Source organism: Peromyscus californicus, unplaced genomic scaffold, assembly GCF_007827085.1.
Source record: "Peromyscus californicus insignis strain IS unplaced genomic scaffold, ASM782708v3 Scaffold_13__1_contigs__length_99412109, whole genome shotgun sequence".
In the NCBI taxonomy this organism is placed as follows: Eukaryota; Metazoa; Chordata; class Mammalia; order Rodentia; family Cricetidae; genus Peromyscus; species Peromyscus californicus.
In genome coordinates this window covers 68,737,582-68,809,157 of record NW_026294424.1, presented here as the reverse complement: position 1 = coordinate 68,809,157, position 71,576 = coordinate 68,737,582, and the positions used below count along the sequence as shown (strand labels likewise).

General features: G+C 47.5%; 1 protein-coding gene across 4 annotated transcripts; it reads right to left on the bottom strand.

Annotated features, from left to right (window-relative positions):
- Nucleotides 1-12,372: 12,372 nt before the first annotated feature.
- On the bottom strand, nt 12,373-58,178 carry Pdgfra (platelet derived growth factor receptor alpha). 4 transcript variants are annotated; one of them, XM_052735154.1, is made up of 23 exons: nt 57,946-58,178; nt 48,413-48,473; nt 46,774-47,091; nt 42,616-42,876; nt 41,579-41,709; nt 38,814-38,985; nt 38,537-38,726; nt 36,231-36,346; nt 34,719-34,845; nt 33,185-33,378; nt 32,340-32,434; nt 31,513-31,645; nt 29,353-29,457; nt 28,529-28,639; nt 28,118-28,271; nt 26,633-26,799; nt 24,202-24,317; nt 23,733-23,855; nt 21,665-21,776; nt 20,342-20,441; nt 20,145-20,250; nt 18,003-18,262; nt 12,373-15,572 (listed from the first exon to the last, which is right to left on the bottom strand). In XM_052735154.1, the coding sequence occupies exons 2-23, from the start codon at nt 48,459-48,461 to the stop codon at nt 15,425-15,427; spliced, it is 3,288 nt and encodes a 1,095-aa protein (XP_052591114.1). In that variant the 5' UTR covers nt 48,462-48,473; nt 57,946-58,178; the 3' UTR covers nt 12,373-15,424. The 4 variants fall into 4 exon arrangements, with proteins under 4 accessions (XP_052591114.1, XP_052591113.1, XP_052591115.1 ...); XM_052735153.1 differs by lacking the exon at nt 57,946-58,178 and adding an exon at nt 56,718-56,787; XM_052735155.1 differs by lacking the exon at nt 57,946-58,178 and adding an exon at nt 55,044-55,190.
- Nucleotides 58,179-71,576: the final 13,398 nt, after the last annotated feature.

Sequence of the window (71,576 nt, the reverse complement as noted above, 5' to 3'; positions counted from 1 at the left end):
TCTCACTATGTAGCTCTAGCTGACTGGTGGTGCTCACTATGTAGCCGAGGCTAGCTCACTATGTAAACCAGAGATCCATCTATGTCGGCGTCCCAAACACTGGGACTAACGGCATGCACCATCATGCCCATCATAAATCTATTTTCTTTTTTTTTAAGTATCATAACAGTAGTTGGAGATGAATATGACCAAGAAAACATTGTATATATGTATGAAAATTTCAAAGAATAAATAAAATAATATTTTTGAAAGTGATGGAAGTCTGCACATAATAAGCATATTCACTATTGTCATTAGTCATCTGATGAGTTGCTGACTTTTCCAGAAAAATGGGCTTCTCAGGAGCACAGTACCGTCAGGGAGCCCATATTCATAGACGACGGTCCCGGATGGAAAAACATCATACTGTGACCCATCATCTGGTCTGTTGAGTAGCGATAGAGCTAGAAGAAGCTAGACTGGCTTGGTTCTGCCTACTGCAATCCACACAAAACTCTACACTCGGAAAAGAAGTCAGTCAAAAGGACTCCCCTGGCACATAAAAACAAGAACAAAAACAAAAAATAAATAAATAAAATAAACCACGTTCAATTTATGGTGATACTAGTTAGAATGTTTCAGGACTAATCAGGACTGTTCAGCCACTGATTAAACTCAGCTGCCAGTTTATAAAAACTCCCCACCAACTCTCAGTGACTACTGTTCTCAGCACAGTGATTAGGAAACAAAATAGAATAAATGTTTTGGACAGGAAGGTAATACAGGACTAGAAAAAATAAAAGAAACAAAAGCAAAATGGTCTTTTCCGGCTACAAAGTGGTATTGTTACTCAAAAAATGTGGAGTTTCCACAGAAGCCCCAGACAGTTTCAAGACGCTGAGAGGAAACGCCTGTCAGTCAAAGTACAAGAACAGATGGCGACTGAAGAGGACATGAGGCAGTTCTAGATTTCCCATAGCGTTTTCTGCTAACTCTACTTGGTCCCAAAAGGCAACAGATCACAGCAGAACGCCAGCCAGGGTGAAGAGGCTGAGGCTCACGGGTGCAGGACTGAAGGACCACACTGTCGACTCTGACGGTGCCCGGGGCCCCACCCGCAGCACAGCTGCCAGGCTCAAGAGCGTCCACTCTAAAGTCACTGGCTTAGAGCATCTTGAGCAAGTGGCCGGCCCTCAGCTGTAGCATAACCTAAACACAGAGCACTGTGTGCTGGGCTCCACGCTGAAGCATGCCTCTCTGCGCAGACTGGCTTCTTTGCCAAGTGGCTTCCATCAAAACCCACCCGGAGCTCCGACTCTGAAGAGGAATCGAAGCTAAACAGTGTCTGCTTATTTGGAGTCAGAGCAAGTTTGCCATCTCGGTGAGCCAAGAGGAGTCCGAAATCTTCACCCCAAGTTCTACAAAGTCGACGGCCTGATGCAAACAGTCACCACCCAAGGCCACCCATGCACTTCATTCCAGAAACTGCATTGCCTCCATGTTCTTTTCCTTCTCCGCGGTCACCCCAGTCACCCCAGACTTGGGTAAGAGGCTGATCACACGCTCAGACCACTGGTTCTCAATCTGTGGGTCGCGGACCCCATCACCAAACCCTTATCTCCAAAAATAGTATTTACAGGATGATTCCTAATCGCAGTAAAATTACAGTTATGAAGTAGCAGTGAAATAATTTTATGTTGAGGGGGGCGTCGCACACCATGAGGAGCTGTATTGCATGGTTGCAGCATTAAGAAGGTTGAGAACCGCTGCTCTAGGCAGTGGTTGTAAATTTCAGAATCTGGTGGGTAAGCTTTTCAACTTTCTATATGTTAGAAGCTTTTCATAATAAAACATAGGGGGCAAAACTTCATTGTCAAATATGGTTGCAAAAACTACCAGACTGAGCAGAGAAATATGAGAGAGGGTGTCTTGGGGTATCCTGGGAAAACTGAAGGAGGAGAGCTGAAATGGAGAAAGGAGTTGATACAAACATTAATACATTGCACACATGCATTACGCTTCTCCAAGAATAAATTGAAATATTATATTTAAAAAGAAGAAAACATGCTAAAATTTTTACCTACTGGAAAAACAAAAACAAAAAACTTCACTCTTCAATCCCAACACTCAGTCCAAAACCAACCTGATCTATATAGCAAGTTCTAGGCTAGTCTGGACTACACAGAGAGATCTGTTATAAAACAAACATTTAAAAACAAGTAAAACCGCCTCGTGTTTTGTTTAAAACAAAGTACATAATTCTTCCTTTCAGTTCAATGGTAAGCCAGGCGTAATGGCACACACCTAGGATCCCAGCACTTGAGAAGTGGAGGCAGGAGGATTAGGAGTTCAAGCTGGGCGCCAGTGGCACATGCCTTTAATCCCAGCACTCAGGAAGCAGAGCAGGCAGATCTCTGTGAGTTCGAGGCCAGCCTGGACTACAGAGTGAGATCCAGGACAGGCACCAAAACTACACAGAGAAACCCTGTCTCGAAAAAACAAAACAAAAAATTAGGATTTCAAGGTCATCCTCAGCTAGCCTAGCCACACAAGACCCTGTCTCAGACAAATAAATATTCTGATGGTAAGAAAGCTAGTGACTTTCTACAGACTTTTTATTTTTCTGGATCCGAGAGAAGCATTTTTGAAATGTGAGAAGCAGTTTTCAATCTGATCTTGCTGATAGTATCCCAAACATTTACTACCAGGATTTTGTCCTCTTTCTAAACAAACAAACAAATGAACAGAGTAGGTAGGTGCTCTGGATGGATGCTGTGGACAGAAGTCTTGAGGTCAACATTGAGTTTGGCCTCGATCATTGCCAAAGTCTTGACGGTTGCTATCTCACTCGAGGGCCCTGAAGCGTCCCGTCTCTTTGACCTCCGGGTGGGTGATTCATTCAGCCCTGTGACAGATATTTACTGAATGCTCCCTCTGGCCCTAGCATTGTACGAGGCACCAGGGGAATAGCAAAAAAAACCAAAAAACAACAACAAAAAAAAACCCTAGGAAGGCACAGATCCTGCCACTGTGTAGCTTACACTCTAGCAGAGGGAACAGACAATAATAAGAAGCATGCTGAGGGCCAGGGAAACGGCTCAGCAGGTAAAGTCACCTGTTGCCAAGCCTGGTGATCTGAGTTCTTTCTCGGGAACCCACAGAGTAGAAGAAGAGAACTGACCCCCACAAGTTTTCCTCTGACCTACACACACACACACACACACACACACACACACACACACACACACACACACCATGGCAGTGCCGCCCCCCCAAAAAGAATAAATAAATAAATAGAATTTTAGTGTAATCTTTAAAAGGAGGCATGCTGCTAAATCGTCCAGTATGTAAAGCCATAAGCGAAGAGAAGAGAGAGTGGAAAGGTCTAAGGGGCCAGGAAAGGTTCGGGTCTGGGGCAGCATCTGTGAGGAGACTGAGCGGATGGCAGTATTAAATAGAGCAACCACGCTGGCCTCTTGGAAAGGGGGACATTCAGCTGACACCTGAAGACTTCGAAGTGCGGGAATTGCCCGAGCCTCAGTAGAGAAGGCGCATGCGCACACCGAGCAGGGGAGACAACAGTTGGGAGGCTATAACGTGGTGTCCCTGCGCCCTAGAGACAGGAGTTGACCGCAGCTAAGACAATGAAGGGTGGGGCTGCCTCTGGCTCGCTCCAGGTGCATCTCTAAAATGGAATTGAAACCTTGATAGATTGGATGCAGAATGTGAGAAAGAATTGCCAAGGTTGACTCCCACTCAGAGCCTGGGCACCTGGAGGATGGGATTTATCGTCAGCTAGGGGGATGGAGACCAAAGGCACAAGGAACCCGAGGGCGGGAGGAGCCACACTCTGAAACTAGAAGGCCAGCTGCGTGGCATTTAAGTGAGATGTTGAGTGTGCACCTGGCACACTGATGGGCCGTCCAGGAGAGAGGCCTGTGCCTGAGTTGAAACCACACATTCCGGAGTTCACAGCGTACAGACCGTGATGGGAGTCGTCAGCACTCTGACGTGAATAGAAGCTAGGAAACGAGAAAGACCAGCAAAGAGATGGGAGACAAGGAGTGACGCAGGAGGAAGATGAAGAGACCAGTGTCTCGGAAAGCCACCGAGGAAAGTACGTAGAAATCAGGGATGACCGGCAGACTGTGCAATTGTTTAATTTATGACAGGAAAATTGTCTCATTTGTGAATGGATTTGTGTCAAGAGATAGGAAATATGGAGCCACTTAAACGTGTGTTTTCCTCATGCAAAGAAAAGAACCAGTAGGTACATGATCAGACCAAATGTCTTCAAGGAACCTGCCTCGGTCCCTGGGACTACCATCTGTCAGTGTATGGCCTTTAACTTTAGAGTCAAAAGATGACTGCTGCAGATCTAGGCAGTGTGATTTAAGTTCCAGGCAAGAAGGTACTTGAGAAAGGCAAAAGTAGTTTCTCAGGGCTTTTTGCTTGTAATGTATGCGCTATGGAACTTGAGCCCAGAAATAACACACACATTTTTCTGAACAAAATTCAATTCCTGCTGCTTGGGAGTTTGAAATTTCTGCTTTGCAACATTTTATTGGGGGAAGGGGGGAAGCACCATGGAAATAATGTTTAGACAATATAAGTGAGGCTGGAGATACGGCACCGTGGTTAAGAGCCATTGTATCAGAGGACCAGAGTTGGGACCATGGCACCCACATCAGGGGGCTCACAAATATGCCTGTAACTTTGGTTCCACAGGCTCCAATACACCCTTCATGGGCCCCTGTGTTCACACACACACACACACACACACACACACACACACACACACACACACGTAAACAAAATAAAATAGATTTTTTTTAAACAGTGAGTGTGTGTGTGTGTGTGTGTGTGTGTGTGTGTGTGTGTGTGTGTGTATTTGTGTGCTTTGTTACTTGGGGTGAAAGATTATGTAGAGATAAGGGTCTCAAGAACGTAGAGTAGGATGCTGAGGAATCCAGAGGAAGGTCTCTCTGATAAGTGACTCAGGACCCATAGTAAGACCCTCTGGATTTGAAGCCCATTCTGCCTGTGTTCTGATCCATGCCCTGGAATTTCACAGAGGACCATGCTTCTCTGGCTCCATGTCGAAACAGCACCATTCTCTTTGAAATGGGATCAGCCCGAGGAGGGCTTCAAATGTCAAACAGCTTTTCATCCTCACTCCCGCTTCCGGTTTCCAGCAGTGACAGATGTTGCCTCTGCCTTTAGAAGGGCCGTTCTACCTGTGTGCTATCACTGTTAAGTATTCACACACGGACTTTACAGGGAGAAGGACAGCCAATGGATCCTGGCTTAGCTGTTCTGTTGGTTTCTCATCTACCTTCAACACCCAATTCTAAAGCTTTTTTTTTTTTTCCATTTTCCCTAGCTTATGGGAAGGCTGTTGTCTTTATACTGTGAGATACTTCGGATTCTTTATCGTGTTGTATCTAGTCAAGATTTGAAAGATGTTGCTAAAATAATGCTTTAGAGAGAAATTTGTACAATTAAGTCACTGTACTGAAAGGAGACATTATCTCCAGTAATGACGCTCTACCTTAAGAAGCTGGAAGGCAGAAACAACAAACTCAGAAGAAGTAATAAAGAATAGAAACCAATTAAGTAGAAAGGGGACAAATAACTGGGCGTAGAGAAACAAGGAGACCAAGAGCTGAAATTATCAATAAAATTGATCAGTCTTAAGTCACAACCAACCAATCAAAAACCTGAGACAGCAAGCCAGGGATGGTGGCTTGCACCTGTAATTGCAGTACATGAGGGGCTGAGGCAGGAGGATTGCCCTGAGTTCAAGCTAGCCTGAGTTCAAGGCTAGCTTGGGCTACAAATCAAGACCCTGCCTCAAAAAAAAGTGCAGCACACGCTGATCAATGCCATAGACGGGCAAGAGGAATGCTACCTACTACACACAATTAAAGAAGAAGAAAGAATGTTATCGGGAATTCAATGCTCATTAATCTCATAACTTACAAGACAAGGATAATTTTTTAAGAAAATAAAAATTATGTAATCTTCCTCAAGAATAAATAACCTGAATGTCCCTATATGTATTTTTGTGCCTTAGCAGGGTAAAATCCTTCCAAGCCCGAGTAGGTTCAATGAAGACTTAGATCAAATATTTAAGCCGAGTGTGGTGGCACATGCCTGGAGTCCCAGCACAGAGTAAGTAGGCTGAGGAAGGAGGATTGCTGTGAGTTTGAGGCCCGCGTGGGCTACATAAAGAGACAATACAAGAATGGTAACAGTGGTGAGATGGTTCAGGAGCAAATATTCCTGCTGCCAAGCCAGACAACCTAAGTTCAGTTCTCCAGGAGCCATAAAGTGGAAGGAAAGAACAGATTTCTAGGTATCCTGTGACCCTGTGACTTCCACAGGCACATTGTGGCATACACATGTGCATACACACACACACACACACAGAGAGAGAGAGAGAGAGAGAGAGAGAGAGAGAGAGAGAGAGAGAGAGAGAGAGAAACAGAGAGAACAGGCATAGTGGCACACGCCTTTAATCCCAGTACTCGGGAGGTAGAGGCAGGTGGATTTCTATAAATTTGAGGCTAGACTGATCTATACAGTGAGTTCCAGAGCATCCGAAGATTCATAGTGACCCTGCCTCAAAAAACAAACAAACAAACAAATAGATAAATACATAAATAAGGGGGGGGCCTGGAGAGATGGCTCAGCAGTTAAGCTCACCTGCTGTTCTTGTGGAGTACCTGCACGGTGGCACACAACCACCTATAACTCTAGTTCCAGAGTATCTGACACTCTCTTCTGGCCTTCAAAGGCTCCTGCACATATGTGCTACACATAAACTCACTCAGGCTTACACCCACCCGCATAATAAATAAATTTAATTAATTAATTAAATCTTGGAAAGGAAAAGAAAGCCGTATTATCTCAATATGTGCAAACAAAAGCTCTTCATGCATTTTAATATCCCTTCCAGATGAAAATTCTCACCTAATTAGAAGAGAAAGAAACTTCCTTAACCCATTAAAGGGTGTGTGTGAAAACCCTTTTGTTAGCATTCCATCAAATCGTGAGAGTCTCGGCACTTTCCCTGTAATATCCAGAACCAGGCAGGGACGGGTGTGGCTTCTACCATTTTCATTTAGCTTGTGCTGGAGTTCTCTGCCAATGCGATAATATAAACAGGTGAACAAAAGACGTCTACATCAGGAAGGAGAAAGTAAAATGGTCTTTACTTACAGGTAACATTACTGCCATTCTTTAAAAGACAAACAAAAAACCTCTGGGAATGATGGTGCAGACCTTTAATCCCAGCAGTAGGGAGGCAAAGGCAGGTGGATCTATGAATTAGAGGCCAGCCTGCTCTCCAGAGCAAGTTCCAGGATAGCCAGGGCTACATAGAGAAACTCTGTCTCAAAAAAAAAAAAAATGCACAAGGTGTAAAGGCATGCACAAGATATTGCAGCACTATTTACAAGAGCCAGGAAATGGACCATCCTAGATATCCATCAACAGATGGGTGGATAAAGAAAATGTGGCACACACAGACAATGGAATATTTATGCAGCCATGAGAACAATGGGAGTGTGACGTTTGAGAGGAAATGGATGCAACAGGAAATCATTGTGCTATGTGAAATAAACCAGATCCAGAAAGACAAATACCAGGTTTTCATCTGTATGCAGAACCAAGATTTTAAGTGATATGCATTCGGGGGTGCAAGATGTCAGAATGCAAGGCCAATTCCACTTCTATAAAGTAGAAACAAATAGAAACTGGAAAAAAAAAACAACAACAACATTCAAATACCATTGGCCAGATGTGACGGTATAGACCTGTAACCACAGCACTTCAGAAGCTAAGACAAGAAAACTGAGTTTGAGTTCAGCTTAGGCTACGGCTACGTAGTGAGTTCCAGGTCAGCCTAGGCAACATAGTGAGACCCTTTCTCAAAAGCAAAAGAAAAAGTTCATGAAAGTGTGAAATATTTGTCAGTAAACTAACAAAATACACAGAGATGCATTCAAACTTACAGCATATAGTCTGCTCTCTGGATCTGTGGGTTCTCCATACCCACAGATCTAACCAACTTTTCATTTAGAGAGAGAAAAAATATCCAGAAATGTTCCAAAAGTAAAATGGACTTGTTGAGCAACATCCTGAATCCAGGTAAAGAAGCAATGTATAGGTGTACCCCACGATAGCTTTCCGCCCTTTCAGAGACCACATCCCCCACACCCCCTACCCACCCCCTTCTCTTCAGCACTGGTTGAGCATGGCTCCTCTTGCTCTAGGTAAGTTGTAGCTGTACTAAACATGCATAGACTTCTAAGTTGTCACTATTAGTCTCTAAATTCTAACAACTATTTACATCAGGCTTGCATTGCAGTGGGTGCTGTACGTACACTGGCTTTGACCTGAAGTGTCCAGAGGGCTGTGTATAGACTATATGTAGATACTATACCACCTTACATGAGGCACTGAACAGTGTAGACTTTGACATGTAGACACTGATCTCCATGACTAATGACGGATGACTGCGTTAAGAAATTCAAGTTAGGCATGGTGGTGTACACCTTTAATCCCAACACTGGGGAGGCGGAGGCAGGTGGATCTTCGTGAGTTCAAGGCCAGCCTGGTCTACAAATCAATTTTCAGGACAGCCAGGGCTATTACACAGAGAAACCTTGTCTCAAAAAAAAAAAAAAAAAGGAAAAGAGAGAGAGAGAGAGGAAGAAAGGAACAAATCCAGGTCGTCTTGGGCTAAAGAGATGGCTCATCAGTTAAGAGTATATTCTGCTCCTGCAGAGGACCAAGTTCAATTCCCACTACACACATTGAGCAGTCCAAAATGACCTCTAACCTCAGCTCCAGGCACATTGAGCAGCTTACAATAGTTTCTAACATCAGCTTCAGTGGGTCCAAAGCCTCTAACCTCTGCAGGTACCATGTGCAAATACCTACACAGACACACACACACACACACACAAACCTGAAAGTTAAAGTAACTCTTTTTTTAAAAGAGAAATCCCAGTCTTTACAACAAGCTTGCAAGCAAACCCATCAGCCTCTGTCCCAGGCGGACACACCACCCTTACACCTCAAACAGATCTGCCCTGGGTTGTGGAGAGGCACTGTGGGCATGATGCAGCAGTCTTCCATTTTGTAATGATTGCTGAATCCCGGGGCCTGAACCAACGTCCAGCTCAGCGAGGTTGAAACCTGTAGGAATACGTTTGGAAAGAGACCCGCAGGCTGCCATGGAAGCGTCTGGAATCACAGCAAAGATAGGACCCAAAGGAGACAAAGCTACCCCAATCCAAGCTCCCAGCCCTCAGCGTGTTGCCTGCCTGTATCCCCTGACGCAGAAAACCTTCAGCTTCATCAAGAGAGCATTCAGTGGGTGGTATTCTGCATTTCACTCTTGGGCTTCTCATTACTCTGGGGAAGGCCTGTGGCCTCCAACCACAGTTTTCGGCCCTGCTCTTCTATGTGATGTAATGGCCCCCCTCGGATCCTGAGTTGACTCGAATGAAGTCTGCCGGCTGCCTCGTTCAAGCTTACATGTTTTAGAGAACAACTCTGCAGATGTAACCGTCTTATTAAAATAGAAACACAGAGCCAAATGCAGAGTTGAAAGCCCAAGAGGTCAGAGCAATAGCTAAGTGCTAAAAACCCTTTCTTACCCTTCACTCCCCTTCCCCTCAGAAAGAGGCCTACTTCCTGTGTGTCTGTCTTTTTATTGACTTTCTGTTCCGCCTTCTCATTGGTTGTAAACCCAACCACATGACCTCCTCGTCACTGCCTGTCTGTATAGACCTCCAGGTCTTCTATGGTTGGTATTGAGATTATAGGCATGTGTCTCCATGCTGGCTGTATCCTTGAACACACAGAGATCCGCATAGCTCTGCCTCCCAAGTGCTGGGATTAAAGGCATGCGCCACCACCACCCCCCGACTTCTGCTATGGCTTGCTATTAGCTCTGACCCTCAGGCAACTTTATTTATTAACATACAAATAAAATCACATTTCAGTACAAATAAAATACCACCATACAATTCCACAAAGAGGAGTCTGTTCTATAATAAATATTCTTGGAGGGAATTAATTTCAAAGATGGCTTCTTCCTGTGGCTGACCCATTGCATCATGCTCTCATGGTTTCCTCCACCTGGGAAACCAAACCCTGCCTTTTGAGGGAGGAAGAAAGGATTCGTAATCATCCTAGGCTCATGAAGGATGCATCCAGTCTGAAAATGGCTTCATAGACACCTGATTCTACCAGGAGCCCAGTGGGAGAGCCAGCTAAAGAAAACACGATGGGTGCCAGAATGGTCAGCACAGACCCACAAGAGTGTTCCTTTGTTTCAGGGAGCTTTATCCTAGTCAGGCTTCCCACTTTGGTCGACCAACCAACCTACAACCCACACTCCACACAGAAAATCCCGGTTCTGATTCTGTTTGGAGCAGTCAGCGTGTGAAATGTGATGAAATTCAAAATAGACAGGATACACACGCTCCAGAGGGAAGTCATTAATACCCATGAACAATGATAAAGCAAAATGCCATCTGCCAGGCTCATGTGGCAAACCTTTTAAAAATTCCAATTAGCCTATAAACCAGAAGGGGGGGGGCAGATATGTCCCCCTGCCACAAGAGACCATGTGTCCTCGATATCTCCGTTGTTTTGTATGTAAACTACCGTGTGGATGATGGAAACATTACTGGTGTGTGAATCTATTTGGGAAATTACATTCATTATTCTTTAGGACACAGGTGCTATTTATGTAACCAGGTGGGGCAGGATGATATAAACTGCTAATTAAGAACACATATGTATTTTCACACACATTCTAATGTGGGATGAAACAATTGCCTCTATTATAAACACTGCTACCATGATGTTATTGGATTTATTCTTTACGTGTATTTGGAGTTAAAGATAATGAAACATTTCTGTGGCTGTTATTCTGAGGGAAACTGCCTAGCTTATGATGGATTCTGATACAGTAGGCCGTTTTCCTGGGTTGCTTTTCATGAAGCACACCGGTATTAAAATCACAATGCCCATTATTAGAACTGGTGTATTTCAGCCGGAAAAGAAAGGCTCTGATTACAAACACATAGAAGAGTTCTCCAGGCTGCGCTTGCCCATTGCTTGTCTTTGAAAATATCAAAGAAGCCAGACAAGCTACTTCTGCATGCTGACATTCTCAGTGTCTCTTGCTTTCTCCTTGGCTCATCATGCAAATGATCGTGGGTTTATATATTTGGAATTTCTAATCCTAGTGCTATCATTATTCAGTTACGTGGTTTTTAGAAAAGCCACTAGTCTTGAGGTCCTCTAGTTTCTGCGCCTATGAGATGTCTTCCCTGCCACTGTAGAAATTTTTTTAAGTTATTGTAAGACTCAAAAATGCAAAAAATAAAAAATTTAGGAGTTTTTTTGTTTTTGTTTTTGTTTTTTTGTTTTTCGAGACAGGGTTTCTCTGTGTAGCTTTGCACCTTTCCTGGATCTCACTTGGTAGCCCAGGCTGGCCTCGAACTCACAGAGATCCACTTGACTCTGCCTCCCGAGTGCTGGGATTAAAGGTGTACGCCACCACCGCCCAGCAAGAAGTTTTTTAAACCCCTAATTTAAAAAAAAAATCACTAGACCAGATAAAGTAGACAGAATTGTCTGTGTTATGTTAAAGGATAGAATTGGGATTATGTAGCTGTTGTTCAGACAGAAGTGTTTTTGTTCCCAGGAATCTGTCTTCTTCCTAGGCTGAGCCAAGGCGGAGCTAATACTCAATGAGCAGCCCTGCTCTGGAGGATACAGGCTTGGATGCATAGGCTGTCTGAATTTGGGTAATAGGGAGCTATTTTGAAACAGGGACCTGTTTTCCAATTATTAACCTAATAATTTCCATTAATGAATTGCATTAATTTATATGATGGGATACTGGGGAAACTGACAGAATGTGAAGGACATAAATCTACACGTAACTTTCATGGAGGATGCTAAAGCACAGCACAGGTGATGCATGGATGCAGGGTCATCACTGTAACAAACACTGCGTTCTGAAAGGTTCCAGTATAGATGAGGAGGCTGCCCGTGTATAATGCTGGTTAGTGTATGGGAGATCTTGATCTTCCACTCAACTGTTCTGTAAACCTAAAACTGCTTTACCAACTAGTCTACTCAGAGGGGAAAAAAAAAAAAGGAAAAGAAGCCAGTCATTGTGCTACATGGCTAGGATACCAGCACTTTAGGGGCCGAGGCAGGAGGATCATGAAGGTAAATGCCAACCTGAACTAGACAACAAAATCCTGCCTCAAACAAACAGGCTGAATTGTAGGAAGGGAGTTGAAGGGGATCCTGATCAAACTAAAAAAAACAAAACAAAAGAAGGAGTAGACCCCATCACTTTAAACCATATATAATAAATCATTTATTGAAATATAAAGATCTCCATTTACACTTTTTAAAACAGAACATGAACAGGGGTATTTGGAAGCCATCTTGTACTGGCAGACCCTCCCGATGGCGTTAGTCGCTCTCACGCATTCACCACACCACCATTTGGGGAACATGTAAGTATTTTTCCTCTTTATTACTTCTAAAATATAAATTTTGGACATTCAAAAGTGCAACAGTTAATGTGCCTGTGGGGAATATCACAGTTAAAAAAATATAAACAAAGGCAGTGATACAGCTTGTCATACACGTTTTGGCAGTATTCTCCAAGTCTACATAGCAATACATATATACATATTGATGTATAACATCATCTTATCTTATGTCCCTCTTCACAAATATAGGACCATTTTGTACAGGTTGGCAGACCACATTTCAAGGACATCTCACTGATCATTTAAAAAGTCACAAATTGTTTTCCTCGGGCTGGCTTTGATTGTCATCATAAAAATAGAAAGCAGAGAAGATTGGTAAATTTTCTTTTGGGGACTCTGCAGGAGGCAAAATAGAAATAAATCAGGGATACACTCAAAACACTGTTTAAAAATAAAAATGTATTCCTGCTGAGTGTGGTGGTGCGTGCCTGTAATCCCAGCACTCAGGAGGCAGAGGCAAATGGATCTCTGAGGATTAAAGGCCAGCCTGGTCTGCAGAGTGAGTTCCAGGACAGCCAGAGCTACATAGAGAGATCCTGTCTCAAAAAACAAAAACAAATGTATTCCCATTTAATCTCAGCGGAGAGAACGGCTAAGGACAGGAACTGTTCATCCAACCTCATGGTGTCATGCAAGGCCCAAAGCAACATCAGAATAAAAAGAACCAACAAAGTCAAGGCTGTACAAAGGGGTGATAAACAGAATGCTTGAGCTGCAATTCTAGAAACATGAATGTGTTTCAGGTCTAATTGGCTCTAAAGAATCTAGTCAGGTTTTTGTTTTTAATTGGCCAATCTGGCTCAGTCTTCACACTTACTGTGAAAAAGGAAAGTTGGGGTTTGCACTGAGATTATACCAGTAGGCAGTCAAGTACCTTGTTATTGCTTCTGTGGCTTCCAAAGCATCACCTGCTGGAAGCAGATACAGTGATTGCAGTAATCACAGCCCATGTTTCATTCATACGGAGTCCGCAATTAGGCACATTGCAGAGAATGCCAATGAACTTACACTAACCAGTTTGACAGTTCGGCTGGTTCTGCTGTCCTCCCACCTAAACACCCCCAAATCAGGAAAACCTTTTCATCTTCTCCACCAAATACAGAGCTGACTCTACAAAGACCTGACACACAGAGTTGCATCATCTGTGAACCTGCTTTGAGGTGGACAACCTGAGGTCCCCCATCCAGTGGGAAGTGGTATCCACACTGTCTGAAACTGGAAGATGTGCCCAAACCAAGATTTTGCTTTCTCAGCCTTAGCTAAGCATGGAAACAAATTAAGAATGGGAATTGCTAGAGATGTGGCATCAAACGTTACTGACGTAAAGCCAAGGACTTAAATAGTAGCCTTCCTGCATGGTTGACTTCTAGCCCAGTTCCGAATTTCAAAATTGCCCCACCCATGGCAACCCTCTGTAACTCAAGCCGGTGTTTCTGGATGCTGGTTGATCAGAAACACCAAGGAGTTTATTAAGATGTATATAGGTTCCTGCTCCCCTCAGACCTAGTGATTCCAAATCTCTGGGGCAAAGACCCGGAGCCAGGGGCTGTAGTTGCAGTTAACAGTGGGAAAGAAAGAGCCAAGCTAATGCCCACACAACCTTCATTCAACAGCACCATTGTGGTTTCGGGATCACCAGCTCTTTCTCTTTAAGACAAGAGAGAAAAGTGAGGTGCTGATATTGAAGCATTTTTAAATGTCATAGATTTTAAAAAGTAGGGATGGGTGAGATCCATCAAAGTCATCACTGGTCGTGAAAGAAACTTCTGCCCATCTGAGTCCTTTTGTGAACTGTTCATTTCCACAAGGTCACAGCATGGGACGTCACATTGGGCCCAGACTTAAGCCTTTATACTGAGAACATTTAGAACACGGGGGTTCCGCCTTGCTTTCTTCTAATTCCATTACTTCAGAGGTGATTAACTGCTTTTAGTGCCTTGGATTAGGGAGAACACTACTCAGTACATAGCATCAAAAACTTCTGGGCGACACTACTTAATACTCTGCTCTCTAGTGTTCGCTAACTTTAATCCACTAAAGCTATTATATTTTACTGAGAAACGTGTTACTTAATATAAATGTCAAAAACTGCCAAACTTGTCCACCTGCTTAGTAAGGGTTTTTGTTTTAATTGTGCTTTCTCTGGCGGTAAATCATGTTACGGATTACATATTTAGCATTACTGTTAACAGTAGTAGTGTTATAAGTATAGATTACAATATACAGAGGAGTTCTTGGGTTCCTAAAAGACCCAAATCTATTATTCAAGGTTGGTTAGTTGTCATCTTTTGCCTCTTTAACACAAATAAGACAGTAAAACAGGGTGGTTCCAGTACCTTTCAAGGTTCAAAGTGGTTTTGCATGTACTTCGTGGGAAAATTCAACAGCAGCTGGTACGGGATTCCAAGAGGGAAGTACATGGATGGATTGAGTGGTCTCTTCAGAAGTCCAGAGAGGTGAGTTAACACAAATCTAAACACATCCTTGGTTAGAGTTATTTACATAACTACAATGCTGGAGCTGTGTCACAGCACTAATTGCGTGTGTGGGAATCTCACCAATGCCCCGGAAACACCAAGCTCGTCTTCTGCGGCCTGTTATTCCCCTTGTCCGTCCATTTCCAAACTTCACACGCCCACCGCTGAGATGCAAGAGGCAACGCGGACCAAGTTCAATCCGAGTATCCCATCCGTTCACAGAGGCTCCCCGCGGCCCGGGTCAGGGAACTTCTCTTTCCACCTCACCTGAGTCCTCTCCTCAATCTTCGCACTGCCGTGAAGTGGTTCTCTTAAAGGGATCCCAAGGAGGCTCCAGGAGTAGTCGGGAACCCCCGACCCTGCCAGTTACAGGAAGCTGTCCTCCACCAGGTCTGAGGAGTCTATGCCGATGTCATCCATCATGTCGATGTCCTCAATGGTCTCGTCCTCTCTCTTGATGAAGGTGGAGCTACTGGAGCCCGTCTCAATGGCACTCTCTTCCGAAGTCTGCGAGCTGGTGGGATTGAAAAGCAAAGGCTAAGGTCACGGACAGACTGACGGCACGCTACACGGGCTGCCTTTCCAGGGTGGCTGCCCGAGGCAAAGGGACTCTTTGTGCAAGGTCCTTTCCTATTGAAACACGTGCAGCCAAGCATGGCAAGTCTGTCATCCAGCCAGCCAGCTACTCATTACCCAGTCCCGCACAGAGGCAATGCCAAACCAAGACACAGCCGTCTTCACAACCCAGCTTGCCTTCTTTCCTGCCACAGGTGTTTTGTGGAAGCTGCTAACAAGACATGAGAGTTTCTACTTTCCCCACACATCCTATGAGGGAGAGAGTAAGTAACAGCCAATCAAAAGGCACTGGGAAAGAAAAGCAAAGGACCTGAAGTCAGCCAGACCAAGTTCGGTCCGCCAGCCGCTGGCGGTCTCTGGACCCTCCTGAGCAGGAGGATGGGGTCCCACGTTTACCTCACTCCCCTGCCATGCTCCTTCTCGCCTCTCACCCACCCAGCCCCTCTGAGTCTGAAGGCCCAGGTGAAGACAGAGGGCAAAAAAAGGTTTTCTTTTCACATCTATAAAACGGCATACCAGAAGCCTCGCTAACATGGCTGCCTAAGCGAGACCGGAGTAAGAAGGACACCAGTAGACAGGTTAATGTGTAAAGGATGGCCACTCAGGCAACCTCAACTCTAGACAAAGAACCACAGACAACGAAGGCACGTTGAGATCGGAGACATGGTCTTCCCTAGGGAGGAGCACACCGGTTGCTTATCAGATATCAAATGGTCAGTCCCAACATACATAGACATACAGGGAACATGATACAGACTGAGCAGGCTGTTTCTGTATACTTAGGTGAATATAGCTACACACAGCACAATTATAATCTCAAAAAATAAAATATATATAAGAAATAAAATTTAAAAAAAAGATTTCTCTGGAACATCAATAAAGCTAAACAAGGCTAAAAATGACATGACCGAAATGCCTAACAATATATCTGCTGAGACCATTAAATATGACAATAACCATGAACATATGAAAAAGCCCAATAAATATTGGCAGTTACTATTCAAACTGTTATCCGAATTTGAATAAAGCCTGAGTATTAATGGAGACCTGAGAACAGCTGTTGGTTTCCTTCTTTTTTCTTTCAGTACTGGGGGTTGAACCTACGGCCTCAAACGTAGTCCACATGGATTCTATACCTCCAACTCTAACTCTCTGCAACAGTTAACTTTCCTTCGTATCACACGAATGGTCTCATTCTTAGGACGCGTATGCCAGAATACCAGGGGTGAAGTATCCTCGTGTTTCCTACTTAGCTTTGAGTGAAAAATAAAAGTGTGGGGGGGGTGCATGCATGCGTGCTTGTGTGTGTGTGTGTGCATGTGTATGTGCATGTGTGTGCGTGTGTATGCATGTGTATGTGTGTGTGTCTGAGCGTATATGTGCGTGTGTGTTTGTATGTGCGTGTGTGTTTGTATGTGCGTGTGTGTGTTTGTGTGTGTGTGTGTGTGTGTGTGTGTACATGTGTGTGATGGTATATATACACCAAGCTGGATGAAGTAAATTAGGTCACCACTAACTGATCGGTGTAGTCTCACAATATTCTTGTGTACTAAACATTTTTTTTAAACAAAAGGTTTTAGGTATACAATCCCTGAGGTCACCAGCCTGCCAGGACTCTCCATCTGTCTTCCCTTCCTGGATTCCTGACATCTCATCCATATTCTGCCTTGTCCTTGTGTGTCTTTTTACTCAAAACTCATGATCATCTGCCGGTGGATAGGACCATGGCTTCCTCCCCACAGTGGGGCGGCTGCCCTGTGCTTCACACAAAGAGGAGACGAAGGCAGCCGCCGAGGAAGGAAGGACAGACGGACGGGGGAGGCCTGTGAATCAGCAGTTTGTAATTCTGAACTACAGGCAGGGCTAAGGACTATTGATGGCGCAGCAGACCTCCCAGGCCCGCCTCGCTCCTCCTTGACCTCCGGGGCGAGGCTGCTCTGACCGTCACCCCCGGCTTCGGTGCGGTGCGCCGCCGATGCTCTCAGGACTCGGATCTGAGGTTGTTCGCCAGAGAGGCGCTCACTGGGGGTGAGACACCTCAGAACCGTGGGGGAGGCATTTTCAAAACTCCACGGGCGGGCTGGAGAGAGGGCTCAGGGGTTAAGAGTGCTGACTCTTCCAGAGGACCCGAGTTCCTTTCCCAGCACCCACCCACATGGCAGCTCACACCAGTCTGTAACTCCAGTTTCAGGGGACCCGGACACCCATGGCAAAAACACAAATGCCCATAAAGATATATTTAAAAAAAAAAAAAAAAACTCCAGGGGCCACCCTGGACCTCTGCCCCTTGTTGCCCGCGCACAATTCACACCCATGAGCCCTCCCTTCCAGGCTCGCACAGGGGGAGGTGGGCAAGCACCGCACTTGCCTGTGTCTGTTCCGCTTGCCTAGGTCCTCCTCCTCCTCCTCCTCCTCCTCCTCGGGAACAGGGTCAATGTCCGGCAGGGGGATGATGTAGCCGCTGTCCGCACTCAGCCTCTGCTCGTCCAGGCCGCCTTCCCAGTCCTTCAGCTTGTCCTCTTCGTTTTTGTAAGTGACGCCAATGTATGAGTTGTCAGAGTCCACGCGCATGCGTGCCACAGCCGGATGGTCACTCTTGAGGAAGTCCAGATGAATCTTTTCATAACTCTGAAAGTATTCATTGGACGCATTTAATCAAGTGTTACTGACAAATTGTGAAATGAGTATACACATTTAGAACATGTGGTTTAACGTGTATGGGTTTCTACAAGGATAACAGTTTGTCATGTTCCAGATCAGACAGCGATACAAAGAGAGACCCTGTCTCAAAATAATAATAATAATAATAATAATAATAATAATAATAATAATGGAAGGAAGGAAAGAATAAAGCTTTTGTGCAGCAAAGAAAAACAACAAAAAGTGAAGAGAAAAATCTAAAGACTAGGGGAAAACTTTGCCAAATACACATCAGTCAATGGATTAGTACTTAGGATATATAAAGAACTGCAAAATTTAAATACCAAAAAAATCATCCAATCAATAAATGGACAATAAACTGAATATTTAGCTTATAAAAGAATAAATACAAATAGCCAATAAATACTTGGAAAAGTATTCAATATCCTTAGCCATTGGAGAAAAGTCAAGCCACCCAACCCAGTCAAAGTGCCTATCATCAAGAAAGTAAATGAAAACAAATACTGACAAGTTGTATTGATGGGAGAGTACTTCCATACTGGATGTCAGTATGGAGGTTAGAGTCCTCAAAAAACAAACCAAGCAGGGTGGTGGTGGTGCACGCCTTTGATCCGAGCACTCAGGAGGCAGAGGCAGGGGGATCTCTAAGTTCAAGGCCAGTCTGGTCTAAAGAGCGAGTTCTAGGACAGCCAGGGCTACACAGAGAAACCCTGTCTCAAAAAAACAAAAAATAATCAAGCAAACCAAGAAACAAAACCCACTAAAAGTAAGTTGGGTATGGTGACTCACATCTTTAATCCCAGGATTCGGGAGGCAGAAGCAGTGGATCTCTGTGAGTTTGAGGCCAGACTGGCCTACACAGTTACTTCTAAAACAGCTAGAGCTACATAGAGAGACTCTGTCTCAAAAAGCAGAAAACAAACAAACAAAAATTAAAACCAGAATCACCATATGGCTTAGCTGCACCCCTCTGGCGTACTTAAGTCAACACACCACAGAGATTTGTGCCATCCGTGTATAGGGTGGACCAGCCACAAAAGACAAAAATAAAAAACTGCTACTTTCAACAGCAGTGTCTTCCTCTTCCCACCAACAGAGAGTCTTCCGCTGACCTAGGTGAATTATTCCTACCTGCTCCCAGCATCACGTAGGAGAGGCGCAACGTGTGCAATCTAGACTGACATCCTAAACTGTCAGCTCAAAGGACGAGAGGCTCCAGGGCAAATTACCGATGTGGCCTCTCAAGAAGAAAGAGAAACGAGTCAGTCCACAGTGCCTAGTCTGAGATGGGATTCATCACACTCGAGTGTGTGGCTTCCCTTCTCCAGGCCTCAGCAGAAAACTGCTCCATTCATTTGCATCCCCCGCGTAGGTCCATGAAATTACATTTGTTCCCTTGAACAATGCTTCCTGTGCCACAGAAAACCAGCTGGAGTCACAGATAACAGCTGGGATTGTCCCCTCCAGTCAGCTGGTAAAAGCCAGTTTCAAAGGAATTTAAGTACGTCCAAATGAGCAATTGAACAGCCTCAGAAGTCCTGAAGGTTCTAAATGCACTGTAGCTGCAGATACTCAAATGTCTGGAGGATGAAGTGCCTACAGGTGTCGAGCATGTAAGACGAAAGAGAGCCCTATGGGAAGGGGTGGGGAGTGTCTTCATTCATCATTGCTACCAGGGTCCTGTAGAGCTCTCCCTGAAGTCGTGGTCACGGAATTACACGATCTGTGTTCTCCTTTGAAAGTGTCCCTTTCAAACAGTGCTGAACGGCACTGCTGGCTGGTATAAGTGCCAGCTACTCTCTCGTCCTTGTCCACAGCCTCCTGCCCACCGTCACAGGCTCCCACTGACCTTTTTATATTGCCCAGGCAGCAGATTCTCCACAATCTCACTCAGGTGGTAGAAGGAGGGTCTCTTCTCGGGCTCGCTGTTCCAGCACTGCACCATAATCTCATAGCTGCAAAGGCAGAGCTCAGAGTGAGTGTGGGAGTGTGCGTCGATGTCAGCCACCCCACGGACCCTGGAGCACGGGCAGAGAGGAAGCTTACACTTCACTGGTGGCATGGTCAGGTTTGGCCATCCGGTATCCACTCTTGATCTTATTGTAGAAAGTCGAGTCAACCATCATGCCAGGGTAGGGTGTGCCACCTAAGAGCCGAAAAAGGAAACTGGATGACCAAGGGCTTCTATGGGTACCACACATCTTTAATCCCGAAGCCGCAATGTCCCGATTCTTTCAAAGAATCTGTAGGTTAGTATCTCCTCGACTATGGAGGACTGCTCAAACTTGACTGACATAGGAGTCTCGGTTGGTTGAGTTCAAGCATCTTGGGCAAAAAGCATACAACTTTAGAAAAAAAAAAATCACTATCGAATTTAATAGTGTTTTCAACTACTGGATATACATACACACACTCAAAAGGTGAGGAGGTGTTCTAAGCCACTAAAGGTAAGAATGTCATTTTCTTTTTTTTGTTTGTTTTGTTTTGTTTTGAGACAGACTTTCTCTGTGTAACAGCCCTGGCTATCCTGGAACTCATAGAGATCCACCTGCCTCTGTCTCCCAAATACTGGGATTAAAGGCGTGGGCCACCGTGCCCAGCTTAAGAATGCTATTTTCATCACAAGTGTTCAAATAATTATAGCCAAATTCAAAGCTGGGACCTGAACTGTCAATGATCCACAGTTTTAAGGGAGTACAAGGCTTCAGGAAATGGAGAGTGGGAATGAATAGTGGTGCCATGAGCCCACAGCCAAGGCCAGGCCAAGTTTGATTTCCTCTTTGAAGCTTCTACTCCAAGACTCTTTCTCCTTCCTCTGAACCCACATTATAGCTTGCAGGGTTTACCTCTAACTGTGTAACCCGTATGTCCCCAAAGGTCACCGTCATACGTCATCACTCGCTTACAACCCTCCCCTGGCAGCAGGCACCTGACCTGTCCAGGCCCTGATGACAAGTGATCAAATGTTAAGGAGGTTTATCTCCTCCAGATGGGGAGCTACACCCCCTTCCTTGCCACATCAGCTTTCAACTGAGCATCATTCATCATCAAATAAAGGGGAAGAAACTCTCGGTGACCTATCTAACTCAGAGTCCAAAATGAAAAGACAGATGTCATCGGAAGCACTTTCCGTGGAGACAAATCACTCTGACACAACCCACGAGAGAAAAGGGGCAGTGGCCAGGGGTGAGGAAGCATCCCCCAAAGATTCCTCTGGGTCTACTCAGCCTACATCAGGCGTGGTAAGGGTCGACTTGTGGAGCAGCTGCAGTGTGAACCATTGACACTGCGTGTGTCGGCATCCTGGACCTGGGACCGACACATATCCCTTCAGAATTAGCCACACCAGCAGAGCAGTCAAGCCCATACCGAGGGAAAAGATCTCCCAGAGCAGAATGCCGTAAGACCAGACGTCACTCAGCGTGGTGTAGAGGTTGTCAAAGATGCTCTCAGGAGCCATCCACTTCACAGGCAGGAAGGTCTGTGGAGAAGGAGAGAGGAGATTAACCCACAGGCTAGGCTCTGATGTCTGCAGAAGAAGAAATGGGAAGGGGTTCTCCCTGGGCTGTGAATAATGCATTAAAGATCCTGCCTGCATCATGTCTCTCGTGTGTTTCCTGTTCACCGGCAACTAGGTGTGGTATGCGTGAATATGTATATGTGTGTATGTTCATGTGTATGCAGGTACTGGTTGTGTGCATGTGTGTATGTGTGTGTGTGTGTGTGGTGTGTGGTGTGGTGTGGTGTGTGTGTGTGTGTGTGTGTGTGTGTGTGTGTGTGTGTGTGTGCATATGGAGGCCAAAGACATCAGCTGTTGTTACAGGATACAATCCACCTATGTTTTTGTTTTTGTTTTTGTTTTTTCTCTGAGAAAGATCTCTCACTGGCCTGGGACTCACTAATTCAGTTAGGCTGCCTAGGACAGAACAAGGAGTTCCAGGGATCTGTTTCACCTCCACAGCACTGGGATTACATCACCAGCCATTATGTCTGGCTTTTTACATGAGTTCTGGAGATCAAACTCAGCTACCCCTGCTTACCCAGCAAGCATTTCGCTAACTGGGCTATCGTCTTAGCCCACTGTCTAGATTCTTAACAATCATAACGAACAAGCATGCTCAATGTCCCTTCTTATCTCTTGGAAGGAATAATACAATAAAAATATTTAACTTTCTATTTAGCAATAAAGTGTGACCTTTGACCAGACCAGTTCCCCTGTTTTCAGGTAACCCTAGGAACAAAACTAAAAACAAATACAGCAATCTGTAGACCAGTGACACCTTCCAAACTCTATGAAATAAGTGGCTATTTTCCACTGTCAAAAAAAGAAGACACTGAGATGTGTCTCCTTTGCGAAGCCGGTCCAAACTTCAGGTGAAATAATAAGTCTAGACAGATACACAATGCAGCATCCTTCAGGCTAGCATCCTTCACCACCACCACCACCACCACCCCAATTACTAAGGAAACAGCAGACATTCATAACCTTAGCAACTCGATCAAGGTGCCTGGGAAGAGCCACAACGATGGTCATGGTCATGGTCATGAGTCATGAGGTATCGACATGGACTGTCTAAGCAAGTGCTGCGGCTCTGGGAGCTGTCTTACACCAGTGGAACAGAGTGACACATAATCATACCCCCAGGTGGCAGACACTTCCTAAGCTGCTCACATGCTTAGGTTGAAGGGAGGGAGAGGCTGGTTCAAGTAGGTAATGAAACTATTTTTAAAGAAGCTGAACCATTTTATTAACTCCAGCCATCTTAATGTTCTGAAGCTTAAACTTGCCTGTTGGAAATCTGGTAAGAATTTAAAAACTAGAGATCTCCCTGGAAATGCATGCTTGTATATTCACGTACTTACTTGACTTATTAGGAGTTAATACTTACTGGGTGTGTCTAATTGTTTGCTTTTAGTTTTACTTGTGTGGGTGTTTTGCCTTCAATGTCTGTACGCTGCATGCATGCCTAGAGCACATAACAGCCCAAAGAGGGCATCAGATCCCCAGACCCGCAGGTGGTTGTGAGCTGTCACATGAGGGCTGGGAATTGAACCCAGATCCTCTGGAAGAGCAACAAGTGCTCTTCTTAACCAGTGAGCCGTCTCTCCAGCCCCTGCTGGGCACTTCTCTATGTCTACAGCACTTTATATGAATTCCCTAAATTATTCCCTTGTAGCAATTTAGGAAATGGGGGATGCTACAGAGAAACGAAGGCATGAGAGAGACATTAAACTTGACCAAATGCCAGCCCTGCTATCGGGTGGAGCTGATACCAGGCTGTCTGTTAAGCCCAAGCTTTCCCTACTGGGACCTCTGGAGCCAACTAATGAACCTTGTGATCCTATTTCAGAAATACGACGTCTGAATTAAGAAACAACACACTTCCGAGATTTAAAGGGGTGAAGGGGATAAACGGTGAAGGTGGAGGGAACTTACACTGCCTTTTGACACGTAGTTGGAATCATGCATGATGTCTCTGGCCAGGCCAAAGTCACAGATCTTCACAATTTTCCCTTGTGCCAGAAGGACGTTGCGGGCAGCCAGGTCCCGGTGGACGCACTACACGGGAAGGGAAAGATCTCACTTCAGAACGGTTCCAGCTGAGGCCAGACTCCTGCAAGACTGGCCACTCCGTGGTGGCCCTTGAGGGGTGCCCTGGCAGGAAGAACTTGCCCTCCCTCCCCGTCCTGACTCCTCCGGAGGGACAAAGGGGCCTGGAGAAAGACGGACACCCAGTGACGTCAGACTCCCAGGCAGTTTTGGGGAAGTGGTGAAGAGGTAGGTAAAATGAGAAGCCCCTGTCGCTGCTGCTCTAAGATCTCCCTCCTGGCATTTCGTTCCACGTCCCCCTCCCTCTGAACCTGGGGCTGGGTCTGAGGAGGAGGTCCCTGTGCCTTGAACTTACATTTTTGGAAGCCAAGAATTCCATTCCTCGTGCAACTTGGTAGGTGAAGCTCAGCAAATCCAGCAAGGTAAGACCCTCGGAGTCGTCATCTGACAGGAGGTGTTTGACTTCAGAGTCTGCGGGAAAGGCGCCAAAGGTGTTAGTGTCGGCTGAAAGCACGGGACCCTCCAGGACCCCGACACCTGCTGGTCTGGCAGGCTGCAGAAGTTTGCCCAACGATCTCCTCAGAAAGCATTTCCTCATAGTTTATAGACTTCACAGGATACAGAAATTATGCAAAGGAGGCTATTCTCCGTGGTAGAGAATTTGCCCAGCATGCACGAAGCACACTTTTCAGCCCCCAGTGTTATAAAAATAGAAGAAATAATGGCTCTTTCTTCCAAAAGAAAGAGACACAGGTTGAGAATTCCTGACCCAGAATCCTGAATCTAAAATGCTTGAAACATCCAAAACTTGTTTAGCACCAGCATGATGGCAGAAGTAGAAATATTCCCATGCCAGACGTCATGTGACAGGTCATAGTCAAAACACAGGCACACTAGAAAAAATATTGTATAAAATTACTGTCAGCTATGTGTCTGAGGTGTGCGTGAAACAGATAGGAATTTCTATTTAGGTTTGGCTCCCAACCCCAAGATATCTCATTATGTATATGCAAATATTCCAAAATCTGAAAAAAAAAATTCAAAACACATTCGGTTCCAAGCATTTCAGATAAGCGATACCCAGCCTGCATGCACAAACACATACCTGGGGGGCAGACAGCTATATGCAGAATAATTAATCAAACCAAACTCCTCCATGGATTCTCACACACAGATTTTTGTTTGCCCTTGGCTTTCATCGCCCCCCCCAGTCACAATCACCTCAGCCATCTTGGAGACTCACTCACACACACACACACACACACACACACACACACACACACACACACGGAAATCGTCCATGGCAAATTTGAGGTTTGCTTTATTTTCCTTTTACTTTGTGTTTAGCTTGCCAGTTACATCAACTAACCAAACAGAGCAGGCAGCCATCTTAAAGGACGGCGTCCACGATCAGGCATTGACCTCGCCTTCTAACTTCCCCCCATTCATCCCTTCTGGGAGGGCCCCGAGAGTTTTCCAGGAAGGCAGTCTAGGCCAGCAGTTCTTGGTCCTCCACGATGTTCAGGCCAGCCAGGAGCGGCTTCAGCCATTCATATTTTTTCCTCCCAGCTATGGGAAGGCCAGAAAACTGTGGTCTGCCTGCCAGCAGGACCCAGGCCGAGCATGAGTCAGGCCCACCAGCTCTGCCCGGGGAAGCAATGTAAACTATTTTTAACCATATGGGAGTGGAAAGGAAGCAGTGCTTCCAAGAACTCTCATTGGGTAAACTCTTAGAAGTGTTTGGAAGTTCACCCATTTGGCAACGTGAAGTGAATGGAGCTGCAGATATGGAAAATAATGCATGTTGGCTTTTACAAAACAAGCATGTATTTTTTAATGGATTGTACCTTTCACTTAAGAATCCTGAAAGTATTCAGAGCACACTAGAGAATTTTTTTTTTTTTCAAAACAATCTCCAAGGCAGCTGAATACTTTTGCAGCAGCTGATGAGAGGCTCAAACCCCCAAAAGTAGGATCACAAGAAAAGGTCAGGCTCCCAGACACTACTCACTTCAAGTGTGTGGTTAAGCTAGATCCCTAGAGTGGCCACCCCAGAGCAGGCGTGAGGTGGTCCATCTGGCGTGGCATTACCATGTGGCCCCCTGGAGTTGACAAATGAATTCATCCCCACCACATACGCTTCTGTTTTCAAAGCAGCAGGGCATGCTTGCAAACAAAAGTCAATAGGAACACTTGTCAGAACTGTAACCTCAAACTGTCTACTCTCCAGTTACTACCCCAAATTGTATGTTAGGAAAGCAAAAAGCGAGGATTATCGCGCACACAGAAAAAAAATCATGAGGAAACAACGTAAGATTGCCAACTTTCAGTTTGGCCATGGGGGGAAAAAAAACCACCAATTATCACCACTTTCATTTTTTAACAAAAGACATGTTAACAAGAAAAGATCATTATAGCAGAATGAATTATTTATTTAAAGCAACAACATTTAAAGTTTGAGAAATGGATTACATTAGGTCTGTCTTTATTCTCTATTTTTATTTTTACAATATTATATGCTCTTTTTTTTTTCCAGTGCCGGAGCATGAACTGTGAACACACCAGGCAAGCAATATATCATTGATCTCCATCACTAACCCTGTCTGGACTCTTCTCACTCACAGACCACAGATCTACAAAAGACATCCAGGCCCAGCTGAACAGGCCTGCACTTAGGGATCACACAGTCTGACAGATGTACCCCTCATCCCCGTTTCCCTTCCTCTGAGTATGCCATCAAACCACAGAAAGATCATATTTGCCAGAATGAGCATGGGCGCTTTTACCTAGCATAGATTTCTTCTTATAGGAGGCTGGCCGATCATACAGCGATCTCTGGATGTCGGAGTACTTAGAGACTTCTTTCCTTTCAAGCATGGGGACATACTGTGTGGTATCGGCTTGCTTCATGTCCATGTAGTCACCATTGTTTTCAAAAGATAAAATCACGTAACTGAAAAAAAAAAAAAAAAAAGACAAAGACGTTTCACCCCGAGTGGTCTCTAATTTGGTCACTCAGTAGATAACATGCTAATTTGGGTACCTACAGTGTGCCATTAACTGAGGGAGGTATCAAGGTCTCAGGGATGAGCATAAACAATCCCCATGTGCACACTGCATGGGGTGGTCCAGGCAGACAGATGACCCATTAATCAGTCACAAATGGATGGATCATCCCAAACCCAGGCGTACTGAGAAGGAAGGATGCTTCTGATGTGGAAGGAATATGCCCATCCGGGAGGAAGCAAGCACTTCCCTAAAGAGTGCAAAATGAGCCGGGCGGTGGTGGCGCACGCCTTTAATCCCAGCACTCGGGAGGCAGAGCCAGGCGGATCTCTGTGAGTTCGAGGCCAGCCTGGGCTACCAAGTGAGTTCCAGGAAAAGGCGCAAAGCTACACAGAGAAACCCTGTCTCGAAAAACCAAAAAAAAAAAAAAAAACAAAAAAAAAAAGAGTGCAAAATGAATACTATCCACATTGACGGGAAATACTACAGGGTCAGCCGGGGTCCACAGATGTGGCTGCCATGATTCTTCGTGTTTTACTTCTCTGTCCTCAATGTCACCCCTCTACACACCCTCAGAAGTAGCAGAGACATCCCCAAGAGCCACAGGGAAGTTGAGAGCTACATTCCCAGGAACACACAAAATACTCTCAGTCTGGTACACAAAGAGTTGAAAAGTTCATGACAGTAAGGACAATTCGCTGTTGCCCTCTGTCGGTTAAGTAGCCACGTGGCCATGTGGCTCCGACCAACAGTTCCTACGACTCAATGCACCCATTCAGAGCTCATTAGGTATTTTAACAGCAAGGGAGGTCCTCGGACTTTCTGATCTTACAGAATCTCACATCCATACTCTTTACAGCCACCTGGAAGTTTTAGCCGTAGAGACAAATGAGTATCACTGGCCCAGGTTCAGCAAGGAGCAACAGATCAAGCCTACAGATCCCCCAACAGCTCCTTGCAAGGCACAAATCTAGACATCCCTGGCCAGAGCTGCACTGACATGTCCTGAGGAATCACATACAAAGAAGAGAAAGGCTTTCAGGAGGTCCCCCAGCTCCCACTGTCACTCAAACCTGTCGGTGCAGCCTCCCCATGGAATGACCTAGTCCCAAACACCTGCAGCTATGTATCCATCCACACTGACATGGATGGCTGGGTGGGCTGCAAGCCTTGTGGCCTCTGGTGCTGGCCCAGAATCCGCAGGCCTGGAATCTGTCGGGACAGGCTTTTTGCCAATGTGACAAACTGACTCCCTTCGTATTTACCTCCTTGTACTGTCATCAGCAGGATTCAGTCCGAAGATGTCCAGCTCCTTCTTTGGTTTCTCTGGGTGACGGCTCATGAAGCTATCTCTATTCTTATGCAAATAGTTGACCAAATCCCCATAGAAGCAGTACTCAGTGATGATGTAAATGGGGCCTGCGGGGACCAAATGCACCCAGGTATAAAAATGGGCAACAAAAAGAAGCCGTAATGCTCAGAATCAGTGAACTTTGAAAAAAGTCCAGGCCACCATAAGGGCTCCACTTATGAGCTTTATACCCATGAGGCATGAGTATAAAGGCATGAGACATGTTTAGGGTGCAGAGAGAGGAATGTGTGCCTGAAACTGGATCAAAAAGTTCCACGACCATGAGTGTTCCCAACACACCCTCCCTCTAGATCAAGGAGCCTACCTGACTTGGTGCAGGCTCCCAGCAAGTTCACAATGTTCAAATGTGGTCCCAAGTGGGTCATTATCTTCAGCTCAGACATGAGGGCTTGCTTTTCACTGGATCTCGCTGTGGCTGTTGAAGTAAGAAAGATTTCAGTTCAAATGAACTACCTACCCCCAGTTCTCAGACAAACACCTCTAGCAATGCGAGTCAATAATATTGGTTTACCAAGAGTCTAAAAGAAGAGTCCTAGATGATCTCCTTAGTCTAGACTCGAATAATTATGTGTGTGTGTGTGTGTGTGTGTGTGTGTGTGACCTTGCTTATACAAATACACATGGAGGCCAGAGGTGGACATCAGGGTATCTTCTTCAACTCTTTCCCCATCTTATGTTTTGAGACAGGGTCTCTCACTGAATTGAGAGCTTTCCATGTTGGCTGACCAAACTGGCCCATAGTGAGTTCCCAAGCTCCACCTGTCTCTTCCTGTCTCCCTGCAGTGCTGGTTGATGGGAGCACACCCCTCACTTCAGGTCATCATGTTTTCACAGTAAGCACTTTACACACCAGGCCAGTTCCCCAGCCCCATAGTCTTTAAGATTAAAAAAAAGAAGTCACCAGAAGTGAAAACATCTGCTTTTTCACAATGAGGGATGAGAGTAAACAAAACAAAACAAAACGCCAAAAAACAAAAACAAAAACAAAAAACCGAATTGAGAGAGAAAAAACAAAAACCTAAGTCCACATAGAACTTACAATCTGAAGAATCACAACATAATAGTCAATTTACTATGAAGTCACTTAGTATTTCCACGTCCAAAGCATCCCTGGGAGGAAACACTCACGTTTAAGCATCTTCACAGCCACCTTCATGACAGGCTGGGACCGGCTTAATCCGTAGGCTGTACCTTCAACCACTTTCCCGAAGGCACCAGATCCCAAGATCCGACCTGTGGGCAAACAGAGCCATCAACGCCAGCTCCAGGCTCCTCGGCTTTACCGGCAGAGGCCGGCGCGCAAGGGTGTACAGCTGGGTGGGAGTTTTTCCTGTATTGAATAAGCCTAATTATCCCTCCAAGTCACCATGTCAGAAAAAGAATTGAGCCCACAGGGAAGGAAATCAGTGCAATTGCTTTTGTCAAATAACATTTGCACTGGAAAGGAAAACACGGAGGAGAGAGAGAGAGAGAGAGAGAGAGAGAGAAGAGCTCAGCCATCCCTGGTGTGAACATGGGCTCCTGCCAGGCTCTGGGCTCCTGGGCACTCGGGCCATGGCTTCCGCCCAAACCCCCTGTTTCTCTAGCCTTCTGTTTTTCTCATGCAGACAGAGGCGACCTTTGCATTAACAAATCCTTAACCACTGGAAATCTACAGTATTCTAAATGCCACTGATTCTGAGGAACGCACAAGTGAAAGCTTGGACTAGTCTCCTTTGTCGTGAAGGAAGGTCCCTGGACCAGAGGCTGTGTGCTAGCACAGCCCTTCATTGTGTAGGGAGACCAAAAAATCCAAGCGGTTGTCTCCACCCTTAAAGAGACCGTGATCGGGAGGGGGAGGTGCATTTTCAGGAAGCCAGTGCGACCATGGGCAGCCCAGACAGAAAATGTCCACCAAGAGTGGACATGCCCTCTCCTCCAGTCTGTACCTCACGCCTGGGAAGGTGATGTTCCTCCAGTGAGTTGGACTTGCCCAAGAAGACAAGGACAAAGTGATGGACAGCAGGGGTTTGCCTGCCCCCACCACCCAATGTCACTATTTTTAACTTCTCTAAGCTCTGCGTCCCTTTTTGGGAAACAGTGGTGGAAATATAATAAAGATGCCCAGGTATAAGCGAGACAGCCTGGCTTGCTTACAGTTGGAGTGACTCTGTGAGATCTGAGCTCTGCTGTACTTTGGAGTGAGACAGACAAATAAAAAAAGACCGCATTTGAATCTGGTGAGCCCTTGATTGTAGGTAATACATACATACCATAACCTGTAGGTCTAGTTTTTTTTGCCTTGGTCTGGTTATTATTTATAACGTGATAAAAAAAAAAAACAACAACCACAAAAACTCTTCGGGACTTCATTTTTAGGTCCCAAGCCAGGATTGAAATCTTTGAAATGTGTGACAAACTGTCTTGATTTTTATGTTTTGTTTTAAAGTGTGTGTGTGTGTGTGTGTGTGTGTGTGTGTGTGTGTGTGTGTGTGTGTGTGTGTGTAGATAGGAGGGGGTGATTTGGGGGGTTTTGAGATAGGATCTCATGTAGCTCAGGCTGATTTCTAACTCTCTATGTAGCTAAGGATAACCATGAATTCCCAATCCTCCTGCCTCACTGGGATTACAGGCATGCACCACAACACCAGCATGTATTTTTATATCCCACATTGCATATATATAAAGAAGTATTTTATTAGTCCTCAAAACAGATTATAACACACTGAGTTATCTCACTTCTCAGCTAGTCCTTTTTAGTCACAGAAGTTCATTTCATTTTCCAACGTGGTATCTTTGCCAGGCCAAATCATTCCAATAATACAATCATGAGTGTCTTTCCTTTTGGTATGTCAATATAGGGTCTCATGTAGCTCAGGCTGGCCTGAAACCCACTATGTAGCTCAGGATGACACCGAACTCATGATTTTTTCTGCCTCCACCTCCCTAGTCCAAAACTATAAGTATACACTGCCATGCCCAGTTAACTCCACCCTTTTTCAGTTCTGGGGATAGAATCTGGGGCCTCACCTAGGCTAGACAGCTTCTCCATCTTGACTTCCCCTTCTCAGGCCTAATGAGCTCATGCTCAAGATGTCTGTGTAGCCCAGGCTAGCCTTGAACTCACAGTCCCCCTCCTTCTTTAGCCTCCCCCGTGCTGGGGTGAAGAGTGTGAGCCACCGCACCCAGCTCTGTGAGCAAATTTCCTACCAGCCAGAGTTCAAGCCCCCAGTTCTTCCCCAGGCCTATAACTAGCAAAGCCGTGCAGATGACACTGGGTCCTGGGAGGCTGCCCTCACAGGAACTTACCAAGCACCAGTCCATCCCTCGGGAATTCCCATCTGGAGTCATAAGGCAGCTGCATCGGATCCACATAAATATACTCGTGTCCATCAGGGCTGATAGACTCAATGACCCTCCAGCGAATTTCATAGCGTGGTTTCTGTAATGACCAGGGCAGGTAACTGGTGAATTACCAGTCTCGAGGCACCCAAGCTTCACTGTGGAAGCAAAGTGACTGGACCCAGGAAGTACACGATTCTCCACACATGTACCTAACACAGTCCACCACACATGTATGCAACAAAGTCATCTACCACACCTGTATCTAACACAGTCCACCACACATGTATCTAACACAATCCACCACACATGTATGCAACAAAGTCATCTACCACACCTGTATCTAACACAGTCCACCACACATGTATCTAACACAGTCTACCACACATGTATCTAACATAGTCCACCACACATGTACCTAACACAGTCCACCACATATGTATGCAACAAAGCCATCTGCCACACGTGTATCTAACATAGTCCACCATACCTATATCTAACACTGTCCACCACACATGTATCTAACACAGCCCACCACACATGTATCTAACACAGTCCATCATATATGTATCTAACACAGTCTACCATATATGCATCTAACACAATCCACTATATATGTATCTAACACAGTCCACCACACATGTATCTAACACAGTCCACCACACATGTATCTAACACAGCCCACCACACATGTATCTAACACAGCCCACCACACATGTGATTACTGAGCCCCTTCTCTGGACCAAACACTGAGGGAGGCAGATGTTCTTGTTCTAATGACTCTGAAGACTCACCTGCTTCCAAATGACAACCAGGACAATGAGAGAGACGATGACGATCACCAACAGCACCAGCACCGCGGCCGCCACCGTGAGCTCAGAACGCAGGGCTGGGGGACAAGAGAGAGGTGCAGTGGAGAACTTCCTCAGTTATGGGGGGGGGGGGGGCAGAGAGTAGAAAGGAAGTGTTTGAGCCTGACTGGGACTGTCTTACTGCTGGCGGGTAAGTGTCCAGGCTCCCCAGCTCACTTTGGGGGTGGCCAGTACCATCTCTCCAACACTTGTGCCTCTGAATGAGATGTGATTTCTTCCCTGGGGCAAAACACATTTCCCAAAGATTCTCCCAGGATCCCCTTTCGGACAATTTGAACAGAGACAGGGAAGACTGGGAATGAGCTGGGAGCGATTTCATCTGCGGGGACAACGACCTCATCAACTTCATGGTAGAGCTTTTTGAGGTGGCATTTTGCCTTTTGGCTCCCGTCTTTTGGCTCCGTTCCTCCCTTTATTTGTTTGGTTGGAAGATCTCAACTCAACTCAGCTGTTCTAAGGAGCCAGAGACAAAAGATTCTTCCTCCTGGTTTCCCATCCCAACACCTATGATCAAACTAACGAGGCTCAGGAGCTACACTACATTTGACAAACAAAAGTGTCCACAGTCACTGCAAATGCATCTGGCATCTGGGGATGCCAACGAAAGGGCCTGACTGCAAGACCAGTGCTTCAAGTGAAGACAGGGCTGAATTTCTGTCCTGGGACCTTCATGACTGTGTGGCCCCTGTCTGGCATTCCGCATCCCACCTGAGAAAGTCAGGGCTTGGCTGGTGACCTGGAGCTGTCCTGCCTACTGAGACACTCACTGGGGGCCACCAGCTTCAGCTCTCGGTTCCCAATGCCAAGGTCATTCTTTGCCAGGCATCGAACTGCCATGGTCTCTTCCACTTTGGCAAAGGACACTCGTCCCTCCACGGTGCTCCTGCCTCGGCGATGGAACTCAGTGATGATGTTGGAGACATTGCTGGCCAAGGTTGTCCATGAAGTGTCATTGTTACATCTAGAGAGAACATGACACAAACGGGGATCTGATTACTGTGGGTCACAAAGACCGGGGACCGTTCCACATTGGTGACCTTGCACGCATTTGGAGGTTGCCACATGTTGACTTTCTCATTTTATCATGCATATGCACTCACATTAAAATTCATTTGCACCTGCTCAGAGGAGCAATCTCACACTGATAACTAAGTTTGTGAAGGAGGCAGATAAATTAAAAAAAAAAAAAATACAACTACCAATCCAAAATCTTGAACCTATGAGCAAACCGAAGATAATATCAAACTTGTTTAATAATCCCAACTTCTCAGTCCTTCAAAAAATACCCTCTCTCCTCACCACCAGGCCCAGGGAGAGCTTGTAAGAGGTCCCTAGGGCTGCAGTAGTCTTCTGGATTAAGTTATTAGACCTAGAGGTTCCAGCACCTGAGTCATCCCACAGCCCTGGGGGGGCGGGGCAGAAAGCTCAGCCTTCAACAAAGACGCACTGAAAGCATTCTGAACACAACTGGTTGCCATGGGGATAAGTGTGAACACACATTTTAGGGGCCCGTTTATTAAGGGGGAGGAGGGACTGGAGAGACGGCTCAGCACGGAAGAGTGGGTGCTGCTCTTGTAGAGGACCCAGGTTTGGTTCCCAGCACCCCCACTGGGAAGCTCACAACCACCTGCTACTCCAGCTTCAGGGGATCCAGTGCCCACTTCCGGCCTCCAAAGAACCAGTGGCTGTGAGCAGTCATGCGGGCACTGTTTTTACTTCTGTTCCTATGCCAGTCTGGCCACCAAAACAAAGTTGACCAAATCAGAGATGTGAGCTGGCCAGGGGTGGTGGTGCACACCTGTAACCTCAAAACTTGGGAGGGCAAAGCAAGAGGATTTTATGTTTGAGGTCAAACTGGGCCGCATAGTGAGACCTTGTCTCATAAATAGGACTGAGCTAAAAATATAGGCTGGTGCGGTTAAATATCCTTGAACGACGGTGGTTCTTAAAATTCTTCTTGTCTTCACATTAGAGACAGTTTTAAAAGAAAAACAGAAAAACAATGGTAATAAAAGGGAAAAATAAAGGCCCTTTGAAAACACACACGCATGCATGCGTGCTTGTGCATACACACACACACACACACACACACACACACACACACACACACACACACCCCAGGAGATGGAATCCACTTTCAGAACCCCATGGTATAGTTTGTGAGTAATATGAGCCTCAGGCCGAGAAGAATCACGAATACAAAAGGGGGTCAACCAAAGACATAAAATGTACTTGAGGTCCTTGATGTCATGAAGGAAACATTCTGACCACACAAGAATAGGGAACATCTGGTTTCCATACTTCTTAATATCCTTGCAGATCATCCACTCGATGTCCGGAAGAGGTGTGCCTTCGGCTGTGCATCTCACAGTCTGTCCCCCACCAGAGCCATGGTGGTCATCCACGAGCTCCAGGATGGATGCGGGAACTGCAGAGGAAGGGAGAAATCAGAGCTGAGCCATTCTTGTCCCTGGCCATGGAGGGACATCCCTCCAAGGAACATTCCCACGAGTTCAGAAATGGTTCTCCAGTTGTGTGAGACAGAAAGAAACACTCCAGCTTGAACAGACCCATCAGTTAATAGCGACTTCAGTGTTAGAGTCTGGGGGCTTTGTGCCTGGATGGTTTAGATCTGGACCAAGGGGAGGGAGAAGGGCCTGAGGTCCTTCAGCGTGGAAGGCAAGGAGGACACTCCAATTAGCTTTGCACTTGGGATCTGAAAAAAAAGCATCCTTCACCCAAATGCACCCGAGGGGCATCACTAGATTTTAAAGATCCTTTTGCCGATTTGTAGTCAAATAAATTAGAGACAGGCAAGTGTTTTGCCAGAATGTATGTATGTGCACCATATGCGTGTCTGGTGCCTATGGAGGCCACAAGAGGATACTGGACCCCTGGAACTGGAGTTAGGGATGGTTGTGAGCCACCATGTGGTGCTGGGACCCGACCCTCGGTCTTCTACAAGAGCAGCAGGAGCTCTTAGCCTGTGAGCTATCTCTCCGGCCCCTTGATTTGTGTTAAAACACGGGATTCCATCATCAAGTAATAATAATAAGCTGGAAAATATACCTCTTTAATTGACTTTTACATACTTTAAAGTAAATAATAATTTAAACTAAATAAATATTTAAAAAATAAATATAAAAAGATAAACTGAATAAAAATTTAAACTAAAAAGTACATACTTTAATTTAAAATTTTTCCTCAGAACAATTTTTTCTCCAAAAGTGTTTTAGATTTCAGACCTTTTCAGAAGTTGGGTCCTAATGAGATGTCTTAGGGAAAGACTCGACCTATGTATGTAATTCATTTATACCTTCATACACACCTTATGCACACAGCCAGGTGGTAATTTTATGCAATATTTTTATATGCCTGAATATTTTCTGACCTGTCACAAGATGTCAGGTCAGGATTTTCCACTTGTGACAACATGTGAACCCTCAAAAAGTTTCAGATTTTAAGTTATATGCGGAGGCATATGTCTGGAGTCTTAGCACTCTGGAGGCTGAGGCGGGAGTATTACTATTTCAAGACTAGCCTGGGCTACATACTTAGACCCTATCTTGTCCCCTTCCTTGATAAAAACAATGTCTCAGGTTTCAGAGCATTTTGGACTTTGGGATTAGAAATGCTCAAACCGAACCCAAATTTGCAGGCGTGACAGCGTGGCCCCTGACATGTGCATGTCCGGTCCCTGCTGCTACCCTAAGGTCTTGCTTTTCCTCCAAGGCTATGAAGAGAAGAGCCAAGCTGTCTCTGATGGACAGCCAGTCACTGAGAACGCATGACCTTTCCATGACTTCTACATACCTAGAGTTGACAGCTCAAACGTGTAACTCTTCACATCATCGTCATTTTGAACTATAATGGTATAGTGGCCGCTGTCCTCTTCCTTAGCCCGGATCAGCTTTAATTTGCTTTGATACCTGAAGAGAAGAGAATTTTATTCTAACAAGCAGTAGCCAAATAAACACCAATTGTTCAAGCAATTACAGTCTTTGATTGAAATTTTATTTCTGGGGGGAAAAAGTCTCTTTCTTGTTATAAGGTCAATGTCTTTTCTAGAATTCTTGCCGTAGCTTCCACACGCTGAAAGTCTCACTCAGAGACACAATAAAAAGCCAAGTATTTTGAGATAAGCCATCTCCAAGAGCTACCAATTCTGGCAAGACCTCATTTCCAAATGGAAATAAACGCAGCCTCTTTAAATGAAAACACTTAAAATGGCTCTCTTGGTAAAACTGCTTGCTGCTCTAGCCTGATGGCTTGAGTTCAATCCCCAGAAGCCACATAAAAAGTCAGGTGCAGAGGTACCCACCTACAACCCCAGCACTCCCATTGTGAGATGGGAGGAGACAGGAGAATCGCCCCAAAGCTCTCCAGACAGCTCGCTTAGAATATTCAGCACAATGGCAGAAACAAGAGAGACCCCGCTTCAACAAGGTACAAGACAACAATGGAGTCCCCCAAATTGCAGTGTTTGTCTGCATTTGCATGCATGTATGTGTGCCTCCTGTGTGTGTGTATATGCATGTGTGTGTATGTGTGTGTGTGTGTGTGTGTGTGTGTGTGTGTGTGTGTGTGTGTGTGTGTAAATACAGTATTTTCACATTTAGCTGTCATTATAAAACATCCCAACACATAAAAACAGTGGGGATGGAACAAAATTGTAGAAATTATTGGACTTTCTACGCCTCCATTTCCTTACATATAAAACATGATAATAGTGCACACAGAGCACTCACTCGGAGAATTCATTAGATAATACTAAATGTGTGGGAAAGCATTTCATGGGCTCCAAACTACCCTGCAAGTGCAGGACCTGTAGAAAAGCAGGCCATGCTAGCCTTCCCTCTCTGGCCACTACTGGCTTGGCTTCAGGCCTGGCTTTCCTTAGAGGCCACCTCCGCACACCCAGCTGTGGATGGCCAGATGATGCAGGCCAGTCATAGCCTATACCTGTTTAGCCAAGAAAGTCAGTGGGTTCGTTGGTTTTAACCTCCGTGAAGCCAGGTACTCCGCTCACCTCGTGCTGCCTGGCCCACCCAGGAATGAAGAGATTGAACGCTGCTGAAGGGTTCTCAAATCACATTAGCAAGCAGCTTTCCTGTGCCGCTCCCCCGACAAGCCTGCCTTGCCAGTGCTGTTTCTTACAGCCTGGAATTCTAGCTCGGACACAAGTGAAATGTCAGCTGTGCCAGGATGACCCCGTATCTCCCAGCGCTCGCAAGCTGGGGCATGAGGGTCACTGTGAGTGTGAGGCCAGGCATGCTACATAGCCAGACCCTGTCCCCGGAAAACTAATAGTAATAATAAGCAGCAGCATAATGATAACTACTTCAAATGGTACAGTGGTTCACACCTATCATCCTAAAGGCTGTCAGGCAGGAGGACTGTTGAGAGTTTAAGGTCAGCTTAGGCTACAGACCCTGTCTCAGAAATTGTGCCCTCTGACTCCTGGATTCCACTCATAACTGGAAACTGCAAGAGAAATCGAGGTGCCCAATGGGGGAGGCCTTGCCTAGCACACAAGGGACACAAGAGACCCAGGGTTGATGGACAGCACCAGGAACAAGGAAAAGTGGTACCGGTAAGAGATGAGAGAACCTGCCCCAGTACCAGGGTCAGGCTCCAAGTGACTCACTGACTCGAACTCAATCAGACTCCACTCATTGTCAGTGAAGTCCTGCCCTGGGGCAGATGCACTCCAGATGGTGGCATTTTGTTACAGGTAGGTCTACATGTAAATTACCTCACGAGTGGAACCCGTTCATATATATGTCTGTTGGGATCTGATGACATCAAGGATTCTACTGAGTCCAGGCACATCCGATTCCCCCATCTTTCCTTCACTTTTAGCTAGATCCAGCATGCGGTCTTTCATGGGAAGACAAAACTTTTTAGTCCTTTCTTTCCATTTTGCCTTAACGTATCAACGTATTTTTGCCAGGCTGCAGCGTTATGGCTAAAGTGTGATTAAAATGGGACTGTAAACACGTCTCAGCTCAGGTGCTACACCTGGTGGGCTGACGTTTGGTCTGGGTGCTCAGGCATAGATCAACCTCTTTCTAAGAAGACACGCATGATGGAAGCCATCTTTGAAGGGTTCGCTTTACCTTGTTTCCTGGCTCTTCTGCACGTCCGTGGTGATCTCGGTGAGATTCTCAATCAGAGTCAAGTTGTCCTTCAGCCAGGATATCCTGGGAGTAGGGTAGGCCTGCACCTCCACCACAAACTCTCTGACCTGATGCAGGTTGACAGATTCCAGCTGGCCGAAGGTGGGTTTGATCTCAACGAAACCTTTCTCTGTGTAAGCAAGAGTTCCCGTTACATAATAATCACTGCATATGGATCCCAAGTACCATGAATGACTGACATTTAAGGAAATAGTACCGTGGACGGAAATGGTGACTTTCTTCATTTCTTTGACCTCCTTAGTGGCCTGGCGGGCAGCACATTCATAATCTCCACTGTCTTTGACCGTGGCCTTGGGGACCGTCAAAGTGTACACTAGTTTGATGGATGGGAGTTTGATCTCCTCCAGCATGGTGATGCCTTTGTTTCTCTGCAGTAGCAAAAAAAAAAAAAAAAAAAAAAAAAAAAAAAAAAAAAAAAAACCACTAATGTTTGAAAAGTTCCTTCCAGATTGAGCCCTAGTAAGGACTCATCAGTTCTAATGGATGCACACTCCGCAGGAGACTTGGCAATCGGGAGGGCAAGTATGGGTGGGAGCAGGGATTATGCTGTACTTTGCAATTTTGCTGAGAGCCTAAAGCTGCTCTAAAATATAAAACCTGAAGAATAGAAATAAAAAACAAGAATGCGGAGGGGGAAGAGCCAACACCCCACCCCACCCCCCACCCCCGGGGACCTGGAAGCAGTCAGTGGTTGCTAGGAGAGACGTTTTCTTCAATGACATAGCTACGGGTACGTGACCCATTCCTGCCAGTGGCCCTCTGCCCACCCTTCTAGAAACAACTCTAATTAAGCTAACTGGGGCACAGACAAGTGGTCAAAAGGCGTGAAAGAGGGACAGGGACGAGCTTGAAAGAAGAGGGGTATCAGCTAGAGCGGGAGGGGCAAGAGAGGAGAGTTAAGGGTAGATGGCCATAATCAAATGTGTGGATGAAAATGCTGTCATGAAATATCCATTATTATAGATAGGTCATATATGGTAATGAAAAGTAAATGTAACCCCAAATCTAGATCCTTTAAAAAAAAAAAAGTCATGCTTTAAAATATTAGAGGTAGGTGTGGTGGCTGACAGCTCTAATCCAGCACGTGGAGGCTGAAGCAGGACTGTTCCCCTGAGGCTGAGGCGAGCTTGAGCTACATAGCAAGTTCTTGGTCAGCCTGGACTATAGAGTAAGCCCCCCGGAAAACCAAAAGACAGGCAGACATCAAAACACTGAGCTGGAGCAGTGGCTCAGCAGTGAATCATGCGCTCAGCGCATATGAGACTCTGGGTTCAGTCACCAGTATTGCAACACATTTTTTAATAAAAAATAAATGAATAGGATAGTCAGTGATCTGTGTAAACTGTCCATACAACCCACTTGGGGGAGGATGGATAAAACAGACTGTGTTGAAAGAATGATGCTTATTAATTATAAATATTTATCTATGCATGAAAATTTCGAAAGGATCTATCTGTCTGGAATCTGAAAATGATGTTGCTCTGAGAAGCAGGTTTTCCTGTGTCTCCCACCACATTTTTACAAAGTTTCAAAAAGAAACTTTCAATACTTTTGTGGGGGAAAAAAATGTGTTTAAGCATTTTATGTATTTGTGGGACAAATATCTTGTGTTTCTGCTTAAGAATTACCTGCCTCAGGCTGGACAGTGGTGGCGCACGCCTTTAATCCCAGCACTTAGGGGGCAGAGGCAGGCAGATCTCTGTGTGTGGATTCAAGGCCAGCCTGGGCTACAGAGTGAGTTCCAAGAAATGCTCCAAAGCTGCACAGAGAAACCCTCTCTCGAAAAAACCAAAAAAAAAAAAAAAAGATCTGCCTCTCGTAAGTGAAAAGAATTTTTGTTTTAAGGATTTAAAGCGATCTAGAATGAAGAAAAAAGTATGAAATCATTATATCGTGCCAGGAGTATGTGAACATACTAGACAGTCAGTGTTCCTCAATGCATGTAGTTGATAACGTCTAATTTAAGAACATCCAACTTGGCTGGGCAAGACGGCTCAGTGGGCAAGGGCACTTGTCCTGCAAGCCTGAAAACCTGACTTCAACCCTTGGCACCCATTTAAAGATGGAAGGAGAGAACTGACTCCAAAAAACCGGAGTCCTCTGACCTCCACACCCATGCAGTAACAAGGACGCCACCTCACACACACACCAATAATGAATAAAAATGTAAAAGAACAGTCAGGAGGCAAGGAGAGCCAGCCAAAGCTTGGGAGAGAAATGGCCAGCAGAAGGCAAAGTTGTCCGATGACAATAAGACCAGGGGACAGAAATGTACAACTCAAGAATAGGGAGAAAAGAAAAATACTTCTGTGGTATGTATAACTGACACTTGGGTTTGTCCCCCACATATAATTATATGTGTGTAGTTTGTTCCCTATGAGGCCCCCATCCACATAATTAAACACCATTTCTACATTAGATTTCCATAATCTTCATGCGCATCCCTGATAGTCTCACTTCAGCCATCAGAGTGAATGAGACTTTACACAGAGTTCCAGTTAGACGGAAGGAATACGTTTTGGTATGCTGTCACACAACTTGATGACTACAGACCATAAGGACCTAAATGCCTAGTGACATGATCAGATGACTCAAAACCCCAAGGCATGTGAGTCAAGAGAACGAAGATGCATGACTACCTCTACAATGGGCAAATATTTAAAAGCCAGGCATTTCCTGCTTTTTTAATATTTTCATTGTTGTGTTATAGCCACAGAACCTCCCTGTTTGTTTCTGACGTTTCCAGGGGAGTCTTTGTGCATTGTGAACAATCTGGCCCCTTTACATCATCTCAAACTCTCCCTGACTGAGAAAAAGCAAAGGCCTTGGAGTCATGTTCCTATTGTCTGGATGGAAAGCTGAAGCCTGGGGTGTGCCCATGGGTGAGAAACACCACTGGCATGTGAGCATTTCAAGTTCTGTTGTGCTGGCTCTGTGCGCTCCATACCCGGGGGCACCTACCACTTCTCCAGGGTAGGTCCACTGAAGGTCAACCACCTCATTGTTAAAGACAGCACAGGTCACCACAATCGTTTCCCCTGATTTATACACAGTTTGACGCGCTTCCATCTCCAGATTCAGGTCTGACGTTGCTATAATGACAGGACAAAGGAAATACAGCGCAGTTAAGATCTCAGCGTAAATGTGGAGCTGAGTCAGGTTCATCGAAAATGATGAAGAATCGTGTGCAAACTAGTGTGATCGAGACAAAAGCTGGAAAGTCTAAGAAGCCTTGCCGTTTGGTGCTATTCAACTTGGGACGTAGTTACAACAGAGAAATACAAAATAACAACAATAAGAAGAATGAATCTCTTTTAACCGGAACATCATGTGCCTGGGCATTTGGGTTAGCTATGGTTGTATTCTTTCAGGCCACCTTAAGGCTCTGGGCTGCCAGCTGCCACTTCTCTTCTCCGCTCCTCAGTTATTCTTAGCGCCTCCCCAAAGCCCAGCACAAAACAAGTTTGTAACAGGAGGCAAGTGACATGTTCTTGCTTCTGCCCCATGTCCACGTCAAGTCCTCCCTAAAAATCTTCCACTCCAGCCGCCAGCGTGTGATAGACTTTGCCAGTCTGACTAACCCCCTCACATCAAAGGGAGGAGGTTCAGCCTCTTTAACTACAGCCTTCCTTCAAAACTGAAATCACTTCGGTCTTAAGTTACGGCAATGAATCTAGGTCTCCAACCCCCCGGGGTGTATGTTTGTTTCTTAAGGCTGTGTAGTCAAGAATGTGAATCAATAGTAAGAGGCTTATGCAAGAAAGGATTCCTTGTGGGATTTTTCATGGAGCATGCAATCTTACACGTATAAGCAAGTTCAGCCTGTGGTGGTTTTTAAGCCTGGGTTATTATAGCCACAGAGGTCAAGCACATTGTATAATGAAAAAAGAATCTTGAATTCCTAAACCAGAACCAGGTTTCCACTGCCAGTGCCTACAATCAAATTAAAAAGCCTCTAATTGTTCGCCCGCTGCTCTCACTGAAAGAGGTGGAAGTACCTTTCAAAGCATAAACGTTAAACTCGCCGGTCTTGAACGTCCTTCCTTTGACGGTGGCCTCACAGATGTATGGCCCCACACTGAAGGTCCCGTTGAAGCCCTGCCTGCTGTCGTAAGAGGCAAGCACCAGCCTCCCATTATTGTGCAAGGTCACTTGAGTCTCCGGGTCTGTGGTGCGACAAGGTATGATGGCGGAATCGTCTTCTTCCACGATGACTAAAGAATCTGTCATCCCTAGAGGCACAAAGGCCATGTCTGGGTCTGTGATTTTAAGGAGAGAAAGAAGAATCTATTAGGGTTTCATTTCATTTTTACACATATATACAGAAAAGGTATCCCAACTGATATTATCATCGTTGTTGTTATTGTTATTATTATTATTATTTATTGTGTTGGTGTGCTAGAGAAACAACTCAGAGGCTCACACATGCTAGACAAGTGCTCTGCACTGAATTACACCCCCAGCCTGGCATTATTCTTCCTAGGTATGAAATTATTATTATTATTATTATTGTTGTTGTTGTTGCTAGGTGTGAATGCTACCTCTGCACATACATCCAAGAGTCACACCGCCAACATTAGTTATTGTGACAAGCAGAAAGTAATTTTAAGATCAAACAGCAACAACTAAATAACAACAATGATAATTAGAAATACCATCCAGGAAGCCAAATCAAAATTCTGAAGATTAAGACACCAATTGTAATCCTTGTTTCTTCCGTTTATTTATATATGTATCTAGTATTTTGCATTCTCGTTTTGGTTGGTTTTGTTTGCTATAAGGTCTTGCTTGCTGTGTTTCCCAGTCTGGACTGGAACATGTTAAATGATGCAGAGTGGCCTTACAGACCTTGCACTCACGATCGGTCCTCCTGGCTCAACTTTTCTAGTGATAGATTATAGGTGTCTACTTCCAGCCGTAATCCTTCTCTTATGAACTACTCTCAGAAACCCCTACTGCCAGCCGGGTGGCACACGCCTTTAATCCCAGCGCTCGGGAGGCAGAGCCAGGCGGATCTCTGTGAGTTCGAGGTCAGCCTGGTCTACAGAGGGAGTTCCAGGACAGGCTCCAAAGCTGCACAGAGAAACTCTGTCTTGAAAAAAAAAAAGAAAGAAAGAAAGAAAGAAACCCCTATAGCTGGTATCACTGACAAGTAGCACAGATATCTGTCAAAAATAATCTCTCAATAAGTTAAAAAAAAAAAAAAAAAAAGCCCAGACTGTGGTGTGGGGGTGGAATTCAGGGAGCGGGGGCAGAGCATGCTCTTAGGGATCCAAAGACTGGCTTTATCCCAGCCTGGGTAATTCCACAGCCTGAAACCCTTCTTTGCAAAGAGTCTCTAGTTAAGCTGCTGTGCTGAAAAGTACTAAGTGTCTGCAGCAGCAGCAGCAGTAGCTGCAGAAACGGCCCGGCTTTATAACCGCCCAGGAGAAGGTCCCATAGGAGAACGGTGACACAGAGGCCACTTGGGTGGTGTTTCTACTGGAGGTGGGAACTGGGGGGAAAAACTCCGGACTAGTTTAGGCAGACCGAAACCTCAGGATCCACTTTTAACAAGCCCACATAACAAGTCCATTATGTTCACGACATGGAGAAAACCCTCCAGGACTAAAACAAAACAAAACAAAACAAAAACAAAAATAAAAACTGAAGGAAACTATATGTTCTTATTGTCATTATTAACATTATTATTAGTTTCATCAACATCATTAATGTGCGGCATTAAAGTAATGTTCTAAATATATATCTCCTCTTTTCACAACAAATTGTTTTTACTGTTAGAAAAAGCACATTTCAGGGTTGGAAAGATGACTTAGCAGGAAAAATGCTTGCCATGCACACACTGGGACCCGAGTTCAGATCCCCAGCACCCATGAAGATGCAGTAAAAGCTGGGTGGGTCTGGCAACAGGCCTATAATTCCAAAGGTCTCCCCATTCCCCAACAACGTACTGAAATTCCCATTGTTTCAGTTTGTGCTCAGAGTTCCAAACCCTTGAATCCTGTCAACAAGGAGTTCAAACAAAAGCCACACCTTAATTTCAAGTTCAGGGAGACAGACTAATGTCCCTAATGCTTCCGCTGGGCTTTCCTTTCCAATACTAATCTTTCCTATGAGCAAATACTAAGTGTATGTCGTAAAGGTAATGCCAGGGTCCTTCTTTGTATGGTTGTCCAGGGAGACAACACCACATACGCGTACTGACAGTTACAGGTTGGCAAAGGCTCACAGCAAAGGCAAGGTGGTTGGTAAACCAAATGCATCTCAAACTGTCAGCTAGGCCTGGATTCTGGAGAAAGCACATCCCTCCAACCACAGAAGCTTCACTCTCTAAAGCCCAGCCTGGTGGTCCTCATACCCTAAGGTCACATTCCCCATCAATGCTTCCTACCAATGACTGAGGGGAACTGAGGTCCATGGCAAGGAGGCCCACTCCCCAGCACTGTAGTACCTAGCCACCTGATAGAGTCAAGCAGGACCATGCGGGATGCCCCCACTCCTCTCCTAGGCCTTGACCCTCATATAAGAAAAAAAAAACAAAAACCCTAGCATATCTTCCGTCTCGGTGCCTGCTTCTCAGCGGACACGAGATCATATCAACAGCATGGAAATTCCCCTAAATGTTAGTGACAAAGACAAAAAGAATTCCTCCCAGTTCATCTAAAGTAAATACATGTTTGTATTAAATCTGAAACTGAGCGGCTATTTGGAAACTACCCGACTGAACGCCTGTCTGTCGAGTCTGCCTCCTACACCAGGCCTGGTGCCTGATATACTTGTAAGCGCTTTTTTCACATTGACCGACCCAAAAAGAATGACTACATTTGATTTTTTGGCACCATACCAGTAAAAGACATGCCATAGTAAAGACTATTTTCAAAATGAATAAAACTCTGACAAGTTGACAATAAATTCTTCTCTCTGGGTGAAATCTACAGCCTTCCACGTGCTAGGAGAACACTCTGCCACTGAGTTATAATCCCCAGCCATGAATCTCTCTCTTTTAAAAATAATATTTGTGTGTGTGTGTGTGTGTGTGTGTGTGTGTGTGTGTGTGTGTGTGTGTAGGTGTTTTGGCTAGATGTATGCAGGTACATCACACGTGTGCAGTGCTGGTGGAGGCCAGCAGAGGGCGCTAATCTCCTGGAAAGGGCATAACAGATTGACACAGCCATGAGTGCTAGGAACCAAAGCCGGGTCCACCACAGGAGTAATGAATGCTGCCAACACCTGAGCCATCTCTCCAAGCTTCCCATGAGTTTTTCTTGATTTGAAAGTGCAAATGATCTTAATTTAATTTTCTGTATCTGGCTGGTCATAATGTGGGTACTCTCTGCTACCTGAGAGGTTGAGGCAGGAGGATCGCTTGAGCCTGGAAGTTTAAGGATATTCTGGGCAACACAGCAAAACTCATCTCAAAAGCAACGATAAAAAAGCTAAGTATGGTAACACATGCCCATAATTCTGAGACTCAGGAAGTGAGGAGAGAAGATGATGAATTCAGGACCAGTCTGAACTACATAGGAGACCCTATCTTTAAAAAATAAAAATAAAAATAAAAAAGCAAGCTAAACATGGCAGCCCATGCCTTTAATCCTAGCACTCAGCAGGCTGAAGCCAAGGGTTGCTATGAGCTGGAGGCTAGCCTGGACTACATAGTAAGTTCTAAGACAGCCAGAACTATACATTAAGAGTCTCAAAAGCCAAAAACAGACAGACAGATAGACAGACAAACAGCTAAGGAAATGGCTCAGTGAGAGCATTTGCTGTCCAAACACGAGGGCCTGAGTTCAAATCCCCAACGCTCATGTAAAAATCTTCACTTCACCCTCAGCTCTGTGGAAGGCGGAGACAGGAGGATAGCTGGGGTTCCCTGGCTGCCAACCTAGCTCCAGCCTCAGTCAAAGAGGGAATAAGGTACAGTGAGAGAGCAAGATGCTCGTGTCCACCTCTGCCTTATGGACGGAGAGAGAAAGAGGGAGAGGAAGGGGGAGAGAGGAGGAGGAGGGAGGGAGGGAGGGATGAAGGAAGGAAAAAACTGTTTTCTACCTTCCAGTTTCTCTGCAATAAACATTTATGAATTTTACATGTTTTATGAACAGTGACTCGGAGACAGGACAGGAAGCAGCGTGGTCCAGGAGAGCGCTCCAACTCACCTGGCACATAGATGTAAATGTGCCTGCCTTCGATCTCATTCTCATCGGTCTGCGTGTGGTTGTAATAGCAAGTGTACCATCCGGTGTGGGCCGCGGAGGCGTTGACCACTTCCAGCACGGTCACAAAGAGGCCGCTGTTGTTCTCCTCGTTTCTGATTCCCACGTTGGGGTCCTCCTCCTCAGACATGGGGTGCTGCCAGCTCACTTCACTCTCCCCAACGCATCTCAGAGAAAACGAAGAATTCAGCTGCACAACCTTCTCATTCTCGTTCGGAAGGATAGAGGGTAACGAGAGCTGGCAGAGGATGAGGCTCGGCCCTGTGAAAAAGAGGCAGGCATTGAGTAGGGTGAGCCAGAAAGGATGGCTTCGCCAGAGGACTAAGAGTGGCCACAGAGGCGGCTTCCATGAACAACGACCGTTTCTGCATGAAACTCCGTCGCTCTGGATGCCCATGAAAGGCCCCCCATTATGACAGCCGCTGCATCTGCTGAGTGTAGCAAGTGTTCCAACGGCCTCAACAGCCACCACCCCCCCCCAACCTCCCAGACTCACCCCTCCAAACACTCAAATGGATAAAGGATGTCTGATTCCAATTCCATATTTCACACTTTTATGTGTGACCATAAAATATCCCAGTGCGGTCTGGGCTCAGGCACATATGGGTTCTTTATCGTGCATATGCCCTGCAGAAGTGTTCCTTGGTTAAAAAAAAAAAAAAAAAAAGTGGGCAGAAGATGTGAGAAGAGGAGATAGAGGAAACAGAGCACACAGAGAGAAGATCTGGACTCCCTCAAGAATCACACATCTTTCCTCACTGCCGCCCGATGGCACGACATCGCTCCTTAATGATTTCCAAAAGCCAAAGCAGGAAGGCCTGGGTTTAAATTCACAACTAAAAATTAAAACCCGGGGGGAGGGGCTTGAAATGCATCTCCAAGCTTCACGTTTCAGTTTAGCTTCCTTTGTCTATAGAGTGAAAGGAGACACACTATGACTTAATCATTAATCAATGGTCTCTGGTTTCCCTTGGTGCCTAGCTTTAGAGTAATATCCCAACACGTAAACATGTGGATGAAATCTAACACATACCAGGCACCACTCTACCACTGGGTATCTCCCTAGTTTCGTTTTGTTTTGTTTTGTTTTGTTTTGTTTTGTTTTGTTTTTTAAAGAAAAGGTCTCACACTGTAGCCCTGGCTGGCCCTGAATTTATTTATTATCTTCCTGCTCCAGCCTCCCAACTAGCTGGGACGACAGGCCTGAGCCACCAAGCCTGGTGAAAGACTGCCTGAGTCGTTACTCTATTTGAACATGCTGGAATTGATCCGCTCCTTCTTCGCTGCAAGCCCATCCCAGGGAGAGCAAGAGAGTGGTGGGCAAGTATAGAAAACATTTCAGGGCCATAATTATTCACAACCCTCAGACCACTGACAGGAAGCACTTGTTTCAAAATGGAGTTAGTGCCCGTCATTCAGCGAAGGGCAAGCAAGTTCCTGGTCACCCTAGAGAACCATTGGTTTCTCCTCACCCCCTTTAGGTCTATGGGCAGATGAAGAGGCCCACGGAACACAAGAAGTAAGCATTAAGTTTCCCGGGACGGTGAGTTAAGAGTACAGGGATGTATGGGAGGCTACGTACCCGTGAGGAGACAGCTGATGGCCAGGAAGGCCTGGTGGGAGGTCCTCATGGCTCCTGAGAACTGCAAAAAGACAAAACAACAACAACAACATAGGGCATGAGCCAAACCTTTAAAGGAAAGCCACCATTAAGCCGGGTTCTCCTGCAATGGGAAGCCTTAACGGTACCATTCAGTAGAAACATGTCCCAGCATAAGGTTAACAGATTATATAGTAACACAGCTAAGAAGAGAGTATCAAAGAGCCTGGCAGGGCCACAAAGTCATGCCAGGGTCTGTGGACACTGTCTCCAAAAAAGAGAAAGAAGAAATAAATGTTAGGGGCTTTCTCAGCGTCTAAGCAGGCAAGTCTCTGCCTCACACAGGCTGTCACCAGCCTCATGTCACGGTTCATCGGGAGTTTGAATCTCCCAACATTCAAAAAAGTTCCCTGGGCTGGAACAAATAATTTGACGATAGAATGGGTTTCAATGTAGACTAACCAACACAGCTTAGAGGTGGCCCCTATGACCCAGAAGCATGCAAGGACCTGGGTTCCCAGTCTGTGTTCTTGTGGAATGTGGACACACAGCCAGGCTACTAGAAGCTTAGAAAGACCAGGATAGGCACATGAATGAAGGAACAGCTAAAGAGAAAGGAGGAGACGCCCGGCATGGGTGAGGTACAATTTTAATTCCATCCCTGGGGAGGCATGAAGAGCATCACTTGTCAAGGTTAAGAACGCAGCATCCTATGCAGACCAAGTTCTGGGGAACAGAAAAACTCCTTCCTAGAAGCTATCGACAGAGGGGGACTTCCATCTGTCCCCTCACAGTTTCTTGCTGTGAGGCACAAAACTTTAGCAAATGATCCAAAAACACACAGCCAGGAATAGATCCAGGAGTGAGTGAATGTGTACGCATATGCGCGCATAACTGTTCATGCGTGTGCCTGTGTGTACAGGTGCGTGTGGAAGCCAGAGGCTGACATCGAACATCTTCCTCAATTGCTTTACACTTTTTTTGAGGCAAGGTCTCTGGCTGAACCTGGAGCTCACCAATTTTGGTAGACTAGCAGACCAGCAATTCCTAAGGATCTGGGAATGGTCAGCCTTTTGGTGCCCACTCTTTCCTAGTACAGCCTGCCCCTGACCCCTCTCCTCTGCACACCACAATTAGAAAACCTAATTGCAGGGCTGTGGACCAAATGCATTTTCGAAAGATGCCGGCTGGCTTAATGGCCTCTGAGGATCTTGGCAGGTGCTGGGGGATGTAGGGTTTCCAAACTGCTGTGGTGACAGCCACAGGGGGCCCCAGAGCCAGGCTGGTCGCCTGATTTACCACAATTAGCAGTAAGGGCCTGTGTGTTTGTACACACAAATATCAGCCTCCCACCGATAATCCACTTGGCCGGCTTCAAAGCAACTCCCAGAGCCAGCTTGCTGGCCGGGGGTTTTTATCACATTCCCATCCTGTAGTTCTCCAGTGAGGCTCACCAGCCATGGATCTTCCCAGCCCCACTAAACTCAAGAGAAGAACTCAGCACACTGAGAGAGCGAGCTCTGAGAACATTCTGCCCCAGCCAGGCTCCAGAAAATTTCCCTCTGTGTGTCCAGATACAGTGCACAGGCTGCCACGGACAATGATTTACTGGCGTACAAAGTGGGCAATGCAAACAGGGGCCTTGGAGAGAGTGATAATGATGCCAACAGTGAACATCCACATGTGTTTGCTGGAGATTTCAGACTTCCGTCTCCGATAACAGCAGTTCCCTGGCTAGGAAAGCTGGGGGGTGTTTACGAAGTTGCATGCTATTACTCTTCTGCAGCCCAGACAACCTAGCCATGAATGACTGCAGCATGTCTGCCCCCACAATGAGAAACAGAGACCAACGTGGGAGAAAGAGACTCCCCATGCCTGCTGCCTGTACTGAGGATCTCAGGAAGGGAATCTTGGTTACACTGGTCCTTTCCCACCCGGCAAGTGCCAATCCTTCACGGCTCCCAGACTGGAACTCCCGAGGGTCAGACACACGGGTATAAGTGACTGCAGTTACAAAATCTGAAGCTTGTAGCACTGTAAGGCAGTGCGATGAGGATTGACACTTTTGCAGGAAAGAATAACAGATTTCTGGGGGTGGGGGGTTGGGTTTTGTTTTGCTGTTGTTTTTGTTTGTTTGTTTGTTTGATTGATTGTTGTTTTTGTTTTTGAGACAGAGTTTCTCTGGGTAGCTCTGGCTGTCTTGAAACTCACACTGTAGATCAGGTTGGTCTCAAACTCAGAGATCCACCTGTTGCTGCCTCCCAAGTGGTGGTATTAAAGGCACGAGCCACTACTGCCCGGCTGGAATAACAGATTTCTTTAAAAAAAAAAAATTAATGGGACAGGTGAGATGGTCCAGTGGGTAAAGGCGCTTGCTCTCAAGCCTGATGGTCTGAGTTAGACAAGACCCACATGGTGAAAAGAGAGCGAACAAACTCCCCCAAATTGTCCTCTGGCCTCCACATGTGCACCGCAGCACACAAATAACAAATACATAAATGTCCTTTTAAATTCAATGGCTTATTATTCGGGCACAGTGATATAGAGAATGAAGATCCAGAGTTCAAGGCCAACCTGGGCTACAAGAGACTTTATCGCAATAAATAAATAGATAAAGTATTGTTTCCTTCTCCCATGTCATTCCATGTTGGACTTCAGTCCCCAGCCTCCATATCCACAGCTCAAAAGCATGTCAGAGTTGGAGAAACAAAACGGAGTATGATTATCGCAACCCTGCTCTCTCTCTCTCGGGCAGGTGCCCCGGTTCGACTCCAACCTGTTAAACTCATCCCTTCTCAGAAGACACAATGCACCTCTTATCAGACTAGATTCTAATCCCAACCCTATCCCTCGGAACTCCAGTCTTATCTCCAAGTTGAAGTCAACCATCACTGGCTTGCCAGTTGCCTCCCTGCGTCCTGAAGGACCAACACACATAGTTTCATTTAAGATGCTTGGATGCACACTTTGACTCTCTGCAGACGCCTGAGATGTTGTTAGATGATGCCAGCCATGTCCTTGGACCCCTCCTTACGGGAGGCCCCACAATTGTATCTTCTGCCCAGCGAGGGATGGGGGGGGGGGGTGAACCTCTAGCTGGTATCACTGTGACAGCTCTGCAGCCTTAACTAATACATTACAGTCCTAAAATACAGAAGCAAAATGATGGCGGCCACTGTCTCAGCCCACCCCCTTTCCATCCCTCCTTCTCTCTCCTCTCTCCCTTTCCAATTCTCCCAGATACACGATGTAGCTCAGGTTGACCTTAAACTCAAGATCCTGCGCGGCTGCCGGCCACCACCACACTCAGTCATCCCACTGCAAACAAAAGCAGAAACTGCCGAAGGTGAATCTCTTCCCAGAGACCCCAGGATACGTTGGAAAGTAAACAGGATGCAAACGACTCCAAAGCATCTCTTCCAGAGAGCTGCCATTGGCCTGAGGCTGGAGTCAGCTACCTCGACACCAAGGGCGCAATGCTTGCATTCCACGGCCCAACCACTGGACACCGAAATGCACCCCACCCTGTCCCGATTAAAGACAACTGGAGACTCTCGGCCCCAAAGCCACTGAGACCCTTCGAGACTCAGATTTCTGAGGTGTGGTCAAGTTCGGCTCTCCTCAGTTAATTCTAACTATGAAAATAACACATCTTGTTGTTTTGTTTTTCCTCTCTCTTCACTCAGTCTCATAACTTCAGCTCAGGCAGCTTAAGTATGGGTCTGCAACGATGGTAACTTCTGTGTTTTCTAGCCCAAAGTATATTTCCCAGGACCTGCACCCCCGCCAGGACTAGAGTGTTTTTGACCTGCCAGATCACACTGTTAGATGTTCCAGTGAGGGGCAGGGGCTGGGACACTTTGATATGTAAGCATTTTAGGGACAGTCTGAGTTCATAAACCTTTCTGGGTCTCCCTGCACGAGATATGCAACTATAAGTGAATAAAGAAACACTTTCTCCAGACCGTCAACAAATGACAAATTGATCATTGACTTGAAGTCACCAAGCCCACATACCAAGTTTACAGAAGGTTAAAGACCCGGCTACCTTCCTTACAGGTCTGCTCCACAAACACTGTTCATAATGTAAGTGTAAAAGATAAACTATTAGCCTGGTGGTGGTGGCACATGCCCAAGACTAGGGAGGCAGAGGCAGATGGATCTCTGAAATGGAGGCCAGCCTGGTCTACAGAGCAAGTTACAGGACAGCCAGGGCTACACAGAGAAACCCTGTCTCAAAAATCAAACTAACCAACCAAGCAAACAAAGATTAACAATTAAGGCATGGTGTTGCTCAGTGGTACAGTGCTCATCTAGCATTTGAAGGGACTGAATTTTATCTCCAGACCCCTAACACACACACACACACACACACACACACACACACACACACACACACACACACAAATTAAGCTGGAAACTACACAAGTGTCTGAAAAATAATATCTGTTCTTCTGGTGAATGTTGCAGATTCACAGGAAAGAAAAATGAGTCAAATCACCTTCATGATCCTCAAGAGCAGAAAGGGGGCTGGTAGGATGGCTTGGTGGTTAAATTCACTGACTCATCTCTGGGTTCAATTCCCAGCACTCACAGGGCAGCTCAGACCCAGGAACCTGACACTCTCTTCTGGCCTCAAAAGGCATGCACATATACATATACATACATGCAGGAAAAACACCCAAACACCGAAAATAAAATTTTGAAGCGAGGGGGGAAAAAAGAAAAGAAAAGAAAAGCAACTTCCCTACTGTCAATTTGGAGTTTGCCAAGCCCGCTCAGAGGTATATGCAGTTCTTCAGAATGGACAGCAGATGGCAGTGTTGGTTCAAGAACCAGCGTCCTGGAGTTCACTGAGCGGCAGGCGCCATTGAAACCAATTCGGACCTAAAGTCCCAACTTTTACAATCTCTTAGGTTGCACTTTTAGGTTTCGTGATGACTTGCAGTTAAACTCCCAGGCGTGGAAACAGAAATAACAAAACTTCCGTCTAAAATGCCTAAATTTCCTTGGGGACCCCAGGAGAATTCCATGAGGGACGAACATAACCGCCAGCATCACCATCAGCATTATTATTATCACCATTGCCCAGGGAGGGACCAGGAGGCAGCCGTGGCCTGGGAGCCTGGAAGACAGCGCTGCTGACCAGGCCGCAAAGACTTAGCAGAACTGGCCACTTGGGTTTAGGGGAAACAACACTCTTTGCCTTTCCACCCCTCCAGACATGAAGGCAACCTGGACCGTGCCAAGAGGAGAGGAGGCCACGACGCCTTTCCCTGGCACTCCATTGTCACTGCTCATAACCCACCCCGCGGGGTCCCCGAAACTTGGAAACAACTATTCCCATCCCTCGGTAACTCAGGGTCATAAAACAAACAGCCCAACAGGCCTGGGAGCTTGCCCCAGACTGGACGCACAAGCAGGGGACTGTCCCCCCAAACAGTACTGGGTCCAGAATCTAACCCCCCTCCTCCCGCTCCACCCACCTTCTGCTAAATGATGACGCCCCAACTCTCCAGCCCAAACCCGGACCCTCAGCCCACCTTCGTCCACCCAACGCCTCTGCGCCCACGCAATGCCTGCAGGGTGACTCGAGAACGACCCAGCTAAGCCCAAACTCTGGTGCACCGGGCTCCCCGCTCGAAACCTCGGGGACCGCGGCTCCGACCACCCAAGGCTGGTGGGACAGGGGTCGCTCTGCGGGAGCCACTAGAGGGCGCGGCAGCCCTGCTGATCTTACCCGCTGGCTCCGCCGCCGCCGCCTACGGCTCAGGGTCCCGGTCCCCAAGAGCGCAGCGCTCGGCGCGCCCAGTTCTCCCGGTGGTTCCGCGCTGGCAGGCTCCAGATCGACACACGCACGCACGCACACACGCGCACACACACACGCACGCACGCACGCACACCGAACACCCCGGCTCCCTTTGCCTCCCTCAAGCTCCCCGCCACAAGATCGCCACTAGATACGAGGCGACGCAGATCTGCCCCCGGGATCCCAAGCCCCTGGCCCGCCGCTAGCTCAGGGCTCCCGAGGCCGCCGCGCCCCAAGGCTCTACACTCAGCCTTTGCATTGTTTTCAACTGCGACCTGGGAGGACGCTGGGCAGGGAGGAGGGAGAGGAGCCCCAGGTTTAGGGTTACAGGCGAGCAACAGCGCCTCCTATAGGCCAGAGTCAGCGTCGCCCGTAGCCGCCTGCCCCGAAGGCTGGACCAAGCAAGCTCTCGGTTGAATTTGGTCTAGAGTGCCCACCTTGCCGCTTTGTTGCCCAGTCCCTGGGCACCCTCTCCCCACTTCGTGCCTCTACTTTCTCTTCCTCCCGGGAGGGAGGGAATTAAAGTAGAAAGCCGGGAAGAGGACTCCCCAAGTCCGAGGCTTTCTTTTATCCGCCTCGTACCATCTAATTTCCCAACTCGGATTCGTAGTTCGCCCTTCAGTTTAAAACAAAAGAAAAAGGCACGGAACCACTACAAGCAAAAAGGCATGCACCCGTAGGGCCGGGGGTCAGAATGCGGCCCGGAGAAGCTGCTTGCCCGAGCTCCTCCACCACTCCTCCCCAAGACCGATGCCTCCGGCCAACCCAGCCATCATTCGGGGCCCGACTGTCGCTAAGCCTCACCTTTGAGTCACCTATCCACCTCTTCAGCCCTCTGTCCAGAATTGCCACTTTCCCGTCAGCTATCTTTAGCCTGCACGCAACTCACTGAAGGCTAGAGGGGGTCCCACCCTTCGAGATCCGCAGGCAGAAAGCTGGTCACCAACCACGTCCCCAGGTCGCGCGCAGCCTAGGTCCCGTCCCCAGGAGGCAGAAATCCCGCCCGCCCCGGCGCCTGACGCGTTTGCAGCTGGAAGCCCAGCCCGAAGCCCCTCCCCCTGCATCTCTCCCCAGCCCGCGCCCGGGGAAGAAAAGTTGAAGCCCCTGTGAGCCCAGAACTGGGGAAGCGGGTTCTGAGTCTAATCCCTGCGGGTCTCCAGACTAGAGCAAAGGCAGGGGACGGTGACTGGAGCTAGCGGTGGCGCTGGGCTCTCTCCGGCCAGCTAAGTCCAGCTGTACTAGAAGAGTCAATCCAAAAACAGGACCTTTGCAAGAGTCCCGAAGCGGGGACTGACCACGGCGACAAATTGGTGTGGCACAGGCAGGCGCGCGCGCCCACACAACACACACACACACACACACACACACACACACACACACACACTCCTGTTGGGGAGTCGAAGGAGTCCTGATTTAGAGGAGTGTGGAGAGGAAGAGGCTGAGAGGGAGGAGGAGAAGGCAAGCCTGGGTGTCCGGGAAACCCAGACCACAGAGGGGTTATGTAAAAGCCACCGCCAGTGCCGACGGCACTCCGAGGAGCGTCCCCCCCCGCCTCGCGCCTCTTCCTGCAACTTTGGGTGTTAGGACTGGTGATGTGCAACGGAGGACCATAGTGCGGGTTTACACCGGAGGCCTCCTCCCGCCCCAGAAGGCTGCCTAAGTCTGATCCGAAGCCATCCAGGAGAAGCAAGTCAATCCAAAACATTGAGCAACTCCGCCACGAAGCCAAAAAAACCGTTTCCCACACCGCCCAGCCTTGGGGCTTTTCTGGGTAGCTCTGTCCGACGCTGGGCAGCCCAGACATAATAAGGGCCACCCACGCCCCCTCCCCAGTTCCACACACACACACACACACACACACACACACACCCTCGGGGGTGGACCGAGTGACAATCTCTTCCAGGCACTTTCCTTACATCCTGAGGTCTCAGCAGGGCTGGGAGCTCTTAGCACGGGTCCTGCACATCGAGGCAAGACCGACCCATAGTAGACAAACAGGCTAGCACTTCCTCTCTGGCCAAGGCCGGTCGCCAAGTCACTGGCAAACTCCTGCACACCTGGCCGCGAGGCTCTGTGGCTTGGTCCTGCTGCAGCCTGGGGCCGAGCCATACTGCCTGGCTCTGTAGACTGGCCCACACCCTTTCCAAACAGAAAGAATCGCCGACCACACCGACCGGGTTTCAAAGCCAAGCGGACGTCGCCCGCTTCCCCGGCACTGCCGGAGTTTGGGAAGGGGGGTGGGGGGTTAATCTCACGTGTGTAAACCGATTTCCCCCAACGGTGAAGGAGCCAGGGCTGCTCGGAGACCGCTCCTAAACCTTGCAGGACAGTGGGCGTTGGAAGCAAAGGGACTCCGGAGAGGTTACGCCCAGGCGGCCAGTGCGGTGCACGCATCACACCCCAGGGCCGAGAGGCACCCAGGCTCCCGTACCCGCAGGCAGGAGGCGAGGGTGGTTGGCCTCTCGCCTTTCTGCTTACCTGCACCCACGTCTGCCCTTTCGCAGCTGTCCCTAACTTCTTCATAAGAAGGTCAGCTCCTAGCCGGAGATCTCGCCTCTGGGCTGCCTGCGGCCAGGACGAAGCAACAGTCAGCCCCCCCCCCCCCCCCCCCGCAAGCCCCGCAGAAACGACTCCACCGCAGATGCAGGCCAGCAGAGTGGGGGGTGGGGACTACAGAGCACAATGAGGGCCCCTTGGAGTGCTGTTCGAAATTCCTCAAATCCCAGTTGCTGGAATGCGAGGCCAGGACGACTTCTTCACTCGGGGCCAAATGTGTTTGTCATTATTCCAGATCGTTCGTCCGCACCGCCGCCGCCGCCGCCGCCGCCAGGGTGAGAGGCGCGCGATCCGAGCGCACTGCAGATCCCGCCCCGTGGCGTCTAGCACCCAAGTGACTCGACCCGAACGAACGCTCCGGAGCCCTGGGAGCCGTCACCCTTCGCCCGCCCCGCGAGCCCCTCCGCCGGTCCTGCGGCCGCCGCCGCCGCCGCCGCCGCGCTCCAGTCTGGCCGCAGCTCTCCCCTGCAGCAGCGCCGTCCAGTAATTACGAGGGCTCGGCTGGCGCCGTGTGTACCCGGCCAGCATCCGAGGTCCGTCTGCCTCCAGCCGAGCCCTTCACACCTCCCTTTTTCCTAGTCCTTTCCCGCGCCCCACTCGGCGCCCCTCGCTCCCACACCTCTCCTTGGCGGTCCACCCCACCCCACCCCAGCTCCGCGCCACACCACCCGCTACAGCGCAGTCCCGCCAAACCGCGGGCGACGAATGAAAATACTCATTAAAAACCTGTCCTCTTCCAGGACCCACTGCCAAGTGGCCAAACACCGCTGCTTCCACCCCCGATGTTACTTGGTGCTCATCCCAGGATGCTCGAAGGCCACCCCCACCCTGGAGAAAAACCTCAAAAATGTAAGCCTAGCAAATTCTTTGGGAAGCTATAGGATTGTTAGAAAACATTGCTTTTAAAAATAGGTCTGGAGAAAAAAAAAATTTGCAGTCCTTGGACTAACTCTATGGTTACCCCAATCCCAGTGAAGTTTATTCAGAATAAATTACTTTCTGGACGCACAACTGGAATTCAGCTGTGTTGGGTTTTTTTTTTTTTCCCTTCCTTGTTGCTCAAAATTTAAAGTTATTTCGCTTCTTCCAGCCCCAAAATATGATCAGGGACTTCCTTTAGAAACAAAAGTCACTTTCCCCTCTCCCTTACCTTCTTCTTCTACGTCAATTCGCAAGGAAAATCCTATCCACCGAGTGAAAAGTAAGCCCCAAGCCTCCAATACACCCTTGCAGCTCGTCTGTTTGTTTCTCTCCCTCAAGCTCCAACAGTAATGGGCTCAAAACCCGCATTTTGTAATTGATTCAATGTTATAGTCCATCCTCCTAAAACTAATCATTTGCTCAAAGTAAATATCTGTCAGGAAATGAAGTCCCCCCCCCCCCTTGGCCTCTTCAAAATAAAAGTTTCCCTCCGACTCCTTGCCCAGGCTCCAGATCTCTCCTTTGCTTCTTGCTCTTATGCAATCAGGGGGTCCAGTCCCAACCCCCAGACTTCAACAACAACCGGGGGGCGGGGAGAAGCAAACCAGATGGGGTGGGGGTGGCTGCAGGGGGAGGTGTTGACGTTCTGCCGGGAAAGAGGTTTCTTGAAACTACAAACAGCCATCATTTCCAAAAAGAGTTGGCTTCCCAATGGGGGGATATTTCCCTGTGCATCTATTGTTTTGTGTTCTCCTCGAACAGAAAATGGGTGGGGAAAAAAAATGCTGCTAGTTTCCAAAACGAATATAAATCTAGAATGCAAAATTTCCCTTCTGTAAGTAGTCCGGGCCCAGCTAGAAATATGGCCCTGGGGAGAAATCTTAACGCGGCTGCGTCGTTTTGAACTGGGGGTCTTAAGGGAAAGTGCCGTGTAGTTACTAATCCTTTAATGGGATTAGGAAACGGGGGCGTCTAATACGAAGATGATGGGGTTTTGAAAGACTGGAGTGTGAGATGGTGTGCAAATAACGGTTGCTCAGCCTACCTTAGGATTGTTCTCCGGAAGAACGACCTTTGTCCCCTCGGAGACACTTATCTGGACCTGCCTTTGTTTTCGGGGTTATCTGGTCCTCGCTTCTATCTTCATACGAAAAAGCTCGGGCTAGGCGTGACTACCACACGACTGCCCGCTGCATCTCGAGGGCAGAAGTCTTTTGACCCTCCTAAAATCCCATCCTATCCGAGTGGGTAGTATCCCACGTACCCAAAGCTTTCGGGATGTTGAACCACAAACCCGGGAACCCTAGACACCCAGCGAGGGACAGCTGGGACAGAGCGATCCTGCCGGCGAGGGAAAGGGGGCGCTGACACTCCAGAAACCAGACCTGGGAGAAGCGGGGCTTCCCAGAGAGGGTGGGGGAAGGGAAGGCCTTCGACTTGCGCTCCAATTTTTAATTCTCTTGGTGGGGGAGATGAGAGCAGTCCTTTATCTCCCCCATCCTCCCCCATCTCACACATCAACATAAAAATGGACGAGGTGGTCAGGTGGGCAACAAAACCGTCAAACAACCTTCACCAGGAGAGTGGACATGGGGCTGAAGTGAATCGCTGGGAAGGTCTCCCCGAAATGCTGAGTGCCGTGCCTAGATGGAACAGGAGTGTGGGGGTGCGGGGCTCAGGAAGAGGATGCCTGGGGCTGGGCTGGGAGCCCCAGTTCTCCTCCGCCCTTCTGCGCGCCTGCCTCTGGTGTATCTTCAGCTCGGGTGACTGCCCCGCTCGCTATTACTTCCACATGTTCCTTCAGGAAATCATTGAAGGCGAAATGTATGAACAGCCCCTTGTTCGGAATGCTAGCAGGATACCGTAATGTTTGTAGATAATGAACAGGATGCTAAGGAGTCCTGCACACACACACACACACACACACACACACACACACACACACACACACACACGGAGAGAGACGCGGGGCGGGGGCAATGGGGGGGTCAAATCGGGGGTTTCAGCTGTTGTGAAAGTCAGGTCCAGATCTAGGTTTTTGTAGCAGGTACCCAACGGGAGTAGAAGTTGAGGCTTGAGATCCTGCAGGAGAGAGGGCCTGCTTTGCAACCGACACCCTGCCAGCTCTGTCCCACCACCAGAGTCTCTCTCAAGCAGGGCCCCTGCGTTCTCCGCCCACAAATGGTAACTTCACAGTTCATTTCAGAGCCGTTGTAAAGGAGTCCGAAAAGCGGGCCGGCTGGGGTATCCTGGGGCAGTAACTCCTCAGGCGCTTAAAGCAGAGAAATGGATGGGTATCGAGCACCCAGTTGCTCTTCTGGTAGTAATTACCTGCCTAATTTAAATGATGCCTTTGTTATGATCATTAACAAACATTTGCTAAAGCTTTCCATGTGTGACATTCCCTAAGGTTTAAAGGCCTGGAGAGCCGACTCCCGGGATAGCGCCCCAGTAGGGGGTGGCGCAGGCAAGCAAATGGTTGGGCGAAGATCTCGCTGAGTCGGGACCCAGCGAAGCATCTGCCTCCCCTGCGAAAGGAAAATAAACTCAGTGGTCTGGAGCAACCTCGGGGGCAGGAGGCCTGCGAGCTCCAGCGGTCGGTTTCTTAAACCCGGTCCTGCCCCCGCCCTCCCACTGCTCATAGGCGGGTTTGAATCGCATTTTCCGCCCTCCACTCTGCGGGGCTGTAGGAGAGGTCCGGTCTGTGCCCGTCACTCAGCCCAGGGTGTCAGGGGGAGGGGGCGAGCCCAGCTCCTTGCCAAGTTGTTCTAAAAATCCTTTCAGATTGCTCCCTCGACGCCCCAGGTCCTGGGTGGTCTCGGAGCCAAATAGGGCCTAGCCAAGAGATTTTCTCCCCATTCCTGAACTTCTGGCCCTGGTGTCGTGAGGGGACCAGGTCACTCGGCGACGCTAATGGTATGGCTTTCCGCTTGGGATACTGTACCAAGAACCCAACTTGCGCTCAGATTGTGGTTGTCAGCTCCTTGGGTCTTTTTCTCTGGAGTTAAGAGTGAGGTTTTTTCCAGCAGCTGAGACCGGGGGGAGGTCCAGCTCGCGCGAGGCCAGGGACTCTGGGGAACCGGATGGGAAGGGCGTCATCAGTTCTCTCACCCTGTTCTTACACCCCATGGCCTGCGGGCGACCAGAAATAGGGTACAAGGATATCAAAGGCTGCTGGCTGCTAGAGATGATTTCACTTTCCAGAGAGGGCCAGTGAACTTTGGACAATCACATCAAAACGGTCACTGACAGGAAAACAAAATCTACCTTGCATCCCAGACTCAGAACGCCCGGGCTCCCAGCCCGGCATCCTTCCTTAGTCACCCGCGTCTCTCAGAGGCTCCTTTTGGGCCTTTTCCCAGGGCTCGCCTGCTTTGCACACCGGCACTACCTTCCTTGGAGAATTCAGGTCTTTCTGCGGAAGACCCGTTACAGCCATCAAAGCCGTCACCTGTGAAAATTCACATTTAGACAACCTTGTTAATTTCTTTCAAATCAAGTTGACCCGCAGGGCAAGATGCAAGGTCTGGTTTCTTGTTGGAAAAGAAAGGGGCATTTGGTCTATAGCAGAGGAAAACGCCTTTGACTGCCCCTTTAACTCCTGACTGCATGGAGAGGAGGTTCCTCCCAGGGTTGGCGAGCCTGGAGCAGGCTGAAGACGCGGCAGCCAGATGTCGGAGTCCCTGCGGGGAGACGGAGCAGGGCTCCACCCCAACCCTGGAGCAACCCCAGGCGAGGGGTAGTCCGCTCTTAAAAGAAGAAGAAAAGGATTCTGAAGAATCCAAAGGGCTGGTGTAACTAGCTACCCTCTCTCCAAGACTTGTCGCCCACCTCCTCAGCCGTGGTGGCTGGCATGCTCCAACTGTGCAGGGCCTCCCCGGATCGCCAGGGAGCAGCGGAAAGCAGTTCCCTGGGTCCGTGGCCCCGGGCACTCTCTCTAGGGCTCCTAATACAAGGGCAGATGAATGACCCTAATTGAGGACAAGAGCAGGTCTTGCGGCACAGCCCAGCGGAAGCGGGCCTGACACCCCTCTGCTCTCTGAACAGCTATGGCTGGACAGGACCGCGGGGAATCTGGCCTTCCAATCCCCCTCTTCTTCTCCAGGATAACCCCCCAGACTCCTTCTAGGGGTCCTCTAGTCCTACTGCCCTCTCCTTCTCCCCAGGCCTTCGGTTTTCAGTTAACTTTTAATTTGAAAAGCCATGCGAGAGGTGGGGGAGGGAAGGCGATTGGGAGGTCTGCTCTTTATTAGGGGCCTCCGCCATCCAGCTTTCCAGCACACAGCTGCGGCGGCGGCCTGGGAGGAGGGCTGGCTCCGCTTAGGTCAGCCGCCTCTGAAGAGAGAGCCTTGTCCCCGGCAAGCCCCAGGAGTGTAGCAAGAGTCCTGTGAGGTGTTCTGTCGTTTGCGTCTGTTTGTTTGAGTTTTGGGTAGACAAAACCTGGGAAGTGAAGAACCAGTGAGCTGAATCTTTGCTCACCCATTGAATGGGATAGCGCTGCACAACCCACGGGATGGATGGGGAGAAAGAAAAAAAAAAATCCAAAAGAAGTAAATTCAAATGTATGTGCTTTAACTCCGTACAGTGGAGTCCTCCCAAGCCAGAAGACGGCCCCAGCTCTGCGCCAAGTAGGAAAGTTCTAGCCCTGCCTTTCTAGGGTTAATGGAACGGAACAGTAGAGGCCCCGCTAGAGGTACAGTCCCAAACCCCATGCTCAGCAGCTGAACGCCAAATGGATGATGGGGCAGGGCTTCTCCGTGGAAAGGGACCTAGTCAAGAAGGAATAGCAATCCACACACATAGAGGAATCTCAAGAGGGCTCAGCAGAAGAGGCGTGGAATGGCTGGAAATCACAACCGTCCATCTGGGAATGAACAAGGAGGCCAGATCTTAGAAGGCTGGACACGGGGGTGTACACCTGCAGTCCAGCACTCTGTAGACTAAGGTAGATCACCGGCTTGAGGCAAGCCTCTGCTGCAAGCAAGTTTGAGGCCAGCTTGGGCTACAGTAGACCATAGGTAGGTAGGTAGGTAGGTAGGTAGGTAGGTAGGTAGATAGATAGATAGATAGATAGATAGATAGATAGATAGATAGATGATAGATAGATAGATAGATAGATGATAGATAGATAGATAGATAGATAGATAGATAGATAGATAGATAGATGCTAGATAGATTAGATAGATGGATAGGTGGATGATAGATAGATGATAGACAGATGGATAGATGATAGATAGATAGATAGATAGATAGATAGATAGATAGATAGATAGATAGATAAAAAGGAATGTTGGCCTCAGCTGAGCTCAGGGAGGCTGCCTCAGGCCAGCAAAGAGGAAATGCCCCTGGCAGTCAGAAGCCTCTGAAGAGAAGTCAAAGCCTTAACTGGGTGGGTGTGAGCTTTGAAAGGAGTGACGACCCTAGCTTAGGTCACACCGTGCCTTTTACTCAGATGGGGAGGGCTCAGCCAGGAGCAAATTTGGGAAGGAAAATGATGAGGTCACTTTTAAACAGAATAGATTAAGAAAGCTTAGGAGAAGGAATAACATGACAAGAAAATCTTAGGGTAGAATTTTGGACAATCCCAGAAAAACTCTACTTTTTCCAAGAAGACATTGAGGAAGGATCAGTAATCTTTATCTCCTGAACATTCAGGACCCAGACCATGGGAGTCATTTGAATATGACTGAAGTCTGCACTTCCTACCTAGAGTCAGTGTAAGTCCTAGCCAGACTTAGCTGTGAGTGACTGGACAGTCTACAAAATATGAAGCTTTAGTTACTACATGACTGGGAAAATGAGATGGTGTCTCCTTCACACCTACTCTTACATGGACATCCCTGTTCGTGTGATTTCAAATCACCTATTGACCTACAGCAGGGTTTAACCAGATCTTTGTCCTAACGTTACTGAGTTCTAGCTTTCTGTCTGTCACACCCATCCCCTGGGGAGACAGGCGAGGCTCACTTCTGGCTTAGAAGAATGATGCCTGAGTCCTGGGGCAAAAGTTGCATATTTTTCTCTGGTGACCATTCTCTTCCCAGTAATGGTTTCTGAAGATTCGCGTGTTTATATGTTCTTCCTATTACAGTCCCTTTTCCAGTGAGATTCGATCTTGAAGAAAAGCCCAGCCAATCAGATGTGGACATTAGTGGGAGGTGAAATTGGGTTAGTGTCCTTCAAAGTAAAGGACACACTTTTCTCAGGTCAGGTCTTTTTGTTGGTTTAAAGAAGAAGAAGGAGAAGAAGAAGAAGAAGAAGAAGAAGAAGAAGAAGAAGAAGAAGAAGAAGAAGGAGAAGGAGAAGGAGAAGGAGAAGGAGAAGGAGAAGGAGAAGGAGAAGGAGAAGAAAGAAGAAGGAGGAGAAGAAGAAAGAAGAAGGAGCAGCCATGTGACTGAAACTTTCCAAAGCATGGCCTGTGAGGCCTCCTTGAGAATGGGAACCATCCTCTGTGGCCGTGGTACAATAAATTAGAAAGGTTCCTGGCTCTCAAAGCCCCAAGCCCCACCCAGACCTAAAACATGACAGACACAAATGACATCTTATCGTCTTGTTAAGACACTTATTCTGGAGTTTTCTGTTAAAGCCACACTTGATCCTAACTGATGAAAAAAATTACTGTAGCTCCAGATACAACCACACGTAGTCACTCAAAAAACAAGCAGGGTGGGGGAGGGGGCTGGAGAGACGGCTCAGCAGTTAGGAGCACCCACTGCTCTTCCAGAGCACCCGGGGTTCAAATCTCAACACCCACAGGGCAGCTCACAACCGTCTATAACGCCAAGATCTGACGCCCTCACACAGACATACATGCAGGCAAGACACCAGTGCACATAAAATAAAAATTAATAATTTTTTTTAAAAAACAAGCAAATTGGAATAACTGGAAATGGAAAAGCTAAAAGCTGAAACCCACAAACTGCCTGGTGTCTCTACTCAGCCTGCCTGGGCTAGGCTCTGCTCTGTGCCTGGGCTCAGTAAAGGTTTCTGTGGAATTTTGCAGCATTGAGCTCATACTTGCTGCCTCTCTGTTTTTTGTTGTTTGTTTGTTTTTCTCTGTTATTGCTTCTGTTTGGTTTTTTGTTTTGTTTTTAAGTGGGGAGAGTTGCTTGTTGGTTTGGTTTTTCTTTTTCCTTTCTTCCTCCCCCCCCCCCCCCGGGAGGAGGGGCTCCATATGTAGGCCCAGCTGACCTCTAACTTCTGATTCTCCTGCCTCAGAGGCCTCCCAAGGTCTAAGATCACAGGCGTACACTACTGTGCCTGCACCTTTATCTTTGGAAAGTAGGCAGCACAAAAGAAAAGCAGTAGAGATAACAAAATACGCATGCCATGCCTGGTCTCTCTCCTCCCTTACGTAGATTGCGGGAGAGTGTTGGTTGGTTGGTTCCTTAGCTCAAGCAACCCTCTTCAGCCTCCTGAGTAGAGACATTGGGACTGCTGGTGTGCACCAGGATCAAAGTACAGTTTGTCCGTTGTTTATGCAGTGCTGGGCCCTAACTCAGGCCTCCTGCGTGCTAAGGCCTCAGCCACTGAGCCAGACCCTGTCCTGCTTCACGTCCATAATCGTCATTCTGCTTCATCTGCACAGTGGCGGGCCTTTCTGACAGCTCCTTCTGCTCTAGAACCTCAAAGCATTCACTTTAAACAAGAGGGTCTGGGGGCCTGGAAAGACACTCATCAGTTAAGAACACTGGCTGTCCTTCCAAAGGCTAGGCTTCCAAAGGTTCAGTTCCCAGCACCCACATGGCTGCTCACAACTGTCTGTCACCCCAGTTCCAGAGGATCTGACACCCTCACACAGACATACATGCAGGCAAAATACCAGTGAAGATAAAAAATAAAAATAATCATTTTTTAAAAACCCTTTTATTTGGATTTTTTTTTCCTGCTTTGGTTGCTTGATTGGTTGACTTTTTTGGGAAAAGGTGTAGCTATGCCCTTTGGGCTGGCCTGGAACTCTGCTCTGAGCCCCTCCCACAGTGCGATTTGACTCTCAAGTATTTCAGAGGTGAAATTTGTTCCACCTTGTGAGGTAAGAAAGCACTCCTCCCCAGCCAACCCTACCACAAACTATTCGCGGACCTTAGGTCATCTGCCGCCAGGCCTGGGAATGCAGAGCAAACGCAGAGAAACACGTGGAGCCATGGGGTCAGGAGATGGCTCGTGCTCGCTCACAAAGTGCACCGTGGCGAGGAATGCGCACTAGCCCCGTGGGTACATATCTGGGCCTTCGGAATGGCTACCTCTGAGCCTTTAAGCACCTGCTTTTCTGAGTAATGGTGTCACTCAGGATAAGAATGGGCCTCGCCCTTGCCTTTGGCCTGTCCCCAGCAGCATTTACCCCAAGGGACTGCCGACGACGTTGACAAATGTTTATTTAACACCTCCCATGCCCAGAACTGTGCTAGGCTCTACGCTGTTGTTGTCGTGGACAAAGAATGAGCTGCTATTCGGGGCTGAGCTTTGGCCAGGGGAGACAGACAGAAAACAAACTAGGCCCTGATTAAACAGCAGGTGCGAACAGGGCTCTGTGCTCGCCAGGTGCTCGTGAGCAACGCGAGCCAGCTCCGTGAGTTACAAAATCTTCCTTGAAGGGGATTCTTCCATCTGGTGATATGCAGAGCTCTGAGCAGTCCCCAGCTAGACTCCGCATTTGAGGTGTAGACAAACTCAGTGGTGGGGTGTTTGAATGAGGGCATGTGCGCGCAGGCGCGGGCGCGTACACACACTCACACACACACACACACACACACACACACACACACACACACAGAGCTACATTTGCCCCTCTTTTAAGGTCATTCATGGCACGTAGATTAAATAAGAAGTATATGTGCTTGGGGCGGTGTGGAAACAGTGATGTAGCCCCGATCCTGAAAAGCTTTGCGGTGTCCCCAACGAACTCTGCTGCCACGAGTTGAACCCATTGTTTTAAGGCAGGGCTGTCATTGTTCAAGAGACAATTTGTTCTCCCAAGGATTGGAGGGCTATCGTGGAATCTGAGGGAAAACAGAGATGTTTAAACTGGTGACCACCCCACATGTGAGGCTTTACGGTCATCTTGGGAGTGGAGCTATCTCGGGAAGATAAGAGCCGCTCGTGTGGTTGTTCAGCTCCGCGAGCTTATGTTTCACAGGCTGACGACGAGAGGGGAACCGCCTTGGATTAGAGCATCTTTGCAGCTCTCCATTAAGTATTTACAGCCTGTTGGGTTTGTGCCATGAAATAAGATACCGAAGACCTTCCAAAGATCCCACAAGATGTGTCGAAGCCTCCTATTGTGTGTATTTGGTTCATTGCTTTGTAACTGTAACTATGAACTGAGTTCACTACACGGCAGATAGCTGTAAGGTTAGGGCAATTCATCCACGGAGAAAAAGGAGAGAAAAAAAAAATCAACTCGTTGAGTGACAAGTTCTATGAGGTGGTGATTTTTCAACCACTAGAGGGCGCGAGAGGCCAGCTGAGGATCTAAATCCACACACCGTGGCCAGAAACCAAGCCCATTCCCAAATCCTCCCGAGAAATCGGGTCACAGCCTCGCCCTGGCCGAAACCTCTCCTGCCACTCAGGGAAGACGGTGCAGTTGCGCCTAGCCCTCAGCAAGTCTGAGGTTGCACCGGAAGGTGAGACTGTGTTTGGATTCGTCCTCCGAGCACGAAGTTTGAGATTTAAGTGATGGGGGAGGAAGGGAGGGTGATGCGTGTGTTTCCAGCCCTCCCTCTGCTAGGCTCTGCCGCCCGCCTGCCTTGGCTGTGAAAAGATTCACGGTCACAGAGACACGGAATCGGGGAGCTTCACTCAGCCTACCTGGGAAAAGCTACCTATGGTGCCATCTTTGCCAGGGCAGAAAGGCCAGAGCGAGTCTCCTAAGGAGGGAACAAAGTCTCAGAATCTTGAGCTGGGGAGCAGAAGCCATACAAAGCCTCCTGCAGGGGCTTGGATGAGACAGCCCAGGCAGGAAAGGTCCTTGGCCGTCCAGTGGGACGACTTGAGTTCAGTCCCTGGAACCCACGTGACAGAAGGAAAGAGCAGACTCCCACAGGCCATCCTCAGACTTCCAGAAGCTGTTAGTGTAGTAGCTTGTGAGCATCACACCCACGGTCGACGGCACACGCCTTTAATCCCAGCCCTGAGGAGGCAAAGGCAGACCCATCTCTGTGGGTTTGAGGCCAGCTTGGTCTACATAGAGAGTTCCAGGCCAGGCAAGACGACATAGAACCTGACCAAAATAACCATTTTTAAAGAACAGAACAAAATTTCAAACATCATTAGGGGCAATTATATCGTATCAAATTCTTTCCTGTGATGGCTCTGTGAAAAACTGATATTAATATTATCATGAGTTAGGCATTTTGCTCTCTTGGAAGCATGAAGGTCAACTGAACCAAAGCAACTTATCTAACTAACTGCATTAGTGGATACAGTACTGGCCATCGAATGCAGGGCTTCACAATACCACACAAGCACTCTACCCACTGAGCTACATCCCCAGCCCAAAATTTGTGTCTTGTTAGGTGGTCGTATTGCTGCAGACACCAGTCCGTGTTGAAAGACTCCTATGTGCAAAGTTGACAGTTGAGGGCTGATGCTGTTTTTATTGATTTTTACTTTTCTTTGTTTGAGACAGAGCCTCACACTGTAGCCTAGGTTAGCCAGGATTCCTGCGTGATTCTCATGTCCTGGTCCTCCAAGTGCTAGGATTACAGGCACGAGCCACCCTCCCGCCTCCCAATGCCTAGTTTTCATTCGGGTCAACTTTAGCCAAGACTGTGATGACTGCAAGCCTTACCCTTACCTCACACTAACCCATCTTCCCCTAAATGGCTGTGCAACGGGGGTGTTCACTGGTAAAAAAAAAAAATGCATAAAGTATATTGAAGATTTATTCTCACTCTCCTTGAGATACAGACAACAGATTATTGCATGTATGAAATGTATTGAACGTCTGAAATAACTCTGTTAAAGATTCCTGGAAGTGGGGGTGGTAGTTGGAAGGTAAGATAGCGCAGAGGCTAACGGGCCTGTCCACCAAACCTTGAACCCCCTGTTTTGTGTGCTCAAATCTTGTCCTCGGCATCAGCTGAGGTTCCAAATGAAAGACAATTCTTAGCTTCAGGCTCCCACTGGCTGGTTATCTTATCGGCCTGAGTGCTGTTTGCTTCTCCTAAAGCCACCAATAAAACCAGAGAAAGTAGAATTGGAGAACCCAGAGTGCCCTGCCCTGCCCCGCCCCGCCTGGAGGATAGAGAAAGACTTTCTCTGATGGCTGCTCAGTCTTGGAGCAAAGCAACACCAGGATGACTGGTTAAAATGCATGGGGCAGTGCAATGGCTTGGATATAAAGCATTTCTTCAGCAAACCCTGAGATGACTCCCCAGGACCTACATAAATAAAATAAAATAAAACACCAGACCTTCCCCAAGCATTACAAATTTCACTCCAAAGCTCCTGAGTGTCAGCTTCTTTTTAGGTCCCATGTACAGTCACATACCCTTTTCCAAGGGGTGAACATGGCCTGGGTTTATGTATCAGTCAAAGGCTGGGTGGAAAACAAATGTCTTGGTCATACTGATGCTTTGTAAATGTCTAAGTTCTAAATTGCGGATGATTCTAGACAACAACATGTGGGGTCTTTCATGCCCTTCCGCTCACTTTTGTTTTTACTGCATTGCAGTGGTCCCCCTGCCTCTCCGCTCCCACAGCACTGCCCACCATGCTCGTTTATCCAGTGCACCTCACTTCTGCATAGGAAGGCCAGGGTAGAAATTCGTCTACAGCCCAGTGCACATCACCACATAAGGACACAGATGGTTACTGCAGCTGCTAACCCTACCCAGTGACGGGGACTAGAATTCTTCCTCTTCCAGCATGGTCTTTCTCCCTTCTGCAGTGGGGTCTCCCCCGGGCACTGACACGCTTTTTACCATTGGAAATGACTTCTGTGGGTACAATCGGAACATCATCAGGGAATTCAGAAATATGCCTTTTCTCCCCTACGCTGGGTTGTGTCCTGAACCTCCTCCCAATGAAATGCTTCTTCCTGTGTAAATGCCACTAAACTCAACAGATATCTTAAAGCTTTACTATGCCCAAAGCTGTGTGCTAAACTGACCAGAAACATATTGATAACAAAAAATGCAAAGTTAGTTCCCAGAAGTTTAAAATCTAGTTGTTAAGATACTACTATGTGGTGGCGCACACCTTTAATCCCAGCCCTCAGGAGGTAGAGGCAGGCAGATTTCTCTGAGTGAGTTTCAGGCCAGCCTGGTCTACAAATCGAGTTCCAGGACAGACAAAGCTATTACATAGAGAGATCCTGTCTCAAAAAACAACAACAACAAAAAGAAAGAAGAAAGAAAGAAAGGGGGAGGGAAGGAAAGAAGGAAGGAAGGAAGGGAGGGAGAGAGGGAGGGAGGGAGGGAGGGAGAGAGGGAGGGAGGGAGGGAGGGAGGGAGGGAGGGAGGAAGGAAGGAAGGAAGGAAGGAAGGAAGGAAGGAAGGAAGGAAGGAAGGAAGCATTATCCATTATCCAGCTGCGGTAACATACACCTGTGATCACAGCAATCAGGAGGCTGAGACAGGAGGATTTCTGAGAATTTGGGGCCAGGCTGGGCTACCTGAAACCAGGAAAGAAAGAAGGGAAGGAAGGGAGGAGGCTGTGGAGCACCTGCCTGTGATCCCAACACTCAGAAGAATGCAAGGCAAGCCCAGACTGCACAGTAAGAGCCTGGGGGTTGAGGGGGTGTCAACCATTGCTATACAGGCAAATGGGACAGGTGGGTCACTGATTGGCCTGAACAGTGAGGACTCTTTCTGGAAGGAGAATGGAGGCTCTTAGTGGGTCAAAGAAGCCGGCTAATCTCATTCATTCCTTGTCGAGTGTGTGTGTGTGTGTGTGTGTGTGTGTGTGTGTGTGTGTGTGTGTATAAGTTATTGCTGTCATATTCCAAGGCCCCCTGCCAGGCTCATCTTCCTCCCACCAGGATCTTGCCTTGCTGTGGTCCCCTCCATACCCATTCTGACTCACTTCCTGGATCTTGACATCATGTTCTTTCCCTGCCTTCGAGGCTCCAGAGCCCTGGTCCAAGTCCTCTTATCCCTTGTCCAGGCCATGGCCACAGTCTCACAGTTGCTTTGCTTAGTGCCAGTCTCCTGTGGGCCAGTCACTCAACCACACCGTGGGAAACCCTGCTAAAATTCAGATCCCGTACTCCTGCGCCCCCACACCGTGCAGTGGCCCACCCTGTGATCATAAAATCAGGTTAATCTAGAACTACTGTCACAGGCTATCAAGGCTACCATATACAGTCCCTGGCCCCCTCTCTCTGCCTGCCTTGGAGACCTGTGTCTGCAGTCTGGAATTCGGCCATCCCTTTCTCAGTCTCCTGCTGTTGCCTCAGAACCTCAGAAAACACTTGTCAAACGGAACCTCACACTGAATTAGTTCCATGGTCTTCATTAGCCTGCCTTTCCACTGTTCAGTCAGGCAAGCCTCAGGTCTGAAAAGAGTGTGAGCATTCTGATCGTTATGGCAGGGAGTTGATGTCATAGACAGTCAGACTTGGAGAAAGCAGAAAGTAAAGAGAAAGTCCGTCGGTTCAAAGCCACTTTCCTGCTAAGATAGGACAAGAAGAGAACAATGGGAACATACCTGATTAGCTGCCACCATGTTATTTCAGGTTGCTTCTTTTGTGTGCAGATCAAAGCGGGGGCTTTATTCAAATCGCCTGTTTGGGAACCCCTGTCTTATCATGAATCTCCGAAAGCCACATAGGCAGCCGGTCTAGTTTCTCTTTGATGACTGAGAACTTCAATGTGAGTGACTCTATTTCGATTGCTTTTCCTAGTCTGTCTAAAA

Excerpts from the sequence above, each read along its gene's own strand:
- Pdgfra (XM_052735153.1), bottom strand. The coding sequence starts at position 56,762 with ATGAAGAAGTTAGGGACAGCTGCGAAAGGGCAGACGTGGGTGCAG. Across the intron at positions 38,727-38,813 it reads AGTCACCATTTCCGTCCACG|AGAAAGGTTTCGTTGAGATC; the intron begins GTACTATTTCCT and ends TTGCTTACACAG. Across the intron at positions 33,379-34,718 it reads ATCTGCAAGGATATTAAGAA|ATGTAACAATGACACTTCAT; the intron begins GTATGGAAACCA and ends TGTTCTCTCTAG.